Here is a 64,450-nt window from a genome sequence, read left to right as displayed (position 1 = left end):
CTTAACAAAGAAAAATCGCTTCAACCTTGAATTCTGCTTTTTGTACATTCTTTAGTTATGGCTACCTACGGGAGATTCGTGTTTTACAATACTTACAATTTTTTTCAATATAAATATACAAAATATGTTAGCGAGCTTATACATTTTTTTTTATTTATATTTTTAGCATCAATATTAGAAAAAAACTCGCTATAAAAAATACGTTAAAAAATAGGACTGGCAAAAATGTGAAATAACTATTCGCCTACGTGTTTGCAAAAATGTTTGCATTGCGAAGCAAACAACTATATAGATTAATAAGTATTGAGTAAACGAATCTTGCTAAACGCTTTGTTACATCCATTTGCACGAGATCCTTTCTTTTTCCCATGATCCATAATTTCCCATAAATATTCCAACCTAGCTGTCATAACGGAAGGCGTTCGGTCAGATGTCGCGACCTTCTCATTAACCCCGGGAGGCTGAGAGCCCCAGAGTACTTGGCTTGACCACAAACTTCTCGAGAAGGATCGAGAAGGCGCGTCACGTCTTAAATTTGGAACGCCCATCCTCCGGTCCCCGCTGCTTTTGAGGTTCGATCTTGGGATGCACCTGCAGCTCGCACCCACGCAGTCATCATAAGATCGTACAGGAAGGAAATGTTACCCCTAAGTCTCAAAATCTTCATTTCCGCTCGCGGTAAATGGAGGCTGACTTTCTGAGTTTAAAAAGAACCTTTCTTCTTTGTGCGTAAATCTCGCGCTAAATATATTCTTCACGTAATATATTAATCAATCGGGAAAAAAAACTATTTAATTACCGGAAAGAGAACATTTTAAGCTTTCAGGAAAACTAAAATCCGTGTGAACATTAATATAATATGTATAGCCCTATCATACCGGTGTAGAGGCATGCAAACCGCCTAAAAAAATATATGCGTGGGGTCTTTAGAACGACATCTGGATTGTCGTTCCCGGGAAACGCGGTTATAAATGCAGGAAAATATAACTCGTTTCCGTGGGATTCAATGAAAAACTCGCTGGCGGCGTCACTTATAACGTTCGCCATTCGTTTCTTCCAGAAGGGTGACATTTGGACAAATATTCCCATAATGAATTTTTTTTCTTTCCAATGATTGTATTCCATTTTGGAACCTCTCACATGAGAGAATTAATATAATGAGTAGTACTATCTACAAAAGAATGTTAACATTTAAATATTTTTATTTTGATTTTATATTATTATTTTTTAGCACGTTTTAAATAATTGGAATGTAAACATCAGTCATTACAAGTCGATTTTAATAGAAAGGAAAAGGGGGGGGGGGACTATAAGTGAAACTTTATACGGTAAATCATTGTAGAAGGTAGCACGAACATTTTTGGCACAATAGGCCTGAAAATCCCGATCGTGAATCAAAAATACTCCATTCAGACGAATTGGGTCAGTGAATTTCATCGCTGGGAATTGAGTCGTGTGCTGGACACACGTAAAGAAAAACGCTTTATAATAGTAAGCTCGTTCAGGTAACGCTACGACTCGATTTATTCTGAATAACAATCTTCATGTCAATTATTTTTCACAAGAAATACGAGAAGTTAATTTCTAAAACATTAAAAAAATGTATATTAACACAGCTTATATATTACATCTTCAAATCTTAATTTCTATAATCGTAGATATATCTCGATTATCAAACATCTATAAATCTTAACAAATTAACGTTACTTCATTCAATACTTTTTTTTAATAAAAAAAATAGATTTTAATTCTTTATGAATGATTATAGTTAAATAATTATATAATTATAGTTGTAATGGTTACGTTATATAAAATTATGATACGTATACAGATATAAGTACAACTGCAGTCTCGCAACATGACTGCTCTCGCGTACAGTACTCGATGCAGGTTGCATCCCCCTTGCATAAGCACCGAGGGCCCGGAGAGAACCGTCCCATTCTTGCGTACCCCTTTCCGGAGTGGCCGTCTTTTACCTTGGCTCGCAAAAGTTCGTGCCCGTACGACGCTTACGAGCTTACGACGAGGGATCACCTGGCGACGGTTCCCACGTTTCTGCGATTCGCGTTCGGCTTCACCCTTTGCCTTATATTCCGTCGTGTCGGTGGATTCCGGGTGCCCATAATGGCGAGCACGCAAAGGGCGGAGGACCGAGAGGGGGGAGCCCGCGTGTAGAAGGAGCGAAAAAGATATGCGGAAAGAAAAGGAAACGAGCCGTGCCTCGTGCATCCATTATGGGGGTCTGACCGCTATGGCGGCGCGCGTGGCTGACACACGAGGAACCCGCGGTCCCTGGCGGGATTCGACGTTTTATTAAGAAGGGAAGAAGAAAAGTGTTAAGTCAGGCCGTGCGGAGGCAGGTATGTATTTGCATAGAAAGGCTGAAATTTTGTGTCCTTGTTGACGTGCCATAACTGTTTCCCTTTGAGACTCGTGGGAGGTTCCGTAGTCCTCCTGTGAGAATATTTTACTTTGCGGTTTGAATCGGTCTTCTCTTTTTCTTTTTCTTCGTCTTCTCTTTCCTCTTAGGCTGCGTGCGTATTCGCTCGCAGATCTTATTAATAATAAAACTGTGTTATTTTGGAATACGAATATAAATATATTATTAATAAAAATATGGCAAATTCGTCGTGCGATTTCCGATTTGGTCGTTTCATCTTTTTTTCATTTTTTTTTTTTTGCAAATCTGATCGTGACGCATCTCAAGTAGTTCGGCATGAATCAATATTAAATCTGATATAATATGTTCTCGACTCAAAATCGTTTAGCACTTTAGCGGCTGATCTTTGAGAAACACGATCTGTTTAGTCTTCGATCAACTAGAAAGAACTCTTCGCTGATGGGATCGTAAGATTTCTTCTGGTTGTTTTAGTTGAACGCACAATAATCCCTACAGCATACAAGTTTATTTTTGTACTGTTCTCTTTACCATCTTAATACGTCGTACGACTAGCAATATACGTGACAAGAGCAAGCCGTGCGTTTATAAATCACGTGTCGTATCGTCGACTTATGGCTGTGATATTTTTAAGAATTCGAATTCAATAATAATTATCTCAATAAATGAACAAAAAAATGAATTAATTTCTTTTCTGTTATCCTCTATTATTGTCCAGAATTTTATAAATTATCGGAGCAGCATTATCGTTTGTTTCTTAAATATAAATACGATTGTATGTATAATTTATCATCCTATAATGAACGTCATCCTTGATAATTAAGATCTTTATCAAATCCCCAGCATCTTCGCCAAATATATCCGGACGCACGAAGGAACCGTCTCGCATTACATTCTCGCGCCGCGATCTCGAGTGCACTTGAGAGTTCCGGACGCGCTATTACGCGCGAGCGAAACAATGGAGGAGGGTCGGCAGGCCGACCGGGTCATGTGGGGTCCAGTTTCGGTCGGCGCTCGTCTCGTGGAACACGGTTGTCATCGCTCGTGATGGCAACCGACGAGGTCGCGGTGCGGCAGGTTGCTGCAGCGGCGCGGCGTCAGCAACGCTCCGGCTGCAGCGGTACGGGCCCCGACATCGTAGCAGCAACAAGGCAGCAACCTTGCGGCGACGCTCCTCGCAGCTAGGCGCCCCGAGAGAGCTGGTGAGAACACACCGTGCCATGCGTTCCCACCATCGTCCTCGGGCTTCTTCGGCAACCTCTTCGTTACCGCTCGGGTCTGTATACCCGATATCGGCTACCGTCAAGGGCCCTCTGCCACGGTGGGTCCCTCCTCCTCCCTCCCGCAAACCCCGCTCTGGGATGCCGGAACAGGTCCAAATGGTGTTAGCTGATCCTTCGCTCATGTATTCGGCTTGTCAATTTTTCCGCAGAAGCTCTAATTATTTGGCTCAATGCACAATAAATGTATTATATATGTTATTTCAAGTTACTTAATTTAAATTAGTAATATCTTAAGAGCAATATAATAAATGATGTTAGGAATTTCTTTTGGCATAAATAAATTGAAATTTTACATTGCTGCAAAATTTTTGTCTTAGAACACATAAATAGTATTTTTCGTAAAAATAATTCGAAGGGTCATTATAGATAATTCAAAGATTTTGCTATGTTTCAAATAATAAGATAATAAAAAGCTCTAAAAAATGAGATTAATGTGCAGGATATCTACCGTTAAAAGATTGTTTGCTTTAGTCGCGACTTCAGTTTCTCGAAAGATGGTAGGTAGGTAGGTAGGTAGGTAGATAGGTAGGAACGTAAAGATTTTTCACCGCAGCGATCGACATGTTTCACTCCACGATCTTCCGGATATAGCTTCATGCAAATTTTTCGTGCTAGGCTATTGAGTCGACCTCCAGTAAAATTTGTCATTTCGAACGAGTTAGTTTATGCACCTAAACCGGCTTAACTGAAATTGCGGATCACTGGTTACTTTGCTGTGAGAAATCCATATCTAGCTCGTAGCTTCGTGCTAGCTTCCTGCATACGTAAATAGAGTGAAGAAAACGCAGATGGTTGCGTGGAAAAATCTTTTCCACCATCGGACTGTTCAGTCTTTTCGCACTGCAATCTCTTGCTCGCTACGCGAATGGCATTCAATTGACTTGAAAAACCGGATATCAATCATCGGAAAACATAATTTACAACAACGGTAGGTACTGAACAATATATTGCGCGATAAATGCGATATATTTTGAAATTTATATTAGATCATAAACCCAATAAGGAAACGTTCGTTAATTTTTTTTGCGATTTTCTAATTCATTGCGGCAAACGAGATATATTCTGGAAGTGAATACTTCGAATCATTATTCGAATCATTCAGCTTCAATTTTTTCATCATGTTTAATTTCCCGAGAAAAAATTTTTGTTCTTTAAAAATTTCTTTCTGTTATATTACTTATAAAATCTATGAAAATAAAATAATTTCAAATGAGACTTTTTTCGATCCAAATATAATCTAATTCTAGTTCTAATTCTAATGTTAGAAATTCTAATCAGGTACTTCACAAAACATATAAAATAGATTTCTTCAGAGCGATTGTTAATGTACGAAAATTTTTCATGAAGAAATGTTCTACTTTCACAATTTAATAAAATTTTTCACGTTAAATTAATAATGCGGTGACGTGGTTCTCCTTTATTGAGCGAAAGAAATAAAGAGTACAAACATGTCGATAGTAAGTCTGGCGCATCTGCTGCCCGACGAACTCGTGCTGTTTGCAGGCTGGGGTGCAAACAATACATTGGTCTTGCACGGATTGCACGGAGGAAAGAACCCCTCCTTATAAGATTTTTCGATTCTCTTATTGCCAGACGCGTTGGCACGTGCCGAGCACCCGAGTGGTCTGCCACCTGGATTATTGATTTCAAAATTGCAGCTAAAAAAATATTTTTTCACTAACGTGTTGTAATACAGAATTTTCGAGAATAGTGTCCATCGTGTTTTAATTTAACAATTATTTTGCATATTACATGACATTAAAATCTTATTTTATTAAGCCTTCTTACAAGTGTAAAAGCTAGAATAACAAATGTCTTATATATCATTGTTAAATTTTGCCAGTAATATTTGCTAGTCAGTCGAAAGTTTAACATATAAGTTCAAATAACTAGAAATGTCTGATATAACACTGTACTACACTGAAAAAAGAGTCTTGTTGCATCATTTAGAAATCTGATAAATTCAATTAGTACGTCTGTTCAAAAATGGACGAATAGGAAATCTTGTAGGACTTAGCAGATTATAGTAAAATCTATCAAACGTTCTTATTATAAAATCTCTAATTATAACAACCAGAAATTCTATTTGGTTTCACTAAAACGTATTCAATCATACATGTTCTATTAATGTAATAAAATCAGATTTTCTTAGTACAGCATTAGATTGTTAAAGCATTACTTAAAACATTTAAAATATCTATTTATTTTTAATATTTTATTTGTGTAGCTCAATATTGTAAATTATTCTATTTATTTCTATTTGTTACAATACTATATTCTGTAATTTACTATAGTAAGTAAAAAAGTTGTAATACAGTAAATCAAAAAACGTGTTGAAAGATGAAATAGTCCTCATTAAATCGTTTGCCAGAATTTCTACCTTGGAATTATAATTCTCCTTAGCAGATCACTTTTCCGTATGCAAAATGATAGATATTCCCTTCGTACAATTTTATAGGGGCCCGCCTTTCGTAACCTCCGTTAAAGGGACCGCAAGCCAATGAGCAAAGGGGGAGCAAGGACAATACGTTGCGCAAAATGCTTTTCTTGCTTGGCTGCAGAGGGGGAAGGTCTGGCACGCGACCAACGTCACCTGCCCGACCTACTGAAGTTCTTATATCGATTTTCTTGAGTGCAGCTGCGACGTCGTGCTTCTTGCGTCGGTCATCGGACCGAGACGTCTTAAAGTCATTATTTATGCGCGTCATATGGTATAAACGTTGAGATTCTTCGTTTCATGGGATTTATATCACGGAGAATTATATCAAGTATTTTTTTTGTCACTATGTATTGCTATAATCTTTTCATTAAATGTTAGTGAAACTCAGTTGGCGTATATTAAAATTAATTCTAAAATCATCTATCTTTATTTAATAATTTTTACAAATTATTGGATTTATTAAGACTCCATTGTAAAACTAAAACATTTTGAGAATTAAAGAGAATCTCCTAAAGATAAAAAAAATGTTAAGAAGATTGGATTTAATTTAAAATGTGTGGAACATATTTACAATTCGGTGACACAATATCGGAACGTCTGCGATAGGCGAACGTACGATCGATCGTTTCTGATCAAATGCTCGTGTCCGATCGAGGGGTTTGCGTTCATAGACACGCGAAGTCACACGATGGAATTTCACCTTGAAAATCGAGGGCTTCTTGATAAATGCCTGAAAAATTCCAGGTGTAAAAGACACCGGGCCGAAAAAGGGACGCGTGCCGTTTTCCCACGTGTCCCCCTCCCCCTTGTTACGCGCCGCGTGCAATTCCATCTCATTCTCTTCTTGCACAATTTCTCCCCCTTCTCGTCTGCCTCCCTATGATCTTAGCCGTCTCTCTTTTTTCCCCTTAATCCCGACACCCCGCAGATGCCCCGTTTAAGATTTCGGACCCCCCTTCGTCGCACGACGTCACGCCAGATGACGTGTGCCTACTGTGACGTCACGAACATGTGCCGAGCTCTTGTGACGTAAGGAATCAGCGAAGTATAATGATTCTTTTTTAGAGCTGCTCTAGGTGAGACATTTGTACCTTGGATCGTGGGATCCTCGACTTTGCAGAGGGAAGTACGAACAGATGCTACGATATGCACACGTCGTCTGGTTTTACCCAACATATTGTCATTTCTTCGATTTATTGCTTCACATCAATATAAATAAATTATATATACAATATATAAAATATAAATGCTGAAATTTTATCTATTTTTCTGTTAAACGAATAAAGCGGTAATTGAACGACTAATAGAAAATCATCAATCTAGATGAAAACGTTAACAGCCTTAGGTATTAGTTTCCCAATAACCGATTTTACATTGAAGCTGTCGCGATTGATTCAGATAGTGCGCAATTTGTTCCAATTAGTAAAATGTGGCAAATGCAAATTTAGTGCTTGTCACTAGCTGAAATATAATCTATATAAAGCAACCAAAGAGTTCGTTACTTTTTTACGAGCTACCGCCTCGACCCCTTGCCCTCGAGTCTTTCAAGACTAGGTCAATGTTCTGAAAAGTGAAGGATACCGAGCAGCAGCTGTGAAAGTTGCCTTGTTATTGTTAAATTTCGGATTATGCAAAATATCCTGTGACGTTCTACAACGTAGCTTAAGTGGGACACGGATTTGCATCTGAAGACAAGATCTTGTCCTGAGTCAGATAATTAGAAAATTCTTTGTACGTAAGTGTTCTTGCTGCAGAGGGCAATTTTTTTCACAAGTTATTCGTACACATAATTTTTTCGAAAATACCCCACATGTGCTTTGCGAAAATTTTATTTTATTTCATTATCACATGATTTTTCCATATCATTAGCCAAAGTTTTAAAAAAACGTTAAATTAGTATTTAACTGTAATATTGCTTAAAAGATATAACACGAACGGCCTGGGTCATCGCGTTGGGGTTCGCTTACTGCATGAGAATTGAACTTAACTCATCCAGGTGGTTTCGTGACGCTCACGACATGTGTCTGATTATTATACTATCGTTATGGGAACGCTTTCATTCCGATATACACCGACAAAACGTTCCGATTATTTTTAAATTCCACGTGTCATGCAATATGATCTTTTAAATTGTTCGCCCGGGTATATATTATTGCTGTATCATTAAGTATTCGAAAAACTAAAAAAAAATTATAATATTATAACTGAAATAATTGAAGAATTTTGAAATTTATTTATTTATAGTGAAATATATGTTAAAAATACAATCAATTTTAATCTTTGCTTCATTCTCGAAAAACGTCTTTAAGTATTATACATACTTATTATTATTCAGATGTTTCCTTCTTATCATTATTCATATCACATTTTACAAAAAAATAATTATTAGTTTGTTTACAGTGTCATATTGGATCACCATCGTGAGAATAAGCGATGAGTTATCAGTGTAATTCCCATGGATGCTTCAACACCTGGCAGAATGTGGTAGCAGTTGAGAAAGTTTTGTCAGTAAAAAGGACAAGATCCGGTCTCCGTTCGTATTGAAACGTTTGTTCAGGTGGACAATAATTTTCTATTAATAACGTCCGGTGTGGGGCGCTGACACACATGGCAAATAATTTAATTCGTGACAGATGCTGTTACGAGTAACGCGCATTAAAAAGAAAATGCTTATTACATTTATGAAAATTTTAAATTATTTCTTTGTGTAACAAAAATATTATGAAAGTAATTAAATTAGTATAATTAAAATAAAATAATATTATATAAAGGTATTATTGTACCAGTGTTGTTATCATCTGTCGATTACTGATTAAAAAAATGGATTAAACTTTAAACGTATAATGCATTATTGTATCAATATTATTATAATTTTTGTATATATGCAATAGTTAACTATAATTTTATACTTTTACAATTTTTTTATTTTTTCTGAAATAATGAATCTTGAATTATATGAATTAATACATAAATATTTTATATAATTCGAAAACGTGTAATTTCTTTTTGTTATTAGTTAAATATTTTACTTTTTATAAAAAATAATTTTCCAAAAACAAAGCTAAATAACTTAATGGAAACATAAAACTTTTATAACTGAAGATAATAAATATCGTTTAAGAAATAATTTAATGTATTTCTATACTTCACTTATCCACCTCATTCAGTATATTTTAAACTTATAAATTAAATAAAAATTATTTGTTAATAAGATATATTTATCTAACCATTTGAAGGTAAATGTTTTATTCCTTTCGTATTATCAATAGTTCCTTGTACCCTGAGTGAAGCTTACCGAAGTTTGAAGAAGACTTCGGTAGAGGGCAATACATAGCTCGTTATAGTGTGTGCTATAGCTTTTGTAAGGATCATTGATTCTGTCATTTAGACTACGAATTTATAGATTTGATACACTGTACATTCACATAAATATGTCTATATGTACATACATATTTTTTTGAGCGATATTGCAATAAAGAAGTAAGGGAAAGTCAAAATAAATTATAAAATCTAATTTAAGAACAATAAAAATAATAGTAAAAGAAGAAAAAAAGAAAGAATAACAATATAAAAATTAAAATTTGAAAACATAAAAAATTGAGATGAAAACGTTAAAATAGATTCAACATTAGCTTTAGACATTTAACTCAAATATGAATATAAAAGGGAATAAATGAAGTATAAAATTGATTTTTGAAAAACAAAGATGAAAACAAATGGAAAAGGAAATATAACATATTTAGTTAAATATTTTAATATTTCATTTCAATATTCTTATTAAGGTAGCCTTCCTACCAGTGCAAAATTAATTTTAAAAGATTTTAAAACTAAATGCTAATTAGATGCTAATATTCAGAATCAGGTGCTCGTTTAGTAGAAAATTTAAAAAAAATTGGATGGGGCTGGCTTAACATTAAGCTAGCCCTCCCCCTTTCCAACAAAAAAGATAAACATTATGTAAACGAATAAACAAATACAGTAAACTTAAGTGCTAATTAAGTGCTTCAAGAAATAATAAAAATAAATAAAGACGTCTATTAAGTTGCTACAGTCATTTTAGCACAATTAAATGCGATTCATATAAAAATTACTTGCTATTTTTGCTAATTTTTTGCTTTATTTACGATTTTTTTACTGCAGCCGTTTCGCTAAAAACAATGGCTGTGCTAAGTTAAGATTAAAGTTAGCACAGACTTTGGAAAAAAAGAAAGAAATTAAAAAACAAACACATGTTTTTATAGTGCTACTTTTTGCTAATTTTTTTATCTATTTAGAATTTGTTTCCTGCAACTGTTTCACTAAAAACAATGACTGTTCTAGCTTAATAGATGTACAATCTTACTGCATTTTATTTTACTATTTTTGTAAATAAATAATAAACTCAAACATAATTTTAATTTAATTTAATTTAAACTCAAAAGTTATAATATAAGTATTTGAAAAGTTTAAAAGATTATTTTATATAATTATTTTACATATTTTATATATTATTTTATATGATGAATTTTATAATCAAAAATATCTTATTATATATTATCAATTTTCTGAAAATCTTGCGGGTGTAAGCGTTTGGCAAAAAGTGTATAAGAATATCTTTTTTTACATGCACATGCATGTTTATTCTACAAATTTTAGACGAGTGAAATATGGTTTGTGAATTTGTTTTCCCGTAATGTATATGCTACACAAAATACGTGCTAACAGATTAATATAATAACTTTCAATTTACGTACTGAAGTGTATATTTACGTGCAATAAATTGTTGAATAAAAATACTTTCCACGATTTCCTATTGATATTACCTTAGCGTAGCGCATCCATTTTAAAGAGCAATAAATCTCTATCAACATATTCAATAGAGATTCATTACTAGATTAAAATATAATTTGTCACTCACCGACACACGATGCGCAGCAGCGGAGTTTTCGACGTCGACCTGTAAGACACAAATAAATATAATTCACATTATAGAAGCGTCCGCAGTAATTAATATTGCAAAAACTAGTTACATTGATTACTTTACATTTGTATTCCTCTTTTTCAAGCACAAATTATTAATGAAATAATTATGTTCTCAGCAAAATTTCTATTATCTATATATTTAAACTTTTTTAAAAAATTTGATGAACGAATCCCCTTAAAGTCCTCAATAATTTAATTTATAAATCATGTATTTGTTTACCTCGTGGTTGCTCCGCCGTTGCCTGTTGCCTCCCAGGGCCTCCTCCTCCTCTCTTGTTCCTGCTTGTTTTTATGGCACTAGCACTCACTTACGAAAATACTACTACTACAATAATCATCTCGGTAATCGCGGGACATCCTAGACGGCACTCGCGTTACCGGTGCACAACGATCGCGTGACATCCTGGACGGCACTTCGAGGTAGACGACGAATCTCGAACGCAGGGGTACGCGCGGTCGACTTCACGTCGCGCCGCGAGGCGTAACATAACCTTTTAATCACAGCCGTTTCTACATACAATATACGCGCGTCTCCGGACGATTATTATGTCCGCATTCTCACGTACGCTAAACATATGAATTGAGAGTGGAAACAAACACCCGCGGATTGAAAAATGCGATCAATTAACGGCTGATGGATCACTCACGTCGTCACTAGCGCGACGAGCTTTGATCGAACGGTGTCTTACGAAATTCGCAATCTAACAAGTTGTCGGTGCGCTTGTGGTACGGCGATAATTACCTGATGTGAAAGTTGCGCGACACTCCGATGTTGACCGTGTGCGACGCCCAGCTTATTACGTCGAGACAATGAGAAATTTACGCGAAACGGCAAGCGCTACCCGCGAGCTACGATGCGCGTCACTCGGCACTCGACGGCAATGACGTTAGCCGACGAACGATTTTCCAACGTTGGGAACGCGCGGACACCTTCACGCGATACCTTCATCTCCCCGCGGCGTGCGACATAACTTTTAGTCTGTTGGCCGTAAACAAACATTCGCGGATCGAAAAATACGATCGACCGACGCGGCGACACGACGGACAATGAATTGAGACTGTAAACAAACATCCGCGGATCGAAAAATACGATCGACCGACGGCTGATAGATCACGGACGCCGTCAGTAGCGCGACGAGCTTCGAACGGTCGAACGATGTCTCACGAAATTCGCAATCTAACAAGTTGCTAGTGCACTTGTGAGTACGATGGTAGTTACCCGAAATGAAGATCGCGCGGCACCTTGCACGACGCTTCCGAGATCGACCGTGTGCAACACGCAGTGATAAGCAGTTCATTAGCGCGATTAGCAGTCAGTGCTGTCATCTTCACGCGACCAGTGTGGACTAGTGCGACCCCCTAGTAACAAAGCGCCTATGGTTAGTAAAGGCCATAGGGGGTCGCTCAAAGTTCGTCGCGCTAGCGAGAGCGTCAACGTCTCGATACTATCGATGATCCATCGGCTGTCGATCGATCGCATTTTTCGATCCGTTTGTTTCGATGTTTGTTGGTCCCAATTCGTACGTTTATCAGCGCACGTGAGAACGCGGACATAATAATCGTCCAAAGACACGCGTGTATTGTGCGTTAGAGACAACTGCGGTCAACCGGACGAGAGGTTATATTACGCGTCGAGGCGCGACGTAAAGGTGACTGCGCGTACCCCTGCGCTCGAGATTCGTCGTCTACCACGAAGTGTCGTCCAGAATATCGCGCGATTGTCGCGCATCGTCAACAAGAGTTCCGTCCTAGATGTCGTGCGATTGTTAAGGTGATTATTGCTGGCCATAAGTAGTAATGTTTTCGTGAGTGCCGGTGTCATAAAAAAGCAACAAGCAGAAACAAGAGAGGAGGAGAAGGACCTGGGAGATACCAAACGGCGGAGCAACCACGAGGTAAACAAGTACATAATTTATAAATTAAATTATTCATTTGTCGAATTTAAAAAAAAATCTGAATATATAGGTGATAAACATTTTTATAAAAATATAACTGTTTTATTAATAATTTGTGCTTGATAGAAATGAATAGAAACTCAATGTGCATGTAACCTAATCAGTTTTTGTAGCATTAATTACTACGGACGCTTCTATAACGTGAATTATATTTATTTGTGTTTTACAGGTTAACGTTCAAAACCCCGCTGCTGCGCATCGTGTGTCGGTGAGTAACAAATTTTATTTTAATCTAGTAATGTATCTCTAGAGATCCATTGCTCTTTATAGTAAAGTGGATGCGCTACGCTAGATTAATATCAATATTTAATCCTGGAAAGTATTTCCATCCAACAATTGATTGCACGTAAATATACACGTCAGTACGTAAAATAAAACTTATTAGATTAATCTGTTAACGCGTATTTTGATGAATGTTACGGGAAAACGAATTCACGAACCATATTTCACTCATCTGAAATTTGTAGAATAAACATGCAAACGTGTGTAAAAAAAATATATTCTTATATACTTTTTGCCATATTCAGCTCCAACTCATTTTTTTTAATTTTCTACCAAACAATTCAATTACCTAATTTCGAACTCTAGCATTAATTTAGCATCTAATTAGCACTCAATTTTAAAATATTTTAAAATTAATTTTTCACTAGTGGAGGGGCTACTTTACAATGGGGGTCATTTTAATATACCAAATAAAGGACGGTTATAGTTATGCATTAAACATTACGTTGCTATTGTATTATGCATGCGTATATATTATAATTTTTAAAAATAATTTAATAACAATCTGATATAATAATTTCCATAATTTAATAATGATCTAAAGTAAAAATATCTTTATTCTTTCTATACATCTTTCATTTCAACGAAATTTATTTCAATCAAAACTTAAAAATTATTTCATAAATCGTAAGATTTTATATTTTTTTAAAACCGGCACGTATGTACATGGATTATTAATCGCTTTCACTGCAAATTTTATTTCTTATATACTCGAGGACATTAATTTTACTTTTCTTTACTTTTCTATACTTTTTTCAATTATCGAGGACTTCTATATTTATCTGATTTGTTAATATTATTTGCTTCTGCATTATTTCTGACGCAGTTACGCTATGTTTAAATATAAATAAGCAAATGTACTCAGAATATAATATCCATAACTTTCTGGATATATACTGCGTTGTACGTTTACCGGAACCTTTCTTAAAGTCGAATCCTGTTACGTTAATACAGCTAAGTGCTCATGCAATCTCGATGTCAACCTGCCATAATTCTTCGTAAAGACGAAAAAGCGTTCATCTTTAAGTAAACGCCTTGTCTTTGTGAAACATGTGCCATATACCATATACCAGAGATGGAAAGTAATGAATCACCGTTACTTCTTTATTTTTATAATAACGGTTTAATAAATGACGTTATACAATTTTTTTATGATGATAATAGTAACGCCAGGACTGAAATAGTTACTTTTTACAAGTACCTTATTACATGCGTATTAATTGAAAAAAATTCGTAATTTTATTTGCTTAAAAGCAATGTAATTTTATTTATGTGACTTACGTATTACTAATGCATTGCTTTGTCTCGTTTTACGATTTATTTGTTCAATTACCATTATGAAAAATTGTAATGTCGTTTTTACCAAAACGTTATTATAAAAGATTAACAATAATGGCGTTATTCGTAACTCGGTTACTTTCCATCTCTGCTATACATATATACAATACATTAATTACAAAACTTAATGTTTTACATTGATGTGATTTTCATCATAAAAATATTTATTATATAGGTCAATCAAATTTATTGACGCATATAAATGTATCGTCATTATTATTTTTAATATAATGATATTAAAATTGCTAATATTGATTATTATTTAAATTATCTACTATTAATATTAGCTTATGACTTAAACATTTTATTTTCACCTTTTTACTTCCCTCGCCTGATGTTTTTTCAAAAGCGCGGACCTATTCGTGTGTGGTCGAAAATTAAATGCATAACAACCTGCATCCGTCGCATTTACTCACATTTAGGCCCCCTTTTTTATAGTATGTGATGAATGCTCTTTTGCCGCGCTTCTCGTTAGCTCAATTTTACGATCTAAGCTGGGCAACCATTATTTTTTCGTAATTTTGGAGATAATTACAATGCTTCGCTGTTTTCAGTTCTGAAATCGTGATACTCGATTGCCAGAGGAATCTTAATTGCGATAGTTACATCGTTATAAATTTTGTTGCAATTTATTTTTATATCGCGTAGAATTACAAAAAATCATAGTAACGTTTCGTAATATAATAATAAAAATATGTTTCGTAAACACAGTTCCATAGTATAATTTCAGATAATTTTCAATATAATTTTCAATATAATTTTTATAACACAGTGATTTGCCTAATAGATTTAATTATTCATTTGATTTTAATTTATTTATTGTAATGGATGAATTGTGCGTTCTCGTATCCAGTAGAAACTCCGTGGGGATTAGCTGCCACAGATTCATTAGTCAAATGGATCGGTACAAGAGAAATTAATAGGATATGTCCTGCATCCAATTAGGGCGTCGGAGTTTGACCGAAGGGGGTGGATTCTTAATTGCTTTTCGAGGAATGATATACCGCCAGCCTTTTCAGAAGCTCGAATGATGATGAATTAGGGTGAAATATACGAAACTGTGTCTCGGAACATAAATCTCGGAGGGTTTCGTATACGCTCTCATTAGTATTGTATTATTTTGCATCGTGAAAAAGCCCGTACTCCAGTATTATCGCATAAAGCTGCCTGCGGTTAGGTGGGTTTAAAAACAAATTGCGCGATCAAGTCTAATTTCAAAAAGAAACATTAATCATCAATCTTCTTTATAACGATATAATTATAAGAAAAACTCCAAAACGGCAAAAATATTATTAAAAATGCTTTCTCCTTTAAAAGAAGAAGCTTTTTGACAAATTTTATTTGACTATGATTTCCATAATTTATGATCTTTTAATAACGCGCTTCTCCGTTACCCATTATTACCTTTATGATATCTAATTGCGACACATATCGCCAAAAGCGCGTTGCCTCTGCAATGTAAAATATAATGACCGTTCCCAGGGTAGTGTATCGTGTAATCAAAATTTCGAATAAAATACTGGGCAAATATTAAATGAACGCGAGTCGTTACTGCGGATCATTCGCGTGATCGGCTTAATTGCGCGACGCGATGATGCACGAGCGACTTCTCGTGTTGATAATGAATCGGACGGTGCGAGCACGAATGCGCGTGGGATCCAATCTCCGGGACAAGGGACACGTGGTGGGCATCATCTCGCGAGTGCATCCGGAGAGAGTCGAGCTCGAACGAGTTAGAAAACGCGCGATCCACGTGTGGAGAGCGTGCCACGCGTGACTGCAGCTGCATCGGTGGTGGGAGGACACGAGAGTTGTGCAGTAAAGGAGGAGAGGGTCAGTTGCATTCCTTTGGACAAAGAATCCCTGCCAGAGTGCATCGCAGAGAAGCGGTGATCCTATGAAGATCCTTGCGAATAAATGTATTTTTTTTGTAAATATTCTACAAATTCAACGTTTACTTTTTTATTTTCAGAAATGATTTTATAATTAACGCTGTTAAAACGGCCGATAAAATTATAGCAGTGTATTAATAGTAAAAATAATCTATTATTTGAAAATGAATTTAATACTAATTACAGTAATCTAAACCAGTAATTTCAACTTTGTTGTGCAGAATTTACAAACACACATATACAGTTATATATCTAATAGCATGTAGTAATATAATATGCTTAAAATATTCATTTACGTACGTAGTTACATTAATTACATCAATTTAATTATTCAATGTTACATTATAGGTAATAATATTGTAGTATTTGAAAAATATTTTTGTTCAAATAAAAATAAAGTACTTGTATTATTTATTATACAGATAAGACTAGTCTAATTTTTCATAGAATAAAAGAATTAAAAAAAGGATAAGATGTATATATAGTCAATGTCAAAATGTTTGAGGTACCTTTGCTATAAACGTGAACGTTTAAATCGAATGACTTCTGAGATGAGGGAAGCTCTTGCTAAAGGAAAAACTCGTTTTATTCCCTTTTGACGCTATCGCCGCGCGAGCGTGAAGAAAAGAAATCGCCGAGCTGACCGGGCCGCGTAAAACGAGCGGTCGCGCTTTTTCACGTAGTAAAAGTTAATTCTGCTTTTTGCAAGCCCGGTAGATCCCGCGCGTTGTGCGGCGTGTGCGCCACGGTATTTTGATGAGGAGGAATGGAGCCGGTCGGGCGGCTCCGCGACGCAGAAATTGCAATTTGAATTAGCCGCGAAAGCCGGAGCTAATGATTCCTAAAGAGCAAAACATGCCGGCGTACACGAGCCGACGATATTCGTGCCCTGGCAAGAAAGTCCCCCGCGACCTCGTGGACCGTGAAAAGAGCGGAGGTGAGCCGGGTGGTTCGTTCTCACCGGATGCCGGCTACGAAAGGCGCGTTTCTTATCACGCTCCCGAGCGGCCCGAGAGGCCGGACCACAGGCAATGGGTGTGATCTCGTTAATCCGTACCGGAATCGTGTAACAAACGGGATAATTGCGATAATTGTGGCGTATAATGCCGCTGTGAGTTGTTATGTTGACGCTGTAAGTATGAAACGCTGTATGTACGTTAATTGAGTGCCTTTCACGAAGGAGGAATCGAACAGTTCCTCGTCGAAATTACGAGGCAGAAACTTTCTAAAGTTTTCTGTAACACGCCAATAAACTATCCTTTGGCCTATTTCTTTTTTACGATTTCATCATTGCTTATTTTCATTTGGTCGTTAATCATGTTTTTCAATGATATCTTTTTAATATATTTTTTTTGCTCTTTGTGTCTAAGAATATGATTTTGTAATTCAGCTCATTGCGAATACGTTACAATACAAGATCGATGAGCATTTATAAGTATCAGACGCGTACATAGGGATCCTAAGGATAACCATATCAATTGTAAAAAATTATCAAAATCTAAAAACGCAGATTTATTAGGTTTATTCTTTCTTTTCCTTCATAATAAAAAGAAAACCCTGAATATCTTTGAAATCAGGCTACAAAAAATAAAACAATTTTTTTAGTTCATAATGGATTATGCAACGTAAGAGACTATATTTTATAGACTAGTAATAAACTATATTTTGCTATAGTTTTAGGTAATTAATGTTTAAATAAACAGATGGATTTTAATGAATTTTTACACGAACATTTATTAAAGTTTTATTAATATCTGTGAAAAATTAAATTTGTAATTATTTTTTATCAATATTGTAAATAAATAAATAAATGCAGAACGCGATTTTACCTAAGTTAAGAAAAAAATAAATAACTTTTAAATGAATAACACAACTGAGCTCAAATTTTATGCAGATATATACTTTAACATATAAAGTAATAAAGTAAAAAAAAATAGAAAGAAGAGAGAAAAGAAAATAATCTCTATCTTATCTCGTTTCAATGACGTGATTTATGTAATATAATGTATAATAATTAATATTACGTAAAAAAATAAAAGGAAAGAAATGAATGATGTATTAAATAATTTAATATACCATTATTAAATAATTTAATATATCATTTATTTACATTTTGCAGGATTACATAAGTACTGAATTATGTACTATATTATGTCGCATTCAATAATGTTGAATTTCGATTATCTTCTTTTTTCCGATTATGTGTTATAAAACTGTTTGAAATAATCGGTGTTATTCTCAAATTTTTTATTGTATTTTTTAGGGAAAACGGAATCATTCTGTTTGGGATACGTGTCCAGTGCACTTTTCGATAACTTGACTCGCATGATCGTATCGCGCGGTATCGGAATAAAGTTGCCGACATCATTTCCGGGACGTTACAAATAAAAAATGAACGGACCCTAATTCTAGTGACGCCACGACACGTTTGATTAATGAGTTCGATTCATACAGCCACTATTATCGTTACTGTAGCTTCGTTTTTAATCGCATTTTAATGTCCGGTAGTCGTAGAGAATAGAGCCAATGTTCGTAAATGAGTGATTTGCTAAGATACATGTCTCGCGAAATTCATTTAACCAAGATCTATCGCACGAACAATCGAGGCGAGGTAGCGATCGTATTATTTTACGAGCTCACGTTCCGCGGATATTTATCTTCGCCCTTAACCCGTACATTTGTTTCTCTTACGTTGCTTGCTTGTGTGCTATTGTAACATTCAAAAATAATCTAGAGATTATAATTTGTGTTTGTTATTTAACGCTCGGGAAGCGCGCGAAAATATAGATTGGAGCAAATGTAGCGGCGCGGCAATTGCTCCCCTGCCGAGTGAAGTTGGCCGCACGAATTCTCTCGGCTATATTCATTCGCTACGTCTACTTGCGCGACGCGTCCGTCACAGGTGTCGTACGGTGCGTAGTTTTATTCAATTGTTCGCGTTATTCTTCCGTTGTTGTTTAACAAAATGCATGCCGCGTCACGAGATTAACACCAGGAGTGTCGTGCGAAGCATTGCGCCGTTGCAACTGACGATACTGTCGCGAGTGAATGTGTGAGTGAATGCGCGTCTACGGAGGAGCGTCCACGGCGGCTGAGAGGAGGAGGAGGACCTGGGAGGCAACGGGCGACGGCGGAGCAACCCATGGGGTGAGTAATTGTTATTTGTTTATTATTTACTATATTCCGTGGTGAATTCGCCTCTTAAAGATTCTCAGACGCGCGACTTAATTTGTCTATACATACCGTTCCAGGTTAGGTTAGGTTTAACATCGATGCAATTTCGTTGAGTTTGATCGCGAACGCTACGAGCGAAAAAAAATTTTTATGTCAAACGTCGCGTCTCACTTGAGTTACTTGCGTTCGCTTTACAGCAGTTCACTTGTAAGCATCATGTGTCTTTGTTTAATATTTGATAAATAACCAGGATGATATAACGTTTATTGCGCTGTGAGCATCAAAGTGAATGCAGTGTTATTTGCACGAGCACGAGTACTACACGACTGTAATATTAAGAAGAAAGTTGTCGAATGTATACCATTTGTTAATTATGCGAATGAATTAATGGAAATATGTAGTAATTAATAACGACCGTGATTATTTTTGGTATTTTTAAATAAAAATTGGACTAAAAGGACACTTTCAGAAAATTAATTAATGACACATGCAATAACAATTTTTTTAAATATTGATTATTTTATACATTGCTTTAATATGAATATATTTCTATGTTGTCAGATTGACGCAGTTATAACTCCGCTGCTGCGCATCGGTCGGTGAGTTATTTTTTATTTTTATTTTTATTTTGTGAGGCAATAAATTTGTGAAAATTATATTGCAGACGTAAATAAAATATTTGAAAGGTAAAATATTATAAAAAAATTACGTAGAATTAAAGATCTTTTTCCAATAATTATCACTATAGTAAAATTTTTATTTGAAATCATAGACAGAATACATACAGAAAAAACAATTTTACTAAAATATAAACTTGAAAATAACTATATTGAGGCAATAAAAAAATTATATGGATGTTTAAGCTGGTTGCTAGACTATCAAATTTTTTTGCAGTAACTTTTTCATGTTTGAGCTTTCTGTATAATTAAATTTTAATGGTCCAACATAAAATTATTTTCTGATCTGTAGCGTATAGTTAAATTTTTAGATACTGTAGTAAAATTGTTTTTTTTGTGTACTAATAAAATATTCTGTGTCTTGCTTAGTATTTTACTACTTTTATATCTTTCAAATTATATGAAAGAATTATATGAATAAAATTGCAAAAATATTGCTATCGTGATAGTTGAATATTCAACAAATAATTTAAAACACTAGATGAGTGATATTGGACAGTCACTAGCGGCGAAAGGTAAAAGTATGCGTTTTCTTGTTCTTCTTCGGCAGTCTTATACCGCACGAACGGTAACGCACCCGTAGCACCCGTGGTATCGCACGTCTCATCACATTTATACATCTTGCACCTCTGCTTCGACGTCGGTACTTTTGATGCGCGCCGACTTGCATTCCTTCTTACGTCGCGTGAATTTTGTACAGAAATGCAGATAAAATTATCATTAATAAAAAATCATTTTTATTTAAATTTTAAATTTAAATTTTAAATAAAACTCGATAAAAAAAATATCGTGAATATTACGCGTCGCGCGACAACATTTTACGTACACTATTATAGGAGTGAGAAATCTTTACGCCAAGAAATTAAAGAAGAGAGATCTAATCTCTATCTTTAGCGAATTAAATGGATTATGATTTATCGTTACGCGCTAGGATCGGCGGTAGGAATCGCGTTATATATCAGCAATCTACGGAGCGAAGTGCGTAAACGGCTACGCCGCGCCGTGTGGTTGCGTATAGAAACAATAATTCGAAAATGCGCCATATATTTTCTGAGGGGTTAATTACAACGAGGTAGAGCCAGACAAAGTCGTAAGGGATTACGAAATAATTACCCAGTGCGCGGTTTTCGCTCGAGGTTTGCTGATTGTAGGCTGGAAGATAAATGAGCCAATTATGAAATCGACGAAATTTCACACCGCGGACGAAAATTCATTAGGGAGGTTCGTGGGCATAAATAAATCCATACGCGCCCCTCCACGCCCACAGTCTCACGAACAAAGGCAGGTGTCGGTGATTCTCCAAGGTTTAGAACGGGAGATCATTGAGCGAGATTTTAAACTTCCCCCAAGAGTTCCCTCTGTACGAGAAGAAAAGTGGTTTCCTTCAGCCACAGAATGCTGAGAATTCGTACGGATCGAGATTCTCGGTTTCCATGACACCGGTTACTCGGCGAGAACAGAGGGAACAACTGGTACTCAGATAACGAAGGGCTGGAAAACGAGAATCTACCCGTCTGATATTCGATAAGAAGAATACTCGTAACAAATTCAGGAAAATTTTTTACGATTCAAACAAGATAGAAAAACAAGTAATATTTATTCGTCGTTACAGAGCCTTGCAAAATAATAGTTAAAAATAACAGTTGAAAAACCATGCGTCGCTTTCTATTTATTCGTTTTATTTTTTTTTCTCTCTTTTTTTCGTAAAGCTTCATGAGCGGTGTCCTCGTAAATTCATCTTTTAAACCCTCAGCAACGTCTCTTCTCGCTGAGTCGGAGACTTCTTAAAGGCCGTCGGGACTCATTTATTATTCAGATTTATAGCCAGACTTGAACTGACTCCCACAGATCGGCAGGTCTTTGCGATTCTGCGGGTTTGCCGCAAACCCTTGAAGACTCTCGGAAATTCGATGTTTTGCATACGACACGATATTCGTTCGATTCAGAAGCCGTTTATATACCTAATAAGAAGTTTCAACCGGCGCTCGCTGTATACATCTGACAAAATTGACTATCTATCAATTTCGTTAATATTTGACTAGTGTTCGTGACAGATATATTATGATGCATTTTGCGATTACCTCTTTTCCGAGAGAAGTTTTTTTGATAATATCGAAGGGAGTTGGTACATTCGGAATGCGCGCCGAATTATTATTCGACAATTACTGGAATCGCATCGTATACGAGAGATACGAGGAGAGAATAATTAAACACCGAGCTGAAATTCCGGCGGAGTCCCTGTGAACGGAAAGGACGTGGACGTTCGCGGCGGACGGAGTAAAAGAAAAGACGGCACAGAAGGACAGGAGCTAAGCGGTGAACGGATGGACAGACGGACACGCTGCAGACAGTATCGGATTGATCTCAGCGAGTGAACCCAATTACCCACCGAAGGGCCAGATTTATTGTCTGGACGGGGGACTGACTGAGGGTTCCTGATGCCTACGATGGTGGCAGCCACTCTTTACGATGGCCCTGGACCCGCAACGAGAGCGAAGATCGAGGCGGCGCAGGCCGCAAGGTGTCGCGTGTGGCTTTACTCGCCCAATTATCAGAGCTCTGAAAACGACCTTAACTATGGATGCTCCTGAAGAAGTCCTCGGTGTGAGCTACGAAATGGATCCGATCGGATCTACAAACCGCTTTCACGCGCGAGTAGCTGATCATAAACAATATATAATTGACATGATGAATCGACCGCAACTGCTCTTATCTCCGCGGTCACGCGAGTACTTAACGAATGATACCGAATCGACACCGATAATTTCATCAAATCAACATTTCATCTATAGAAGAAACGTAGGATTTTTTTTAAATTTTTCTAATGATTGATTGCATTTAATAGATATTATCCAACAGCAATTACGTTTATAAAAATTAAATATATTTAATTACTGTAATAGCTTGATCGCATCGTATTATTAAAATTTTTGACCAATTACATTCACTTCTCTATGAGAGCATTAACAATCTCAACGTAATATTATAAGATAGGTCCGGCCTTCGGAATACGCCCGAAAGCTTCGTTCTACTTAAAGTCTATCTAGCAGCTAATTGGAATCTCGCCATCTAGAACACTTCGTCTTCCTTTCTCTGCCGAAACTCACTGCTGCCATTGGCTAGACCTCATCCCGGAGATATGTAAATCCTCGACAAAAGGGTACGCGAAAGAGGATACCTACCTTCAGATGGCTGCAGGTGCCTGTCACCGGAGGCAGACATACTTTAGTCGCGAGCCGAAAAGTGGAAGGATGCGTGGCTCTTTGCGAGTCGCCGCCGCCATGCTGTCCCGGATGCAATGCCGCGATGCTAACTGACACCTCACAAGGCGCTGATTGAAGTATTTATTGTCCTTACGCAAGACATTCCAACTGCTTTGCTTTTATACGTATAATGATCCACTTTTGCATACGAGTTTATCTATGCACAATCTCTTGCGTTGCATTACTATCTACCTTGCGTGCTCTCCTTTCTGCTCCAATAATAGCAGTATATACTGCCTCATATATTTAACGTTGATTGAAATGACAGCTTAATGAAAGTTTGAGAAAATTGAAAGAAGATATTAAATCATCGCGAGATGTAATTTATAGATAATTAAATAAAACGTCAATAAGAGAATAAATTTCTCCGTGGAGAAGAAGACCACGTGTTTTGCCTATTTTTTTTAAGAAATTAGATTTCATGATTATATTACAAGCCAATCTTTTACATGTCTTGCGCATAATTATCTTGACGAATAACCGTCATCCGTCTCCTCTGTAACTTTATCCATAAAATTATTTCTATCATACTACAGAGACACCGATATTGAATATCATCTGCGAAATATCGCGGTAAAAAATGTCAGTACTAAATCAAGCACGCTTATCGAGTGCTTCTTGGTGTAGAGAACAGCAAAAAACTGAAACCGAAATGTCGAAAGAGCCCTACACAGTCCTATAATTATATTATTACCCGCTGCGTAGCTCATGACTCCGAGGCCAATTTGTCTTCGGCCCCAACGAGAGTTCGTGTAATTTGTGATTTATCACTGTCCCTACTTTTCGATCATTTCTCTCTTGTGATATCGCTTACGCCGCACACGCCTCCAAGGCGTATAATTTTACTACGTCGCATCGAAAGCTAAAAGGAAAAAAGTCCTAAAAGTACGCACAATATTAAATCTAAGGACAAGTGAATCCGTGTGGATTTGATTGCAATGAAAAAAATTAAATTATTAGTATTACTCTCTTAGAAATGTAACGAGAAAAAAAGTTATTGAAAAACTGAAATATTCAGTCTGATACGTTCAACTGAATATCAAATTAGTTTAATTAATTCTTTATTAATAAATGTTAATGGTTGACGTGAATGCACTGTATTTTTTTTATGCAATAATACTAAATTATTGAATCAACCCAATGTTTAATTGAACGTATCGGACTAAATATTTTAGTTTTTTAATAATTTTTTCTCTGTGTAAAAATCAAGAGATGCTGTATATGATTGAATCAGAACTGAAGCGCTTGCAGCCATTTTGAAAGAGAGAGAGAGAGAGAGAGAGGGAGGAAGAGAGAAAGATAAATAAATGAAAGCGGCCAAACCGGCGGTTAAAGTTCTTCGAAGAAAACGTCCATCGAGCAAGGTTTGCCCCGTGGGTGATAAATCGGTGGCACTACCTCCGATTTTGTGTGCGATAATTAAAACGGCACTATTATAAGTGCATTTGGCAGACGGTAATGATCGGTTCGCCCAAATTCCTGCAAATGCGTATGTCTCAATTAGTGTCTACGTACTTAATCGGCGCAGTGTACGATTTACCGGAATGCGGGTAAACTTCGCCTCGAGGGCTTTTGCTTACGAGAAAAGAAAACGATTATCTCGAAATTAGACCGGGGATAATTACAGTGCGCGAATTACGCGCGCGAAAGGCACTTCCCAAGAAAATAAGTGCATGGTATTTCTCTCTTCGTGATACAAATCATTGATTCTCGTTTTTCTACTGTACATGATTTTCTTATAATGATAAAAAATTTATCTTTCTGTCCAATAGATTCAACTTTATTATTCACCATGTACGTATGCGTATGCATTAAAAATTTAATTAAATTATATTTACTTATCCTTAGGTATCAGGTTATTATACATATCGTTATAACAATTCGATAATGAAGACGAATCGCCAGCAATTCCATATTCATGCTTTCTATACGATGCAATCACGAAGCCAAGTTTTTACGGTGCTAATCCCATTTTAACGCAATTAAGCTAAATACTTCGTTTCGAGACAGATGAAAGTAAATATCAAGCCGATAGCGATCACGGTGATATAAATCGACCGTGACAATTTGATCGTTAGAGCAAGATCTGGAATCGGCTCCCACTGCTTTAAATTAACTGGAAGAAGTCACCGCAGAGATGGGCGCGTAAATCGTAACATTCCTAGATGGCAAGATACCTTTACATCTGCCGACCGTCGGGATAATTTGGGCGCAGTTGGGGATTGATCGAAAATCGCAACTTTAATGTGCGGGGCATTACCTAATTAAGCGAGAAATAGCGGCTTTTATTCCCGTTTTGCGTTTCCAGTAAATCCAGTTTCTATAATGAAAAATACACGACTCTTAAAATCGTACGTCGAAAGGGATTACTCGCACGCCCGGACCGCGACGGCCTGCCGGAAACTAACGAGTCGTAAAGATTATACCTTTCCGTCTTTGCCGAGACGAATTACCGATTTCGTGCGACGTGCGCGTTCGCAAATTAAATTTTCACGTGACGCCGGACGGCGGACGATCATTAAAAGTAAATTTGCCAGAAATCGGCGCTCCGTCGAAAAGCACCTGACGAACCGTAATGGCGTGTGCCGGGATATCCTCTGCGAGAAAAAAAAGCCCCGGGGGCCTCGGCAAAAACATAGCTGGCAGGCGAGAAACTTGCGCCCGCGCGCCCATGCAACACGGTACGAAAATTTGCATTTTTATGTGACGAAGGCTGCTCTTTCGCTGCTCGTCGAAATTGCCGGCTCCCCGCTACTCTCGGAAGTACCGCGTGAGTTTGCCGGTTTTTCGCCGGTTGCAATGAAAAACTCGCACGGTCATTTTAAATTCATTAGGCAATTCTGAACGTGACTCGGGCAACACAAAGCAGGCATGACGTAGCGCGAAGAGAAAGACGATTTACCGCCGTTTTCAAGCCTCCTTATATGAGAATCCGTGCAGTAATTCTCTTTCAGCTGGATCTCGTGTGCCCTTCGGTCCAAACTTGATCGCAGACTTCTTCACTCTATCGATTGAAACGAAAGTCCATTGTGATTTTCTAAATGGAATCTTATTGAAATTTGATTAAGCAATCGAGACACGCGGAAGTAAGATTAAGGAGGTTTATTTTTCTTCTTTATATAGCTGAATGCCTATCCGCCTACGTCGTAAGAACAATGATATTGCGAGAAATTGTGATTTCATAAGATTTCAGCTTCGAAAATTAGTCGCCTACTCGACGGAAATTTCTTGATAAGGCCCTGTAACGTAGAAAGCCCAGACTTGCCCAGGGGTATACGCCTTCTCGTATCTCGTTGTATCTACCCGCGCGTGAAACTCGCCGGATATTTCCCGACACCTGATCGCGTCGTTAGGTGAATCCCACCTTGTAGGGTTAGAAGGAAGGGTACGAGAAAGTGGTACGGGTGTGAGAAGGATTACGGCAGATCCTGGCTTCGGGATGACCTGTGACCCGCGCGGTAACTCACCGCCCACGTTGCACCTGCCTCGGCGTACTGCTTTATTGGTTTATCTCGCTTTCGAGAGGGGTGTATGAACTCCGAGAGTGAAACTTACATGAACTCCGGCTCATGGTTTCGCGCGCTCACACCTGGGCGTTAGGGCGTTAGGGACATTGCCAGTTTAGGGAAGAAAGAGGGATCTGAAGTTTGGCAAAATTAAATGAGATTATCTCGTGCTATCAAAATTATATACTTGGGTGATGTACATATTAATTTAGTGTTTTTAATATTATTAAAAATGTCTTTATACCTCAGAATAAACGGACGAAACGTGAATGAATGCGAATGAGAATTTAACAAGAATCTTAATACTCTGTTCATTTAAAATATTAAAATACAGAGAAATTACTGTATCGTTTATAAATCCGAACGTACTTTAAATGCTAATTTATTCTGTTGTAAGGTTTAAATTTGTTATCTTTTTTCTTTACGTCCCTGTGAAATTGAAAATAATTACATGACTTTATTATATTTCATGTATATCATATCATTTACCATAAAATTAAGTATTTTACAATGTTGCAAAAATATACAGCGCTCGTTTGTTGACTAAAATATGATTGTCGTATTTAAACGACTGATCTTTTTCAAGAACTAAAATGTAAATTTGATGAAAGAAAGCCATTTAAAAACCTAATTGCGAATCTTTTCAACACCTTAAAAAGACGTCATGCGATAAAAGAACATTCGATTCTACTAAGGTGTCGAACTTCTGCAATCTAAAGAGGAGAAGCTATCGCATTGGTATGCAAAACATTTAATTCCGGCGGGCATTTAGGAAATTATACAGTCGCCGTAGAAATTACCGCGTCCTGCGGTATCTTGAATTAAATGTCGCATTCGTGATAAAATTATGCTAATTTATTCCGCTACAATGTTAAATTCACCGCTATTATCCCTTTTCTTGCTTCTCGTGGAACTGAAAATTACATGCGTTTAGGACATCTTAGGTGAAGATTCCTTAACGTCGTCTGTTTTCTGATGAAAGAATTACTTCCCGACAGCAACACATTATTGTGTAGACGTAATTATCCTCGCGCATTATACTTGATTTTATTACACGGAAGTATTTATTAGGGTGATATTTAGACATTTTTAAGATTGATAAAATTTTTTTAAATTTCACACATACGTGTCACTCTGATCGTCTAATAAAATTGAAGTAATTTCGTTTATTATCATTAAAATTATCAAAAATGTTACTATATTTTTATCCTCACGTATTACTCTAGATTTTATTACACGGAAGTATTTATTAGGGTGATATTTAGAGATTTTTAAGATTGATAATGAAATTTTTTTTAATCTCACACATACGTGTCACTCTAATCGTCTCTAATAAAATTTCGTTTATTATTATTAATTTTGTTTATTATTAAAATTATCAAAAATTTGACTATACTTTTATTATGCTTTGAGTAAAATTTTAATAAGATTTAATGGAACTATTTTATAATATAAAACAGCTTGGTTAAATTTTCTTGAATTTTTATTAAAGGGTAAATTCTGAGAAAAAATTCTCTCCGTGTAGATAGATGCCAAATGCGATAAATTCTGATAATGATGAGACGCTACGATCGATACACGAATTTTGTATCAAAATTACGTTGTAACAATTGCGAAAAGTACACAAGACCACACACGAAAGCACCTGCAGCGCTACATAAGGCAATACGTACCACTTCGACTTGTAGCATAATTCGCAGCTTCCGGGCGAATACGCGTTGTGAGTAAGGCATTATCAAATTTCAGATTCGACCCGGTCGAATCTTCGCTTCCCCTCGCGATTTTCATGGATCCGCATATAAATATTTAACGTAGCGATCACTTTGCCCTAAATTACAACCCATAATTTTCGACAGAAAATCAAAAGTCCTTCCTCTTTTCGCGCAATTAATTTTTCAAATGTTCTCAAAGTTTTCTCAAAATACTATATTTTGAATTAAACATATCGTCTATCCGTTTTTCAATCATTGTGTAGTCTACGCGTTGCATTCACATTATACACGGATATTTTTATTTGGAGGCGTGTCATGTATCAACACATACATCCACCAAGGGAAGTCGAACACTCTACCATAATTGAAACAACCATTTTTTTACGATAGCTACACCGCTTCATTAAGACCTTTGCTGGATGGAAGATAATCGATTTCAAGCAATACTTAAGATCAGGTACCACATCCTCGCTGATCGATATCAGTATTCGATCGCATACGCCTCGCTCGACCTCCCAATAGGCTACTCGATCACTATACCATAAAGGATCGAGTAAAACGATTGCGATATAATGAAATGTATCCTTGAACGTGTTTGCACAATTATCCAGCCATCTCGATTTGGTACACATCAAGCACTTTCTGCTAATGTTCCTCCTCCACGAAAAATTATTCGATAAACCATTAAGCCACCGCGATAGCAATCTACAGCGTGCGAGATTTTCAACGAAGAGATCGATTATATTTGATTGTCTCATAAAGGTAATGTGTGATCATAAAATACAGAGCTTTCTCTATCGCAGCAAGAAAAATAACAAAAATGAGATGTAATTGAGCGAGTTACATACTATTCTCTCTGAATGGCGAGCGTCGAGAGCGCTTTACAGTGACCACGCGACTTCATGCGGTGCACTCACGGTGAAGTAGTAGCCCATAATCGTTTGTTCAGGCATCTTGAAATACGACTGTAATTTAGGACATCGTTAAAGACCATTAAGTGGAATGTGCGTACAGTCAGATCGATACGCACCTTCATCGTCCCCGCAGTGCCGTCTCATAAATCTACATTTATAGCCGTCGAATTTAAGTCGCGAGTTTTCGTCGTGCAGCAACAGCTGGAACCGTTCTGTCGAACATCGCGCGTAGCAGCGCCCAGCATCTCTCGTCGGCACGACAGAGGTACAACATGGCGACTTTTACGATTTTCATTACGTTCGGCATCGGACGCTGGTTTCGCGTAGGCTGCTTTAAGCGAGGTTGTTGCATTCGCGAAACATAAATGCTAATTCGGAACTGTGCGACCGTAGCGCGTCGTGATAAATCGCGGCGCAGATGCATCGCGTTAATCGCATATTCGCGCCTTGTTCGCGTATTTTTCTCAGCACGCAAAGTTAATTGAAAATCAAGCGCCACATGCGGGACTGAATCGGTGGGACGCTGTTTTCAAACGATTCAATAATGTACACTTTTAACGAGACTCATTTATTCATCGGGATAAGCCTGCTATAAGCATAGCCGTTCACCTCCGAGTTATGTTTTTTATATGTAACGAAGTAAAATTGGGCGGCATTTATATTCCCTAAATGCATATGGTATTTTCTTCCGTGCAAATTAAATGCATCATGGGCCCGCCAATTCATTAAATACCAATCTCAAATAAATTTTCTAAAAACATTCATAGTTCGCGAAACGGTCAGTAATTCGTGCAGACACTTGTGAAATTGCAATGCGCGATTAATATGCATTGCTTGCACACGGCCGCGCCCAAAGGAACCAGGGGCGGTTTGCCCTTTTTTTGCGAGACTCAATTATGCTTTTCTGCTATCCGAGTTGAGCTGGCAATATGCAGGACTCGAGTGCAAATTAGAGGAGTATCATAATTGAAATCATCAAATACCGATTTGTTTCGGATAAAAGTATTACGAACAAAATTCCATATTGCTACGGAGAACTCATGCGATCTCCTTGATGGTTCCCCGTAATATTCGGCCGATTCTTGGCCGTAGGGCTGTTATTAGATCATTTTATGGATCGGTGCAGTTTGTAATTAGGTTTTTATCGATGGTCGCAGCACGCAGATTTTTATGCTTTTCATTGATGCTTGCAAGATGGGCCACAGATTGGTAGGTGAATCGCTCGATTATAGGTGCTAAATGGACGTGATTATTTACGAATTAAAATCCATCAAAATAATTAGTACTCGTTTATTATTAATCTTTAAATTAAAGAAGTTACGAATTTCCAGCGAGGAATAAAAAATAAAAATTATTTTTATCTTGTAACATTTTTGATATGTAAATCCTAAATATGTAATATTACATTATTAATTCGCATAAAAATTAAATATTTTTTACACATTAAATTTTTTTTAAATTTAAGCATCACGGTAGACAGGTCTCCGAGAATGTCGCTCGATCGAAAATCTATGCGCGGCCATTATGAGGGAACGCACGGTAGCCGCGATCGACTATCGCGCCAGAGATGTCAGATAAGGTCCAATTACGGAAAAAAGGAGATGTAAATAAAAGAAGGCGATTATTCGATCCCATACCAATCTGAGCTTTGAGGTTTAGCCGTGTCGTAGATTCGTTTATTGATAAATTTGTCTCACCTACCTGCTGGAACAGGCCCTATGCGCGTTCACCGCTTATGAAATGTATCGTTTTCAAAACTTTTTTTCGATATTTTTTTTATGACGAGTAAATTAACCGAAGAGACGAAATAAAAAAGCTGCGAAGAGATCTGTAATTTCCGGCAAAAAATAATACGGCGCTCCCCGTCGATCAGAAAACGGAATTCAATGTCGTTATAAGAAAACATCTGTAATCGCGCCGCAATTACCAATCGACAGCCGATCTAATCTAGGAACTCGGGATGCCGCTCTAAAACCGGTCGACCGGGAGTACTCTCTCGTTTCTCTCTTGAGGGAGGCCTGGCCCATTTTTCAAAATCGTAATTGCATTTTTCATCCTGCTCTCACCGTCTCCCGTTCTCCCGAGTGGTCCACTCTCTCGCCTTCTCTCGTCTCCCCTTCCACCCTCTTCCGCCTTTGTATTTCCACCTTCGGTTGCTGCCGTTGCTTCTGCGGCAACGTGGCCCGGGAGGCAAGCATCCATATTCATGCGAAATAAGGTGCAATTAAACTCCACGAGGTGTCAGCCACGAGGAGGGCATTAATCACCCAACAAAGCCACATTTGACGCAGTAATCGCCAGAGATACCATTACATACGTGGCACATAATAAGCTCGTATCACGAGGGAATGATAATTTGAGTGCGGATTGTAACGAGTCCCTCTTTATACGGTGCGGTGCGCTCTTCCAGGTGTAGATGCCTCGTTCATCGATCTTCGCCGATGTATCGCCTCGTGCGCCGATTTATTTAGTTTGCCGAGACTCTCTGGTAAACTCGTTTGGTGTTACAATTATTCTCAAAAGTTATAGTCTCAATAACGAAAGAAGAGAATATAATGTTTCTGTAAATGATTCAAACGTTCCAAAAGTCACTTATTATTTACGGAAGGATTTTTGATGAAAGGACTTCACAAAATGCCCTAACTTGATTTAAAAAAAAAAACATGAAGTGTACATCGTTTGTGCATGTTTTTCGTTTGCGTTGGGGAAATACAAGTTGCTACTGAATTTTATTACATGTACCAATAAATATGAAAACGTTTCTCAGTTATGTATTTTTATTTTAATAATCCAATTAAAATGTCTATTCCTATTAATTTTAGTTATAGTATAAACAATATTATTAATACAATATTATTAATACTACAATTATATACAATACGTTTTAGAGTCATTTTTAATCGGTTTCGTGCTACTCGAGGACAATGAGGAATTTTCTGGGTGGTATTCATTCGGACCTAATCATAGTCTGTCACACCTTGCACGCTCGTTAATTAATCATATATCTTGGTCACGTAACGAATGCACCTTGCATAAAAAAGAAAGCTTAAAAGAATGCGTTTGACTTGCTGAGATGCATAATTGCTGGTTGCCGTCGCTGAAAAACGTCGCGTGAAAGTGATTGTCCACTATTAATACTTCGCCTGTACACTGTTGTGGACAAGCTGCGGATACGGGGAGGAGGGCTATTACTCAATAAACTTTATCTTACCGTGCGACGCGACAGAATTGTGAAAAGAGTGAATTTAGAGTGCAATTCTCGTCGTATCCAAGATCGAGCTCGATTCGATGAGAAGAATATATTTGGCGGTAGTCTATAAGCAAACGTCTATTTTACGATCATAAAGAACGAATCGCAATGTCGGCCTCGGCGCCGACGAGCTGTGCATCTGCCGACTCGTTATCTAATGATGCCTCATGCAGCCTGATAATTGACCGTGCAGCTACCCGAGGCGAGGCCCGAATAGACGCGAGCTTATTAAGCCGAATGGTTTGTTGTTGTCCGCGGTAGCAAAGCCAAGAATCGACGTTATGTATCGATTCTTGATTAAAACCCACCCTCGGGCTGCCACCTCATTACGCCTCTCTCGGCTTCTCGCCCCTCGTCAAGTCGGCAGTTAATTTGACAACTCGCGATATGAAACGCCTCAGTTTCATCTATATGAATGGAAGACCGCTTTCGATGCAAGATTCTCGAGATATGCGAGAATTATCAGCACAAAGAAAAATGTACCGCAAGTATAATGGGGTATCTCTCCGTCTGAAAGGTATTTCAACCCGCGTTCTCTTTGAATGCTTTTAGCAATCTTAGCATTTTATTATATTCGATAAATCTGTGAATTATTATATTATAATATCTTTACAAATAATTAAAATATATTAAAGTTATTATCGTAAAAAGTCCTATATATTCTCTGTGCTTTTTCTGAAAATCTTTAATGTCAAATGCTAATTAATTGATTGAAGTCATCATAATTGAATTGTTATCTGTGTAAGAAATCTAAACGGCAATTTCTATAAATCACTAAATACATAAATATTATATATCACGATAGATTAATTCTGCATCTAATTTGTACATCTATTTCATAATAAGATTATGATATCAACACACTTAGTCATCGATTCCAGCCGCTCCAAATGATAGACACGATCTCAAATCGCATGAGTTACGAGGCAGTAATTTTCCTCGAGAGATGCCAGTCTGCATAGAGAGCGACGGCTGCAATAAATATACTCGGCTGCGTCGAAATGCATCTCGCTGGCTCGCGGCCAACTAACACCATCGCGATCGCCAATAACCGCGCGCGAGGGAATTCCGCTCTTACACGAGCCAAAACGTATATTTCATGAATAAACTACTTGTCCCTCCTGAAAATACTTTTAAAATTCATCTAGCATATTTTTCCCCGGATTGTTCGTGAAGTATATTCCGCTTAGGTATTTTAAAGGAGATTCGAGCACGCTTCTTTTCACGTGCTTTTCTTTAAACTTTCAGAAGCAATCTCGTGTTATAATTAAGATAAATCACAGCTATTCACTATGCTATAAATATTCTACTTCTAAAATATAAAACTTCTAAAATTTATCTTTAATCTATTTATTCGATAATTAAGTTAGATATGCTTTCTCAGCAGGATCAGTTTTGTTTCATTGGCCAAAGGACTCTAAAGTATATATCTTATTTTGCGGGCAAAGTGTAAAGTGTAAAACTTTTGTGCATTTATCACGCGATAACTCTGAATTTTAGAGCGCAAAAAGATAACAAAACGATGTCAGGGACGTATAAAAATGCGAGTAACGTTTAAAATGGGCCGTAGAAACTTTCAATGTAGCTAAATTCAACTAATTAACGGAACATGAGAGAATATTTGCTACTTGTGAGAAAAAAATATTACTATATCGAGCTCTTCGTCCAGTGATAGTTATCTCGGTTATCTCCTGACTTCCCTAACGATGCCAAATTGCGTGGGTGATTCCAACACGCATACATAATTAACCGAAGAGCTAAAAATCACCTTTGCACTATAAAAAATCTCCAAAGTGATTTCTCCCATTAACTTAGTGGAAAATATAATAGGTGATAAGCAATTAGAAAATAAATAAATAAAATAATCGGTGGACGTAAATTCTATAATATGAAGATATCATAAAGTATAGTGAGTTGCAAAATTAAATCGATCAAACAAAATTGTCCAATAAATTCACAATTTATTTAGTTAAAAATTACAATTGACGCGATATTAATAACATTATCACTTTCTACTAGAATTTCAGTTTCTGTACAAATGTTTCTGTATCAACGATATTGTTCAGTATAAAATCTGAAATTCTGGTAAAGAAACTTTTTCTTCCATGTAAATTCTTTCTCACACGCAATAATAATGTAATAAATCGGCGTACGTAAACGAATCGGCTGCAGCTACTTGACATTCTTGATACGATATTTACGAGACGATCCGGCTGAGATTTATGAAAATTATTCGCAGCTACCCGATTTCTCGCGTATTTATGCGTGATGGCATATAGCAGAACCCCCGTTCGATCGCACCGTCGATTCCATTGTTCTGCTTTTGACATGTTCAGATTACCATACATGACAAAGTTAAGCGGTAAGCTCGACTAGATATATTCAACTATATTCAAATCGTTTGATCGAGCACTACATCCAAAACTTGAAATGTTTGTTCATTCATCTGCGTGCGGCTGTCATGCGCAAGATTTCTTTTTAACAAATCAAATTCCAAGATAGACCTTGAAAGATAATTAAGCAGTTGTATCCCGGTATTATAGCTACCGTTCGAATCCGATTACCACGGTGTGCAATTAATTTCGGCATACGCGTAAATTTTTGCATAAATCGCGACAGCGGGATTAAATCGTGTAAGAGGATCGTTCCTTTTTGGAGAGAGTTTCTTTACGCGCGTCGTCTCTGAGAAATGTCGCGGATTAACCGCAGATATTTTCTCTCTTTCAAATTACAGTGCAATCGCGTTTCTGTTACGCAAAGCGGGTATTATCCGTTATGCGACGGCACGCAATACGATCTGCCTGCGCCGCTCGTTCGGGAATTAGAGCGATCTCTCTCAAAGGGGGACGTTATACTATCCGAAAACACGAAGGAGAGGCTTCCCTTCGCGGCTCGCGATCGCCATTTTTGGGATTTAGGAGCGTGTGTGCCGCAGGTTACTCGCAGCAGGTGGGTTCTCGAAGCGAAGCGGGTTGACAGCGGGATAACTGACCGGCTGGTTAACCAGCGGCCGATGGAAGCGCGTAACTCAGCGAGCACCATTAGCGCTATCTCCGGCGCGAGTAAAAACTGTACGATATAAGCGTGCGAAGCACGCACCTTCCCGTTCCCGAAGGGCCTTACGGAAATGGTCCGCCTACCCGTCCCAGTCTACACACGAAATTAACGGAGCGTACGTTCGTTCGAAGATCCTTAGCTCCCGCCGGGGCATAAGTCTAGCATCGTTATGCATCCGAAGAACGAGGCAGCATCGCTGACGGGGAATCTCGCTGTTAGCTTTTAATCAAACTAGGTAGTTGAATTTCTCTCTTCCCCGATCCAATTTCAAATGTCTCACGGTCGTTAAGTTGTTCCACATTTCTTTGTATATGATAAGAAGGCCGCTCCATCATTTTCTTCATTACATAAATTTGTCATCAAAATGCGAGTTACCATCCTTGCACGTCGATCGATTTTCCTATGTCCTTATTTTTTACTTTTAAACCGATCTTCTAAGCTTGGACGTTTCTCGAAAGTTTACTTGTTCAGGGTTAGTGACAGTAATTGAATGAAGAAGGATAATGCAAGGGACCTCGACGCGCTTTTCTCTCGGGACTTGATCAGCGGAGATACAAAAATAGAGAAAATGAAAATTTTGGTAATTGTTTTATTGTTCAAGTATTTCAATATTCAGATATAATATCATGTTCAGTTTATATTAAACAAAAGACAATTAATCCTTTAATAATTTTTATTTATTTTTTAAAATATCTTACGTGACTGAAAGTATCTGTAATTATTTCCCTGAGTTTACAAAATTATAAAAAATAGAACAAATACTTGTACAAACGTTGATATTAGTTTCCATATAATTGTCTTTGTTTAATTGGTTAATTAAGTAGTTTCTTTTATAATTAGTTTCTTTTATAATTATATAAATATCAAATGTCTGTAAATTTACCATTAATTTTGCTGATAAAGACATAATAACATTTAATTATTGTAATAATTTAATTGGTCAACATTAAGTCACAAAATAGAATAAAATTGAGAAAAAATTCTACTACAAGGGAAAGTTGATTTAAAATAAAACTCTAGGCATATACAATAGATTTTCAGCATATTTCACTGATACTAGAAAAAAATTCATTTGTTTTTAAGATTAAGCTGTTGATTGATACATATTTTCGATCGTAATTTCACGTTCACAGTAGAACTTAGCAATGTACTTGGATGTTCTACTGTTAGGCGCTATTGTTTTCGAATTGTTTTTAAGTTTTTGCAAGTCAGAATAACATTTTTGATAATAAAAGACTGCACCGAGCAAATTCCATATACTGATATCAGGCCATAATGTATCAGTAAAGTAGAGGCAAGCATTGGAAAGCTAAAAGAAATTTGGTAAAATTATTTAAATGCAGATTTGCTTTGATAAGTTACGAAAAGAAATATATATTTTAGTCACAAGAATGAAATACGTTCTCTTACTTGCCACATGAGGAAGTCACTAAGTCGAACTTCTCCGGAAGTACGAATCAATAAATCTGGACTTGAGGATAGGTACAAACAATCAGAAATCAAATCTTCAGTAATATCTTCTGGCAAAATTTCAGTATTTTTTACACCCGTTGCTATATCTTTAATTGCATGGGTAAGTTCATCTCTTGCTGCAGAGATTAAAAAAATGTAAAAAAATATATTTCTAAATTATGTATCTATTAACATTGGAAGATAATGTAAGTTTTCATTTACATTAATTAATATAAAATATAAAAGTAAGTACATAAATATATATAAATATGATTTATGATGATCATATACTTACATGTATAAGAGATAGCAAGATTTAAAAATCCTTTATTATTATCCTTAGTTTTAATCATAATTTGAGCGATTAATCGGTTTATATCTTCTGGAATCAAGGACAAATTTCCAATCACACGAATGCACACTCCAGCAACCATCAATGAATCCCTAGAAATTACCCAGCAAATATGAAGTTACAGTTATATGTATAAATGTTAGTTATAATTTCCCACTCAACAGCGTAACTGTTATATAACGAATGTGTTATTATCCACTCAAAAGTTACTTTTGAGTGAAAAATTACAACTAACATTTATATAACTGTAACTTGATGCTTGGGAATATACACATAACGAGATTTAAAATTGTGCCGCAACGTAACGCTTGATTTAAAATACATACATATTTTGTAAGAGACTGTTAAGCTTCTGCCTATTAAGGTTCATGAGCTCGTCAACTTCCTCTTTGCTACGTTTAAAGTTATCTATGCTAAAAGCATAAACTGTGACCTCTTTAATTCCAAGATACACGCACCAACCCAACATTTCAAAAAGTTTTTTAAACCTGTCGCAAATAAAATATATAACACAAATACAGACTAGCGTATTTGCAAACTTTCGTTTTAAAGATGCATACCCCTTGGAATATACTTCCTTTTTTGCCACGTTCTGTTTATTCGCGTAACGTCTGTTACCATCCATGATAAACGCCACATGCCTGGGAACATTTCCGGTCTTTATGATCCTTAGAGTCAGGAGTTGCAGCCAGTTCAAGTTACACTTCGTTATCCACGACATATGTATTAGATTACGAATTTCACCTACAAAAATACAATCTACCTTGAACGAATTATTCGTTGAACTTCTCTGTCAAATTTACTATGTTATATTACAGTCAGTAGTAGTCGCTGAGTGCCTTATATTCATAACGCTCATTAATACAATATCAGCTATATCAGCTGTTAATCGTCGTCTTCCTCTTCCTACAACACTTAAAGATTATTTACGATGTAGCTTCCACGTTGTTTCCGCATTCTTTTTAATTCGAATGTACAAACCTATATAAAATTATGATAATATATAATTTTGTGTCTAATCATTTTTTCAATTATTTAAAGTAATTTAAATATATTTTACATTTTTAAAACAAGTGTCTGTACTTTTTTTTTAATAAAATGTATTGTAATTTAATTTAATTTTTTTCGTAACTTCCATGGACAGAAATTAATGGAATAACGTAATACCAATGGTTGGATCTTAAGAGTTACGGTATAATTGCATAAACGTGATAGTAAATATTTATAAAATGTTAAACGATATAGTTGTAAGCTGTTACTGGTTATAAAGCGCGGTTGTGAAAGATAGTTGAACTTTATTTTTCAGCGTTTTCATTAACAGCGTCAAGTAAGAGCAATTAATTAAACTAATCAAAATGTTTAGACGACTGTTCCATATATGTAATTAAGATTGGTTCGCATTGCTTGAAAATTCTAGAAATTTTTGCACTTGAAATAAGATAAATATATGTTTAAACGTGTGTGTGTGTGTGTGTGTGTGTGTGTGTGTGTGTGTGTGTGAGAAAGAGAGAGAGAGAGAGAAACAACAAAGATACCGAATACAAAAAGTGCAAGTATTGGCAGTAAATTTCGGAACGCAACCTATATTGCAATTATCGATTAAAAGCTGTAACAACATTACGGTGTATATGTATTACATTATATATATATCAATCTCTCACTTCCACAATTCGTGGATCGCAGAAAAACTGTACGATCATTGGATTGTCTGCGGCTAGCATAATGCGTGCATGCGCTATCTGCAAATTGTGAAATAAGAGAATAAATAAGGCAAGTTTTTTAATATACACCAATTAATCAATCGCAACTTTGCTTTACAAAAAAAAAAACTGCATACGGTACATGAATATGCATATACATATAAGATACGTATAAGATGTGTATCTATGTATATACATACACATATCACAAATATATATGTGTACGCGCACACACGTACGCGCAAAAATGTAGATTTATGAGCAGCGGGCGGTGCGAGCGTCGCGGGCGGCCCCGCAGGTTTGCGCAAAGGAGACAAGAGCTAAGAATGGGACGCATAATTACTTGGAATCTTCGCGAACATGGCAACGATTATTTGACTGGCTTGCTGGGTGTATTCGTTAATTGAATTTAAGGTTATTTAATGTGCTTTTAGGCCGTTATCGCGGTGGGTAACATACTTCTGAAAACGATCGATCGATTCGCGTGAACAGCCAGCGGAGGAGAAGCGCGGCCACCGAGAACTGTCACCCATAAACCTGCTTCGGGCTGAGTAATGTCCGGGCGTTATCGAAAGTGCCGTGTGCGCTTCTCGTTCAATTTCTACCCGACATCGTTCCGATTACAATGCGAGCAGGGCGGGGTGGACCGCGCATTTAATTGGCCAGGTGCGCAGAAAAGATGACGTGATGTTTGGAATAATACGGACGATAAGTAAGTAATGCCATGTAATCTGGCAAAAAAATGCCGGGCCCACGGCAAACGCTGTGTAAACCTCAGTATCAATCGCATTCATTAATGCGTCGACTTGAACCACTTTTTGATGTATCACACAGCCGTTTGGCCTTTCATAAATCTTCAATGACAGTAGATGAAAAAATTGTAAAGATAAAGTTCTAACGGTTTAAATATGTAACAAAAATTGCTTCGATCTGCCATCAATCTTAGTAGCTATGCTATGAGCGATGCTTGGATCTTAATTAAGAGCAGCAATTAGTAAATTGCAAAGTGAGTCGAGGGAGTTTCCAAACGAAGATCGATGAAGCGTTGAAAAATTCACGTGCATATCGGAACAGCTTATCAATGTGCCACCCGAAACGCGCATATATTTTAATTCCTGTCAAGATTTTAAACGATTCACGCCCAAAACATGCTATAAGAAATTTGTAATCAGGAACAAAATGTCGGTGTTGTGATATCAGAGCGACAAGTAGTATTAGTTGCATGGTAAGAACGATGCTGCTAAAGTATCTAAAAATTTAACTGAATACACAGATCTGAAAATAATTTTGGTAGAGTAGTAAAATAATTATGTGGGACGCTTAAACTGATTGCCGGAGTATCAAAACACTTTGCAGCATTGCTTGTTATAATGAATTTCATAATTATTTTAATAATCCAACGAAATTATTTTCAGAACTATATTTTTAGAGTTAAATTTTTCGATGTTTCAACAACCGTTCTTTCCGTGTGTGATATTTCGGGATATCATCAAATTGCCAAAGTAATTCGGCTAAGTCGAAAGAGTTAGTAAATTTTTTTTGGTTGCTTTATTTGTAAAAGGAATATTTAATTGAATCTGGTTTTAGAGCATTTTATATAAATTACCAACAACCGCTCTGACGTAAAAGGACATGTCGCGGGTGAATTAAGATCCCGACATTAACTCGGGCAATAGTACGCCCCTCTTAACTGATGAAACGCAACCAGTGCGCGTTAATTGTTGCAATCATTCTTCCTGATGCATGTAGGGCCGCGTAATAAGAGAACCGTGCAGATGGTCGAGTCGGTGAAAGACTCGATTGCAAAACGAAGATTTAAAGCTACACTATTGAAATATCGATCGTTTAACGCGTGACATATAATGCGTTCACTTGCGGCGCCGTATATTGTAAACGAAACCTTTTACCTAGAAAGTAGTGTGTTAATTAAAATAAAAAAAATAATTCAATGAAATACAAATAGATTGTTTATTCAGTTAGTTTTCAATTCATATTTACTTCAGGATGAAACGTAAAATATTTGTACATTTTTCGTAAAAAGATGATGAATGCATATCGTCTTTTTCTCTCTTTTCTTTTCTTTTGTCTTATAATTTATTCATTCAGTAAAATGTACAAGCAGAATTTTAAATTCCGTCCTACCTGTGTGATTTTTAAGCCATCAAGCCTTGAGATTTCGGGAAGAACTTGTTAGGACGCAGCGGGGACTCTGGCTATTTCATGTTACTACTTGAAATAATAATAATACTACAAGCAATCGTATCTTTCAGAACAGCTACAGAGTGATAGATAACGCGTGTACATGAATAATATTATTTTTCTTATTAAATAATTATTGGTTGGAAAATAATTATTTGCGCAATCAAAATATTCAATTTAAATTGGAAAATATGAATATAATTATTAAATAAAGAAATAAATTAATTAAATTGGAAAATATCAGTCTAATTATTGATGTTTCAATTTAAATAATAATCTGATTATTAAACGCGACATCTTTCTGAAATATCTAACAAAAACATGATGAAAATAATAAATTTCTTCATCCAATATAAAGTATCGGAATAAATATTGTTACAGGTACGTTTGAAGTTTTCAAGCTTGACAACACTTAGTGAATGATGGCGTAATCGTATATTCTATGTGAGAATCTTACCTTTCTTTGTCACCTCGCTTAATCGGGAATGGTAGATAGCTATCTACATGGTGAATTATCTACGTGTAAACTAGCCTCGTGTCTGTACCTCTATTGTCCGGACAGTCAACTCTTCCTTTGTGGACGATGAGAAATCGCTTGCTTTCCGAATACATTCGTTTTGTTTTACTGCCTCGCGCCACGGCGAGTGCACACGCGTGTCCGTTCTCGACACGGACCTCCCGCTTCGACTTCGCTCCGCTCGCGAAACACGTGAAAGCGTCACTGCATATAACAGCGAAGGGAGGTAAACGTCGTTTCTACGTTTCTCGCAGCATGCCAGACGTGCGTTCACGAGAATATCCCGCTTGCACCCCGACCACGCGCGTGCCGCGATAAATTTTGCGGGAGTCCCAACTGCGAGTCCCAACGTGAAACGTGATATTCGCCCATTGTACCTACGTGTAGAAAAATAACTCCTCAATTTTGTATATTGCATATTCTTGCAGGACTGATCGAGTAGTCGTCGTATTATCGATTCCACAGATTAACACTTATCACATGTGACTTAATTATTAGCTGTGAACAAGAAAAAATGTTTAATTACAGCAGCAAGAATCTATGTGTGGTAGGTAAGTTTTAATTTGTGTAATTAACAAATAAAATTTTATTACCATACACAAATTTTTGCTGCCATGTAACTATAATTGCAACTAATCTTATCTTTTCCGAAAATTAAAAGATATGCTTTATTAGTACATATTCACGTATCACAAATTATTCTTGCGATTATTGTGCGATGACTTTTGAGGAAGCGTAACTATGTTACGATGCGATTGTCTATTCCCTGTCCTGCCACACAGGGTTACCGCTTTATGGCAATTATACCGTACGTCATGTTGAGTGACGGTAGACACCAGCGACGTCTCATCAAGGCTCGCACCAATTATGCAAATCGACGTACCAATTAAAATTTTTATTCCCACCTTTTCCCTTTTATATGCTTCTACACGCGCCTCTCTAGACGGGCGGTTTCACATTCCTAACTCCAAAATTATGGCCGGCACGCGGAATAATTTGGGGGCGTTGCTCATTAAGATTCATCGCTCTTAGGGGTTGCGTACCGCGGGGGGTATAGAGTGACGCATATGCAATCCAAGGAATGCTTACGGTTAACTATGAGCGCCTTCCTGCGCTATCGGCTGACCAATCATGCTATAGTCTATCGTAAACAACGATCTTTAGAACAATGAAACGAGTATTTCTTAGGAACACCTTATTAACCGTTTTTACTATTCAGCAAGAATATATGTAAAAGTGTCTGTCACTGATATCAAAATTTTTTATTTCATTATTTTATTTAAAATGACATGTCGACATTCATATTTTTAATTATTTTCTGTGACAATATGTTATTTAAGTCGAACGAAGCTAATATTTCATTGTTCAGGATTTAGCGTTTTCTTGCATTTTTCTTGCTTAATCATGTGCACTGAGAAAAAAAAGTTGTTAAATTAACTAAATCTTTCAACTTAATTAAATTTCTCCAAGTCAAGTACTTATATATATATATATATATATATATATATATATATATATATATATATATATAAAACTTAAATACATAAAATACTTGAATTTTAATTTAAGCATTTATATATTTAATTAAAATATATAAATACTTGAACTGAAAAAATTTAATCAAGTCAACAACTTCTTTCTCAGTGTATAAAAGTTATTCGAAACGCTGTAAAACATTCGTGTGCCCTTATAAGTTACAGCTTTAAATAAATACACCATTTTTTTCACACCTCGAAAAAATAGATACGCTTTCCGCGTCATCATTAATAACATTCAAACACAAGTAGGAAGCTTCCGTTCCCGAAAAGAAATTCTTATGCACCGACTTGTATGTCGTTTCCGGCCGCGGATCAGCCCCGGATCAGAATTCAATCGCGCCTCGCGTCACTCGGCGCATTTTAACAAGGTGCATCGTTAGCTGCGTTAATGAGAACTATTGTAAGTCATCGACGTCTACAGCGGTGCTGTAAAATACTTCTTGTTATCTGAGCTCGAGCTGCACGTTTCGATTGCGTGATTCTAACGTGTCGCGGATGACGGATGCGACGGGACGACGAACGTAGAATGTCGTAGTACCGAGACGTCCAAGGAAGCACCTGCCTTGTACAAACAATTCTTCATCATAACTATTCTTCGCTTCTATCATCATTTCCGACAAACCAGCTTCCTCCTTGTTACTCATGGTACGTCTTTGTCTATCTCTCGAGCCACGAGAAAGTTCCGATATCAGACTATCGATTTTGATGTCAGTTGCATCACAAGTTTAAGAGTCGTTCATGCAAACTCGCTGAATATAAATGTTAAATTTACTTCTCAGAGATATCTTCGCTGAAGTTAAAATAACGTGAGACGTGGTGAAAATCTGTTGAAAATGAATTTAGGAGTCAAAGGATAAGAGTAAAAACTTAGACATCTGCCCTTTCCTCGGTCGACTAATAAAGCCATTACAATTTTTCTCATCATCGGAGTCAGATTTCGCGTCATTGAACAGCTCTATCTAACATCCAGCGAACGGGTCCTATCTAAAGCGTCATAATCCCATCGGTGTATTCCGCATCAGGTGTCTTGACGTCTCGAAATAACATGTTTGCGTTCCACCGATTTCTCGACGCTGCAGGCCGCCATTGTACCGTGACGTTTGTGTACAAAATACTGTATTGACACGTTCAGAGATGGCCATTAGACTTCATTGTTGACAGTTCGTACGTCGAACCGTCGCTAAGACTTCACGACGATGGCCCGACACGTCCTAAGGAGATCAGTTTCAGAGGATTTTGAGAAACTGGTGTGGCGCGTTTCCTGGTGTCGTTATCGCGTACTCGGGAATAGCGTAGACCGGTTAGGTCACGTTTCATACATAAATTCAGTCTTTGTCGGTCTTCCTTCGTCGATTACGACGGATTAAAGGAACGCGATCTTATAATCTTATTTAATTTATGCACATAAAGAGGCCAGTAATATTATGTTTTACGCAATTAAGAATTTGTAAACAAATTGACTCTTTGACAATTTAAAACTTAATGATGTATAATTATTACGCGTTATAATTGTCGATTATTTTACTTAAATATACATACAAAATCTATACAAGTAATATCGCGCAACAAAAGCATTTGATAATGCGACACCTGAACATAGACGAATGCGAACGTGAACATGGCCGAGGCGACATGCCACGAAGTACTTAAATCTCAAGCACCCCGAAGAGAGAAAACACGAGGTGGAATCGGACGCCGGTGGACGCGGCAATTACAACGAGCGGTTCTTAATGGACCCACTGAGAAGTATTCCGGCCATTTTAGCCATGCGGCGTATACCTACGTTCTGCTCGAATGGGACAATTAAAATTAATTGTTCTTCTTGCCATGTTCAGCCGAGCTTCTGAAAATATCCGTCTTGTTGTTCTCCAGCTGTTTTCCGCGAATATTTTTTGTTCCGTTGAGAGGATTTCTTCCTTTTGCGCGCAATCTACCATTCCACGTCGGAATAACAAAATGCATGAGATATTATTTACAAAATTGTGCAGCTGTTAAGCAAGAGAAAAATTAAAATTAAAAGCTTCGACTTTGAATTAGACATCAATGTCTTAAAAATACGTATATGAAAATGAAGTTATTGCTCATTTATATTTGCGCCGCCTTACTTGTCATAAATTCTCACCGATCGTTTAAATCATTGATGTGCACGCGAACCAACGCGCGCGCACAGGAAGAAAGTGATAATCGGTACGGAATCAATTTCGAACGCGCCGATTAAGCGTGCGCACGATCGATCGTTTCCCAGGGGTGAGACTGCCGCCAATTTATTTTACATCTCGATTCTCGTCGCCAATTCCGAAGCCACTTAATTAAAAGTGAAATCTTCCAATTGGCCAGCGACCGATGATTTTGCTCGCGCGCGCCTCGCGCCGGGAGTATCGATCGATTAAGTTTATCTGACGGAGAATGCGAGTGCCCGGCAGGGATTTACACTACTAGAGAATCGTCGAATCGAGGTCATCGGAATTGCGTGGCGAACGATTAATGATGAGAAGCGCGCGCCAATCTGGCGGAATCATGGGAATCGGAGCGCTCTCGAATTTGCTTGCAGGCGAGCGATTGTTAAATTCTTCGGACGGCACGGCACACGGCAAAATCCGGTAATGAGGCGCTAGATATTTGTGCATCTCGTAAGACGACGTTACAATTCTTGCAGTCTGGATTTTCCGTGCGCATGAGAGTGCAAGTACGAGCGCGAAATTACTGTGAGGCAAGAAATATAAAATGGGTTCGAGCACGCTCAATGTACTCGGCATACACCGTGAGATCGTTCCCCATAATTCTCGTTCTTGTTTATCGCTTCTCGAGAAAATGAATTTTCTCAAATTTTTCTTCCATTCTCTTCCGCAATCTCATCTGCAGCTGATGGGGTTTTTACTTGTGTTCTACACACAACATCCGCTCCCGCGCGATATCGTCGAAGCGGGTGAGCGCTTCTTCGTGACATATAGGTCCATAACTAATTTCTCCAATAAATAAGCAATCCGGGTAGGCAAGCTTCACCATAAATCACTGTCAGCGTAAGTAGAGGGCGGTTGTCGGTGCCCGAGCGAATCCGCGATGCGGTCTATCCGCCGATAAAGCGCGCTGTAATTGGTCCTTAATAATCTCGTCATGACGTGGAACTGCCGGTCGATCGAGGCGCCCACGATCGTGCTCTGTTATTATCCGCGACGATTTAATTACAAAATTAATGCGGCCCATTAAAAGCGCGCGCGACCGCACATGCTCGCGAGGGTGGGAGGGCGTGGATATACGCGCAGGGCATGCGATCGATGACGAGGTTCGCGAGGATGCACGCAACACGCCGCCGCGCCATCGCGTATCCGAGTAAACGAGTCCACCTTGAAAATGATACGCGCCAGGGGATCGGGATGGATACGGCCGAGAAGTATCCCGTCGACCACCCGGTTTAACAGCGCCTCGCGTGCGTCGAGCCGCCGTCACTGCGCGCCGTGATGTAGAGCACGCGCAATGTCGACCTAATGTAAACGTGATAACGACGTAAGTACACGTTTTGATGCCGCGCAAAAGGTTCCTGTCGCGCTACCGTCGTTTTAATTAAAAAGCAGATTTGTTCGAATCGAGCAATATCTACATCTTGTTAATTACTCGAGATGCGTCGAGACGAGCCGCGCGCCATAAACGCGGCTTTTCAGCGTCGGTATCGAGCAATTTAGATAATTTACCGTGAGATTTCTGACGCTTTCAAAGTATCTTGAGAAGCGAGATAAGCATGTGTCTCATTAAGAGGCCATGCCAACAATTTATTGAAATTAATGAAACCAAAAGCGTCTAATTTAGATTAAGATAATAAGCAAGTATGCTAATTAACGTATAAATAAATTTTTATGGAATTCTGTAATGTGGGAACCGGTAATTATAATACACGATATTATATACCTATTTTTAGATTTTATATAGTACAATTTTATGCATCGAGTACAAGTACGATTTAAGAATTTTTTTAGAGTCTTACAATATATTATAATTTTCACATTCGTTTAATAACAGTATGTTTATTACAAAGTTCATAATATGTTGTTTTTGTGACAACTAATGATATTTGAACACACATAAAGCAGTTAATTATACAGTGTTAAAGAAATAATGAGATAATATGATATACATATGATAAATAAAAGTCAAAAGAATAAGTTTTAATAATTTATGTAAATGCAGTTTGCATTTTTTCAATGTAGCAAACACTGCGTTATAATTTTTGTCATAACTTCTGAACTTCTATGTATCTTTTAAAAGTCGGGAATAAAAAAGTTTTTTTAATCACACAAATATGCTTCTGAGGCTAGGCAAGTGCGAATCGTGGGTGAATATTTGTGTGGTGCAACACCGCGAGTTTAAACAGACCACCCTGAAAAACATATTAGGTTGATGCGCTGAGCCAAAGCTCGCTGGTAATGACTGGATAGCACCGGTGCAACGGTTATTACTGGACGGTAGGTTTTGCGATGTTTCTTCGGGGCCAACTGCCAGCCAGCAGCCAACGTGGATCGAGCCAACTTCCTCGATGTCGAAACCGTGTGGAACGAGCTAACATCCGTGATTCCGCGGATCGAAATGATCGCCCGGTACCTCACGGCGCACGATCAAGACATGGACGGGTGCAATGTGATACGAAGAAAAATATCCGCGGCGCCTTTCAGGCGAAACCAGTTCGCCTGCCGAGCGTGGGTCATGTGTTGAGGATAACATTCGGAAGATATGGTTCTCTTGTATCGAGAATCTGCGAGCACACATGAAAGATCTTATCCTTCTATACAAGAGAATCCCGTATCACTATTCAGGGTCCGTAAACCTAAATTGCAATCGCAATTGAAAATTATATACAAAGAAGGATTTCTATTTCTCTCTTCTGGAAGTAATTGTGCAAAATATAAAATTATTTAACATTTAGAAAAAAAATCGATAATATTTACGAGAGCGGAAAGATTGAAAAAATTATTTTTTATTGATTAAACAGATATAGCATACTATGTACTGCTTATAAAACTTGTCGTTTACATGCATTTCAAGATTCCAACATGTGAACGGGGTTTCATTATCAAACGTAGTGTTATCCTCGTCTCTTTAAAAATTTTCCTTGCATATCAACGAAGCGAGCAGGTGTTCCGTTCACTTCACGGACGTCGCGTGGCAGTAGTAGGACCGAAGCGAAGCTAAAGTGATGTCGGAATATGAGCGGCTCTGTCTCCCGCCCTGTCGTCTCGCTCTCAAGGATCAAAGAAGCACGTCGAATCGAGTCTCTCGCTCCTTCTTCACTACGGAGAATCGTTCCTCTTTCTCTCCTTGCTTCATTCTTTCTTCTCTTCTGCGACGCAACTTCTCTCTCTCTCTGTCTTGCTCGATAAATTCCCTTCATATTGTCTTTTCCTCGCTCATAGCGAGTGCTCCATCTTCGTCCTGCAGATTCTCTCGAGGAACGAGAACTGCCATTAGAAGCACCCCGCTCTCCATGTAATTTGACCGCGGACAATGTGGACCACACGAAGCGCGTTGCTCGCCTACATGCCGTAGAGGTTCTCACGGTCTGCATAAATACTTGCGTAGATTTTTAGTTCTTTTCTTAATGCGGCGAAATTAAAATCTGAGTCTTTCTAGTTTCTCTCTTCTCAATCTTTAAAACGCTAAAGCCGGTATTTATAGTGGCAAATAATTTTCAATTTTTGATTAAAAGCATAATTAATTACATATTCATTCATTCATTTTTTTCTTTCAATCAAAAATATTTTAACCAAATTCTTTCAATCAAAGGCTTTAAAGAAATAATGATATATTCTCTCAATAAACTTGGTGGAAAAAATAATACATTGTACGTTGTAAATAAACAAAATAATTCGATGTACGTATGTTATAATGTAATAATAATTGATAACTTGATAATAAAATTGTGTGGCCTGTTAAGAGCGTTAAAAATACATGACAATATTTCAAATTTTTTCTTATATAAATCTGCAGGCGCCAGATTTTTTTACCTGAAACAGCAGGTGTACAGCACATGAAACGTGTTTCGATATGAAGTTTCATGATGTGCATTACCCGCGTTACAATGTAAGGAAAGATCAATGTGCACATTTACACTATCTGAGAACCTTGATCTCTTAAGGTGCCGCAGCTACACATTTATACACTATAAATAAGAAAGAATATTTATAATTAAAGTATTTTTAAAACATTCGGATAAAAATAGAAAAGGATAAATTGAAGATAAGCAGTTGATTAATTTTACAATTATACATATGCATATAGTATATCTTTAATTTTTATTATGTCTCTTTATTGTTTATTATAATTTGAATAAATATAAATATTAAAATATTGCAACAAGAAACAGTTAATTCATAATAAAATTATAACTCTAATTAGCCCTGAAAGGTGATATGAATATTATAGAAAGGCGTTAATTCTTTATACATAATAAAATCTGCACTCTTTGTTTGGTTTACCGCTTAGTTGTTAAAGAAAATCTTGCAGATATATACATCTATTGTTAATATTTCATTGTTTGAACGTTGTAATCATAGAAATTGTAATCATAGGATGCAGGTGCTGCTGAATCATGATTTTCATCATGTCATAAAGTATACTATTAAAAAGAACAATGCAATGAGGTTATTAGAAGCTAATTATGTTTTTCATGTTCGATTAAATCGAACTATGGTGAATCGACTGTCATAGACTTTCTTAGTAGGAAAAAAACACGCACACATTCTTCTAACTAATAATTTACCTGAAATCACTGGTATCATCCATAATTATAAGGGTTATCGAGCTATAAGCTTGAATGCGGGATAAAATTCTATACTAAATCAATACGACTGTCTCTCTGTAATTTACTCGGGGGTACATCGAAAATAAAATTGAATTCTGTAACCACAAATACAGGAGAAAATGGGTGCTTTTATTGGATACAGTCAGCCAAACACAATGTGTAATAATTAAATCGGATAATTATTCATTAGCTTTTTAATTCTACCGCGGAAATAAATCAATGTTACGGTATTGAGCCGCTATACGCCGCGCAGCCTCCCATGAGGTAATCAAGGGTGGTCATCTTTTATCGCGCATGATCGTGTTTTCATTAAGAGAATCATTTTGTATGGGGTGGTCACAAAGTCATCAAATATGCCGCCGCGACTTGGAGGTCCGTGTCGCGATTAATGAAGCCAGCGGTTGAATCACCGAGCACAGATAGAGGTGGTCAGTTTTTGACCGATTTTCAATTAGAGTATCCCAAATGCTCCAGCGGTTCTCAATTTGTCTAATTTATTCTAATTTGAATTCTTTTTTTTTTCATTAATTTTGATATTATCGTTTCGTCAATGATTCACAAAAAGTCGATGCAAATCACGCGAAGGTCTTTTAATTGACGGAAAGAAACTTATGCCTAATTAATGCGCACACTAATTGGAATTAGATCAGATTTTAGTCATTAAAAATGAAGTTTGATAGCGTTGGCACAATTAAGTAATCAACGATGCAACCATTTAATAGGCACCAGCTACTTTGTCCGTGGTAAAATTTAAGATCCCCATAGAATATTATTCTGCGTTAATCGATTGGATCGGAGTAGCAGCCTTTTATGTTAGGACAAATTAATTACCATGCAGAGATTACAAAAATTATTTGTTCGCACCTTTTATGCTATTTGAGCACCACACAAAAGAGTTTTCAAATTGATTTTTTAAATTAATGTTGATTCTAATCTACACATATTTTTTAATTAAGTAGCGTAATTCTTGCTGCGCTACTAATTCAAAGACAACGAGGAAATATCACGTATTTTCATCGCGATACTAAGAATTTCGTATGCTATGCTCTCGCGTAGAGATCTCGTGAATCGCGACGGCCTTGCACTCGCAGGATCACGTTCCTTCGTAGTGGGGTCAGGACCTCAGCTTCCCACAGATTACGACGAGGAATGCTCAGCGGGGAATGCCATTACACTCGCGATCGCCGATCTTTATGATTTCATCCAGCCAAAAAGGTTGGGTCAATTTTGAAGCCACCCTTCTTCTGTTATCCTCACTGACGAAGTCTCAGTGCGGCGACCGAGGAACAATTCGTGGTCAAAATTCCTGTAAACGTGAAAAATGCATTTAAACTCTGTTATGAAACCTTTAAAATCCGTTTTAAAGTGCATGCTGGTAACAGTAGTAACAACTAACAATATTGGCGATATTCTGATTCCTTATTGTTGTTTCAATAAATTGGAATTGCTGTTTAAATAATATTTTTTAAAGGGAATTATTTGGAAATTATTTTTAAAGGGAATTATCGTTATTTGTTCTTCAAAAACTTCAAGTGGACAAAAATGATTAGACAACGCTTTCATTGACTTCTCATTTTCTTTCACGACTGAATTTTTATATCCAGACAGTTCATATTGTTCTCTACCTAGAAGCAACTTGAGGTCATATAGGGCATGTGTTATACGACCGACTCTTAATTGGGTTTGCACCTCGTCGAAGCGCAAAAGTTAATCTGAGACGCGTTTACGATCACAAAAAACTATTGACTGAAATTGGAGACGCGTCTATTAGCTGAGTGGTGCACTAGCGGTGATAGTTGATAGGATATTGGCGGTAGCTGATCAAAAGCCAGCCAACAGCGAGTACCCGAACTTCTTTTTTTTTCTGTCGAGCCAAACTGCTTCGCGGAATGAATTTCCACTATAGGATTCGTCTCGGTGATAATCCCCCAGCTACTGGTTATTGCCGAAAGTATCGGAGCCCAAACGGTAGACTTGAGTAATCTGATACTTCGAAACCGTTTTGATATAAGTATCGCTCGACCTAATTCTATCCTACCTCTTCTTGGTATAACTTCGTCCATTAAATAAAATAAAAAAATATTATACATCTTTCTTTTATTTATGGAACAGAAACTTAAAGTTTTGTCTTGAGAACAAGAAAAGATTAAATACAGCAATCTAAGTTTCAATAAAAATTATTGGAGAAACATATGTTTCTCTGGAGAAGAAATACGCTAAGAAATCGGTCTGTCGATAATTCCATTTCTATTTCGGATTTGTAAGTTACGACGAAATCTGTAAGAAAAATCTAGCGGAGGCCATTGTGCGCTTTGAAACGCCTCGCCACGCTTTAACGTATCTACCACTTTCCTCGCACATAACTTAGCGCAGCGGCGGTAACGCCTTGCCAACTGACTTACGCCGAAAAGTTATGATATCGGTTCTTAAAGCAGGTAAAAGCGCTCCTTTCTTCTTATTCCGTTATATCGCGCTCATGGCGAAGATCGGCGATTAGTTGTCACATAAAGTATGGAAACGCTTTGTTTGGATCCGCTCTAATTTTCCGAGGGTATCGCGCCGTGAAAACACATCGTTTATGCCACATATTTCAAAGCGGCGGCTGACGAGAACAATCGACCGCTTTATTGCCAACTCTCTTTGTGCGAGGTGAAAATTAATCTGCCATAAATAGCGATAACATTTGGGGGGGAAGAGCACTGGAGTCATTCTAGCCCGATAGATTTTCGTTAAAGTAATTTCTACTCATTTTCACGGCACGTTAGTCAAGGTATTTTCTATAGATATCGCGAGTCGTTAACTTTATGTATATATGTTTTTAAATAGATAGCAAAGAATTCTTTGCTAATAATTGTCAGAGAGGATTACTCAGATTTTATATTTCTTACAGAAATTAATTAATAAGTTATTAATTAATTAATAAGATGACTATCGCAAATCGCAAACTTACTTGTAATTATATCGAAGTATTTTCTCTCTTTTTGATGCTCTTAATTAACTCGGACATAATATTTTTTTCTTCATGTTACATCTAGTTGAAATCGCTCTCCCTCTTTTCAGTATCTTTCAGTTTAATAGATACATGTATGTTTCATTAATATATATAATGCAACGCTCTGATATTCCTATACGATACTCCTAATGCTGCACAAAGAACGGCTGGTTGTATCGCGAATCTCTAATTTCGGGCCGATTCATCTTTGGCAGATCTCTTTCTCTCTTTCTCTCCATCTCTTTCTCTCTTTCTCTCTTTCTCTAAGGTCTAGGATCGATCGCCGCGGAGATTCTATGGGCCCCTTTTATGTGGAGAGCCCGCGGACCGAAGCGCGGGCATCAAAGGGCTCTCTCGCAGGGACCTGTCTGTAATTACAGACACGAGGCGTGGCCCCGTGGAAGAACAATAGGGCCGCTCTCCCTTCGTCTCTTTCAGTCTCCTTGCCGACGCGATAGGATCTCCGATCTCTCCGCTTTCGGGCCTTCTGCGATCCCATCTACTCGCCGCGGAATATCGATCGCGACTATCGATCGCCGATAAAGCGATTTTAGGCGTTAAGGAGTTTCCATTCGGACGGCATACATTAAGCCAGATGGTTCCACCGTTGCACCACCCAATTCGCCAGACTATTTGTCGAAGACAATGTCTGAGTATTCGCAAGATTCCTTAAACAATTTTACCGTCTTCTGAAAGCCTTATTTGTCGAAACTTTTATTTATTTCGTACGTTCATAACATGTAATAGGCTATACATGCAATTTGTTGATTCTACACCTAGTTTAATTTGGAAAGGACAACGTAAATTTTCTAGTGAACCATTTGTGTTTATTAATTATTGCATGTCTTATTCCTTGTGGAAAAATTAGAAGATAAAAAATTAAATTATATGCTTCAGTTAAAATTTTTTATATTGATTTATACTTGCATAGCTGTAGAAGAATAAAAATTGTACAGTTATATTAATTAATAATTCTTTTTTCAATGAAAAATGACAAAATTTTAGATCGTGTAAAGCCTGTATCGTGTTCAATTTAGATAGCCATCGAATGGATCAAAAATTTGAATGAAGGGTGAATGTAATAGACCCCGCCAGCGTGATAATTAATGAACTTAGTCCTTCCTTGCGAGTCTTCCTTTTTCGCCGCTCTGCCCATCGTTGTATTGTCTAGCAATCTTTCTGCTAACCCGCGCAAAAAATTCCATTTAGAACGGGGTACGTAAAGGCATGCCATCCTGCCGATGAGCGATGGGATTTGGCCAATCTTATTAGGCAGAACAATAGATTGTAAAAATATAAAAAATAAACCATGAAAGTAATTGAATACTAAATATAGTAACGTCGAATTGATGACGATGCATTACACATACGTAAGCAGAGTAGATATACATTTATAACACTAATTTACTAATTATATTTTGAAAACTAATAAAAACCATGCTCAAATTATTCTACTGATAAGATAAAGGATCATATCCTGCATCTGTGTTTATCCGGAAGTTTGATCCCAACTGCAATCATATTAGATCCACGAAGAGAATTTATTCTCCGAACTCTTTTCGCTTTAACGAATTGTCGAGTCACGTATAGAAATTGCCGGGCGGTGCAAGATGCGAAATGCAAAAAGGGATACAGTAACAGACAGAAAGAGCCGTTATTCCTCTACATGAAGACATTCTGCGTAAAAAGAAATATTAATTTATCGTGATGTGATGACATGATGGCACGCAATAAAAAAGATATATTTCTTCGCAGTAAGCAGTCTTACCGTCTGTCATTACATTGATCACATTGATTAACAGAGCACTCAATGTTCCTGATTGTGATCATAAATTAAGATGAGTTGAAGAAATACATTTATGATCAGTTCAATTAATTTTACATGTAAAAGAGTATATATTTCCCTAAAATTAATATTATTATACGAAATAGTAATTTCACCTGAAAAAAAGTAAAATGTGTTTTAGCATTCTAGTTTCACTTTCTTTCGAATGTGTTTGCTGTAACTGATATGATTGTGTTGATTCCAAATTTTTTTAACCGTAAAATAATCGTGACAATAAATCATTATAAATCATACATTACAACGAGAAATGTATGCCTTCAAAGAGGTGTATAAATTATATCAATTTTTTTAATTTGCATAAAAAATACAATTTTACATAAAGAAAGTTTTTTCAATTGACTTCTTTGTTAACGTCAATTTATTTGCATATAATTTCAATCCGTTCGCGTATGTCATGAATTTTTCTAAAGAAATAAGCTTTTAAAGGAGACTTGCATCTAGATGCACATATATATTCATACATTCATTAAATGACCAGATTTAATCTTTTGACGTCCGTACGGCGAATGTAGGCTAACATAATCGAAAATGCATCGCTCGAGGCATGTGATTTTTTGAGTTCTGCGAATCGATTTTATGCCGAATACAAGGTTTGACCGAGCAGCGTCTTCTCTCCAATCAGTCCTCGTGTCTCCGTCAACGTCTAATTTAGTCGCGACGGATAAACGAGCAATACGAGCGCGACTTTACGCAGGCCTTGGTCGTCGAATCCTTTATATTACTTATTCATCTCGTTAACCGCTCGACGTCACGCGATAGCTCCTGCTTTTCGGTCGTAAAGAGCGCAGAGCCAGCAGCGCATTGCCGTTTTCAGACTACGTCGCCACCAGCAAGCAACACCTGCTCTCTCAGATTTTTCGACAGCCTCCATTAGCCGAGCGAGGGCGAGTCATCGCGGTTTATTGCGATAGTTTCGCATCATAAGATCCCCGCACGAGCACGTCTCACTGGGAATGGTACTGACCGCTTATTGATAGTACCACCTGTCCCTATTAGCTCAGATAAGTGCCCTATAAGGATGCACGCGAGTAAGCGCTATTCTCCCATTTGCTATCCGGCGCAAACTAGATAATAGTTCCATCTTTTCCTCACTTTTACACGTGACTATCGGTCACTAACTACATCTTCTGTGAAACTCGTTAATTTCGACACGAACCATTGCAAGGCAGACAATAATCCGTGCGAGGTGCAGCTGGTGGGTTGGGCTACATGGATCGTAATACTTTTTTAAAATACTTGTTTATCGATGATTGAGTTTCTTTCAACGATGCCTTGTCTTGCTTTTGATTTTAAACGATCAGAAAAGGAGCCTAAATGATGATCATAAAATAAAGGTTGTGCTTTCGAATATCCGCAATTATCGGTACTAATTATAAAATTATTAATTCTTTGATATGCCTTAGTTCCTCGTACAATAATTTTTGTATCCATCGAAAATCTTGATCGATAAACACGAGACGTATCGAATGAATTTTTGAATCAAATAATCGTATAATCAAATAATCAAATAATCATATAATTTCTAAAATTTGATTTCCATCCTGCTTATCGCTATTTTCCCCATCGGGTCCAAGTGCAACGGTATGAAAAAAACAGTGGCACGGAATGATCTACCCACGTAGGTAGCTTCGTAATAACGGCTAAGTAGGATCTTTATATTCTTAGCCGTGAGGCAGAGAGACTCACTCTTCAAACGAGCGGCGTCAGGTAAGAGAAAACAGAATAGGGGAAGGGGCCCGAACAGGGGAGTGAGATACTGCATGAAAGAGAAGGTGGACGCGGAGGGGGTGGCTAGGGTTCGAAGCGAAAAGAAACGAGAGAACGCGCGGTCAAAGTGAGCCTCATTTTAATTAGTATCAGCTGGTGCGACGTGTACTTAACAACTCGGTGTAGAGAAGCCACGAGCAGGGCCATCTCCCTCTCTCTTTCTTTTTTCCTCTTCTTTCTTCTTTCTCTTTTCTCGGGCTGAAATTCCTCGCGAGATGTTTTATTCAGAGACACCGCAGGCTTCTGCCAAGGTAGAAACGTACTGCTGCCTTTCCCCGTCGTGCGGCTCGAATGCGGCGGCGCTCAAGTAGCCGCTACCGCAATTTGCATACAATCCACACTGATTCGGCTGGACCGCCGAGGAGGGACGCGAGAGCACCCACTTACCCTCATACGTGTCCCCGCGCCACCACCTTCCGTGAATTCTGTAGTATGGACTATCTCGATTTGGACGGACCGATTTCGCAGACCTAGTAATGGCTCTCATAGATGATGGTTATTTAAATATTTTATATTTCTTTTTTTTGTATACATCCCATAATCAATGTCGGACATTATTGTAAATTCTGAATAACGTAGCATACTGGAGAGAGTTATGTGCCATTGGTAGACCTCAAACTATCTGCCGTACATCTCTTCTTACATCTGCAAAACATGAGGTTGAAAAACAGACCCCCATCGTACACATCTGCAGGTAAAAATATCAGCTATAGCGAAAGACGCGGCCCCAACGCGGTTTTTGTGCCGCGTGGGCATTTTGAAACCCTCTTGCTTGCAACATTATCCAAACCCACTTAACGAACGCTGAGCTCACTCGAGTGCAACCTGTTGTTTTTACGTTCGGTGCATCATGCGCACGATTCTTGTCAACATCCAGGAGAGAAAAACGTCAACTATCGCAACAGGTTTGTCGTGTTTTCGAAGTCGCGATTTCTTGTTGGAGAGGTTGTTCGGCTTCCACCGTACATGAAAAAACCATACTGTAACGTATATTTGATATATAGTTCTGAATATAAAATTATCTTGCATTTTAAAAATACTCAAATGTATTCAATTTATTATCGATTCTCTGGAATCTATTATCTTTTCGATTTTTGTATTCCTACGCTGTTCCATACAAAATAAACTTGTGCAGAAAAATCATAAAGGGTTTATCTTGCCGCACGATGGCATTTTAGGCTCACGGGAATAACACTATTGCGCCCAATGCATTTGACGTATATCGTTTTCCGAAGCGCAAGCAACGTACGCTAAAGGCGACTCGCAATACCCCGGCTACTGTTCCGCAATTACAATCACTCACTTCTGCTTTACTTCTTAGTTGCCGACCCCCGCCTTTTCCTTGTCAGTCCCGCGGGAATTCGCCGTCGGTCGCCACAACGGAACGGATACTCCGTAAGACGCGTCCCGCACGATCTAATCAGGCGATGTCAAGCTGACCCGGGCAGCAAGACGGGCAGAAGGGCAGCAGGACGCGAGAGGTGGCGTGCCACTTATGCATTATTCATTTGCTTGCGCTGCATCCCGAAGGGCACTTGCTCAGGATTGGATTTTGATGAATTTAATCTTGCATTTGCTCAAGGCTCGGAACGCGCTGAGTGGGATTAACGAGTCGCTCTGGGTTTCATTTGGTAGGCTCACTGCTCGAACGAGCGGTCGACACGCAGCGTGCGCGTTCGGTTAGCTCTATGGATCCTTCACAGTGAATGAAGTGGAAAGGATAATGATACGTAATTTGTCTTCCGTTTCTACTACTTTCTACTACCACCGGCGGCAGCGGCTCTCAGCTTTTTGCGCTCGCCCGAGACTGGAGAGGTGCATCTCTGAAATGATTTTAACTGCTGCATTCACATCTACCTTCACGTAATGACTATTATACGCAATAGTAACTCAACACGGTAATGCTTCTACTAATTCTCATATCTGTTTTAATAAAATAAGAAATATTGCATATCGATATAACACACAGTAAACTTGAGCAATGATACTCCACAACGATAGTGGAATTTTATCAACTAATAATAAATTTATTATTCCATAATTTATTTAAAAATATGACCTCTGTTCTTCATATTTTTCTCGCATCTGGAATTTACTTATGGCTGCAAGTCGAGCACAGATGTTTAGCTAATTTTCACAAGACGTAAGATTTTCGTCGTGATATCGTCCTACGAGCAAATTCATGAGCGCGTGGGTGTGCTTACGATTCATCTCGGCACCATCATCGACCGGGCATTTGTTGTCTCATGTAAATGCGAGTATAACGACGGATCCGTGCCGCGAATGTTATCGCGCGGGCAAAAAAGGCGCGCCCAATGCGAATTGTTTCGACGAATGAGAGAAAAAATATCGGACGCCTCGAAGCGAGTGTAATTGGAACAGGCATAAATCTCATTCGGGGACAATAGTTTTTTTTTTTTCTCTGAGATACTGTATTTACAATGCATCTCGGTATCTGCAGCTGCCGCGTACGTCTCATTAATTAAGCTCCTTGGTTCCGCCCCTCATCCCTCTGCTCGCCTGCTCGTCGTCCTTCGCAGCAAGGCACGTGCAAGTGGCTCTCTTTCTCCGCCTACACTGACCATTGCGTTCACCAACGTCGGAACGTAGGGACAAACCAAGCTCGGCGATCCTGGAATGCCGCTTGGAATCTCTAAACTCACCCTTACTCGCTCATCTCGGAGCAACTCTCTTTCGGATTCATTTAAAATCGGCACGCAAAATCACGACGTGCTAGACAATTACAGTTATAACGGGTTATTATATTTCTTGTTCGGCGAGCACGAGTTGAGATAGCAGCTCGTGTATGTTCCATCTTTCCCGCTTTATGAATATTTATCGGAATAACTGTACGCCGCCGTCTCGCGATCGTCTGAAGCGCGCGCTCGTTGAAGAATGCATCGCCGATTACGCCCAAGTGTACAAATGCGAAACCGACCGTTGCGATAATTATTCGTTCCGAACAAGACGTGGTGCAAGTCTTCAAGAAGACGAACGGGAGGACGGCGAGAGGTACCGACGCGGCGAAGGAGGGAGAGATATAAAGAGGGATAGAGAGTTTTGTAAAACGGCAATAATTTCATCGCGTTCTACCAGTGGCTGGCTGTCAAGGAGTAATGATGGCCTTAAACACCGCAAGTGATAGCCTCGGAGACACGATAATACCATACAATTACGTCCTCGTGTACTTTATGCGACGTACCAACACACGTGGAACACTGATTTTATTAGGGACGCTGAGCATCGTATTTGTCAGTCAGCGGATAACGAACCGCCATTTCCGTTAATAACAACCGCGAAGGAGCCTTCCAAGTCCCTCCGCGAGCTACCTACGCCGACGATGAATATCTGTGGATACAAGTTTTCAATATTATCGTTGCTTATTATCCCGCTAAAGACCGCGGTCGCCTACCATCTAAGAATGTCGTAAAACATAATCCCACAACGGCGACGTAAATATCTGTTAATCGTTTGTCGACACCGCTGCACCTGACAGTCGTCTGCAGTAATTTCAGCGTTAACGCGGTAAACAGAAATTTATTGATTGTATTAAACCGCATCTGCCAGGGGAAGCTTGATAACGCGAATCCTGAAGATTATATTTCTTAAATTATAATCTTTTCTAAAGAATTTTTAAACGGGTAGACTTTCAAAGGGCCCTTAAAAATATCCATTTAATCCGGTATTCACGACCGTGACGTACAAAGTTGCGTTGGCGATTAACAGATCGCGGTAACCGATCGGCGAGAGGCGGCCGATCATATTTTATCGCGAGTTATGATCTCTGTTACAAGAAGATCGCGCCACAATTCATCGCACGGCCGCGTCTGTCGAAGCTAAATCATTTTTGCTCGATCTCGTTTGCTGGGGTTCTTTGCACAGCTGGACATGAGGGGCAGCATGCGAAATCACTGAATATGTTCTCGCGCATGTGAAAGATGAATTACACGTTGCCCGCCTCGCGGAGGTTTTACGATCATCGATTAATACAATTTCGATGCGGGCGTATGGAGCACGTTTTATGCAACGTGACGAGTGTCTCGAACGACATTCGACTAATCGCGGATGTAAATGTAAGCGCAACGTTACGCTGCGAGTAAAGCATAATTTTCGCCTGAAATTGATTTTACCGTATTCATTGCAATTGAATTTATTCGCGGGGCTCGTAAAACGGTGCGTAATAAACGGCACGTAATGCACCGTGAACGCGTGCGATATGCAAATGCATCGAGCCGCGCAGTTACTCGGCGATATTTTATTCGATGCGATTCCGAAATGTTGAGCTTAGATAATCGCGAGGTGCTACCAGCTTGCCGCGGGATAAGGCTCGATATCCAGCGAACGGCAAATTGGTATGCGTCTCGCGAAATGTTCACGATAATTGGTGAAAGCGCACGCCGACGCGTAGTTACGCGAAACCCGCGTGAACTGGTGAATTATTTATAACGTCATCAATATGATTTCTCGTGAAGTAGAAATAGCCCCTCGAAAAAGCAATAGCCGGTGGAATGCCAGTCCGAGAGGCAGCGGCGGCGCGGCGGCGGCGATGGCAGCTGGCCGATACGCCGCCAAAGTGCTCTCGTTATTGATTTACGTTGATAGCCTCTCTTGGATCTTCGCAGCGTAGCTTCTCGCGTAACTGCCGTCTCAGTGTAAACAGTGCGTAAAATTACTTTTCGAGCGCGTAAGATTGCGGCGTACCTATATCCCGCGGAACTTACTGGTCGGAGCAAATTGCCTATACGTTAAAGTCTACAAGCTTAGGCTCCGTTTTATATTTCCTCTCGCGCCATCGTAAACCATTGTTCTTATGTTTTATTGTCTTATATATTACATATGAGTTACATTGATATACATGCAAAATCGACGTGGTAAGATTTGAGGAACTAATTGGATGAATAATGTAAACCTTCAGGAAATTGTATAGAAAATATTTTCTTAAAATTATACGACTGTGTGCGCGTTTGTGGACGTAATATAATACAAAAATGCAAAAGTACATGCGAAATGAGTCTTGATACACGCTGAATTGTTCCAAACACGCAGTACCTGTCGAAAATGTGTTAAGACAACTCAAATCGTGTGCCATACGTACGGACATAAATAAATAATTATGCGCAGCTGCGATTTTAATTGGTGGGCACGTATTGGAGGAATTAAGAAGTGTACCACACTCTGTAAGAGCGTAAGAATTCAACGTCTTGGGTGTTCGTTGCATAATTTGTATCCCGGTTCGCCGATACGTTTCAAGCGATGGAATCGCGCGCGACGTGACCTTCTTTTTTTTCCGTCTTCAGGCGCAAACAACGTCGGCCAACTCGGTGACGCTCGTCTCGCCGAATTTTTCGAGTTCCAACTAATTACGCGTTGTAAACGCGAGCGCCCGGAAATTTATGTACCTCGTTTCGTCCGTAGGGATGCTTCGCGCGATCTCGGCTTCAGGTGCACCGAGCAATTACGCAATATTTCCAACTGCGACTCGGCCGCAGAAATGCATCGGCGCGAACGCTCGGCTCCACTCGAACGAGCATCGTTACGTCTTCATATCTCATATGCGAATATTGGTCCGGAACCGAATTTCGAAAATTACGTGGCCCGTGTAGCTGCCAGCTAACCGATATTTCATGTCCAGGCTTCCCCTGTTTTATAGAGCAAAAAAAAAACCATAGCATTTATATCGAGGTATTATTTAAATTTATACCCGCTTTAGTTTTGTAGTCCATGAGGTAGTCTTCTACTTCCACTTAATGACGGACGCTAGAAAATTATATCGCGCATCTCAAGTCGAATGGGCGAGAAATATCAAGTCGACGACATCTTTAGGGCCCGCCGATTCCCGAGGCGGAATTTAGCGAATCATAAAATCTCCGAGCCGTTGAATTTATCGAAGGGCGAGAACGCACCCTCATACATCACGCACCTTTAAATTAGATCACATAATAAATTCCCTTCCCGGAAGGTTGGTAGCAGCATTCTGTATGCATAGGGTAGCCAGCACCTTGCCAGGTTACTTGTTGTTTGCCGCTGCAGGTTCTTGCTGGAGGCACCGACATACCAATTTCGATTCCGCGTGGACCTGTCTCTCGTATCACAATGCTTTTAAACCACTATAATCGCCTCAAATAACGATTATACCCTGAAGGATCTACAATTTATCGCCGATATCATACTGCATATTCTGTCTAGGCTTTTCACAGTGCACTTTTTTATGGCTTACTATTTTCTACAAAACACAAGTACTACCGTCTCAAAAGAGCAGGCGAAAAAACAAAACAGAACGATTGCCCGTGCAGAAACGATCAAAAGATCTTCCGATTGCTTCACCGGTATTACTTTGCCCTGAAGCGCGTTCAGTACGTTCGTCTTTACATGCCCGTTCATATCTGCTCGAGTTACACCTGTTCGTACTTCGAGGTAGCCGGCGCGGGCGCGGCGATTCCCATCTCATGCAAAGCCGGTTCCATTGATTTGTGTTTAATGGCGCCAGCGGGTACGCACTGGTTGCGTTGTTGTTGCACGAGAAAGCTGAATACGACTGCCCGACAAGAATAGAGGCCTCGGTGATTAGACCCATTGTATAGGAGATATTCAGCGGCTAAAGTGATAATTTGCGATGCGATTAAGACGTGGGATTATAAACTATGTCGTGTCGTGTTCCGTGCGTGACTCATCCGCCATTAAAGTAACATCCGAATCACGCGAGAGGTGCCAGGTTAATTTGTGAATCGTGTTATCCTTGAGAGCTGCTCTGAAATTATTTTTGGAACCATCTGAAGTTCGCACGCACACTATGCGATTATTTCACCCTTTGCATAAATTTATCGCAGCTTCCGTTGTTTCTAGTTTATTAAAATACGCTTAGACTCGTAAGCGTTATAACACGTTACAATTTATTCTCTTTGGATAGCAATATGCTAATTATCTTCTGCATCGTAACATCTAAGCAAATCGTTAGATAAAAACACAAAAACGTCTAAATACAGCTTTCTTTATTAGTATACATTTAACATGCTCAGTAATTGTAACTAAACAAGTGATGAACATAGATTGTTTCGGTTTTTCGTAACGTCCTCCAACACGCCTAACATTTTACATATATACTTATATCGCAGAATATTTTTAGTGAGATGGGATTGATAAATTAGAAGGAATCGTTAGAATTTTAGACCGATGATCGCCCTTAAACGGTGCAAG

At 38.1% G+C, this 64,450-nt stretch overlaps 1 protein-coding gene and 1 long non-coding RNA gene across 4 annotated transcripts; both read right to left on the bottom strand.

Annotated features, from left to right (window-relative positions):
- Window positions 1-36,678: 36,678 nt before the first annotated feature.
- Window positions 36,679-39,099, bottom strand: LOC105200723 (dehydrodolichyl diphosphate synthase complex subunit DHDDS-like). Of its 2 annotated transcripts, XM_026132512.2 has the most exons (5): window positions 38,468-39,095; window positions 38,234-38,395; window positions 37,851-37,999; window positions 37,514-37,692; window positions 36,679-37,412 (listed from the first exon to the last, which is right to left on the bottom strand). In XM_026132512.2, exons 1-5 carry the CDS (start codon window positions 38,626-38,628, stop codon window positions 37,188-37,190), a joined length of 876 nt encoding a protein of 291 aa, XP_025988297.2. In that variant the 5' UTR covers window positions 38,629-39,095; the 3' UTR covers window positions 36,679-37,187. The 2 variants fall into 2 exon arrangements, with proteins under 2 accessions (XP_025988297.2, XP_039311022.1); XM_039455088.1 differs by having other exon boundaries at window positions 38,234-39,099.
- Window positions 39,100-47,756: 8,657 nt separating this feature from the next.
- On the bottom strand, window positions 47,757-64,165 carry LOC120358991. 2 transcript variants are annotated; one of them, XR_005575893.1, is made up of 2 exons: window positions 62,656-64,165; window positions 47,757-51,957 (listed from the first exon to the last, which is right to left on the bottom strand). It is a non-coding gene; the product is annotated as an uncharacterized LOC120358991 (long non-coding RNA). The 2 variants fall into 2 exon arrangements; XR_005575892.1 differs by having other exon boundaries at window positions 63,177-64,165.
- Between the last annotated feature and the right edge of the window lie 285 nt (window positions 64,166-64,450).

Source organism: Solenopsis invicta, chromosome 11 (genome assembly GCF_016802725.1).
Source record: "Solenopsis invicta isolate M01_SB chromosome 11, UNIL_Sinv_3.0, whole genome shotgun sequence".
Classification (NCBI taxonomy): Eukaryota; Metazoa; Arthropoda; class Insecta; order Hymenoptera; family Formicidae; genus Solenopsis; species Solenopsis invicta.
This window is presented reverse-complemented; position numbering and strand designations above follow the sequence as displayed.

Bases quoted from the DNA above. Each gene is read 5' to 3' on its own strand.
- LOC105200723 (XM_039455088.1), bottom strand. From the start codon at position 38,628: ATGTCGTGGATAACGAAGTGTAACTTGAACTGGCTGCAACTCCTGACT. The intron at 38,000-38,233 runs GTATGTATTTTA...GGTAATTTCTAG, and splicing joins AACAGTCTCTTACAAAATAT to GGATTCATTGATGGTTGCTG. The intron at 37,693-37,850 runs GTAAGTATATGA...TAATCTCTGCAG, and splicing joins TCTTGCTATCTCTTATACAT to CAAGAGATGAACTTACCCAT.